The 72,089-nt window shown below is 35.2% G+C and overlaps 3 protein-coding genes across 4 annotated transcripts; all 3 read right to left on the bottom strand.

Moving 5' to 3' along the window:
* Positions 1-22,173: 22,173 nt before the first annotated feature.
* On the bottom strand, positions 22,174-23,750 carry LOC149546530 (cysteine-rich receptor-like protein kinase 44). Its single transcript, XM_089794609.1, has 4 exons — positions 23,500-23,750; positions 23,135-23,414; positions 22,697-22,850; positions 22,174-22,604 (listed from the first exon to the last, which is right to left on the bottom strand). Exons 1-4 carry the CDS (start codon positions 23,669-23,671, stop codon positions 22,395-22,397), a joined length of 816 nt encoding a protein of 271 aa, XP_089650735.1. The 5' UTR covers positions 23,672-23,750; the 3' UTR covers positions 22,174-22,394.
* A 101-nt stretch (positions 23,751-23,851) lies between these two features.
* Positions 23,852-25,747, bottom strand: LOC149546529 (uncharacterized). Its single transcript, XM_089794610.1, has 4 exons — positions 25,356-25,747; positions 25,023-25,246; positions 24,732-24,919; positions 23,852-24,635 (listed from the first exon to the last, which is right to left on the bottom strand). The coding sequence occupies exons 1-4, from the start codon at positions 25,671-25,673 to the stop codon at positions 24,625-24,627; spliced, it is 741 nt and encodes a 246-aa protein (XP_089650736.1). The 5' UTR covers positions 25,674-25,747; the 3' UTR covers positions 23,852-24,624.
* Positions 25,748-27,953: 2,206 nt separating this feature from the next.
* LOC149546528 (uncharacterized) lies at positions 27,954-42,202 on the bottom strand. Of its 2 annotated transcripts, XM_089794608.1 has the most exons (3): positions 42,089-42,202; positions 29,003-29,328; positions 27,954-28,081 (listed from the first exon to the last, which is right to left on the bottom strand). In XM_089794608.1, the coding sequence occupies exons 1-3, from the start codon at positions 42,179-42,181 to the stop codon at positions 28,078-28,080; spliced, it is 423 nt and encodes a 140-aa protein (XP_089650734.1). In that variant the 5' UTR covers positions 42,182-42,202; the 3' UTR covers positions 27,954-28,077. The 2 variants fall into 2 exon arrangements, with proteins under 2 accessions (XP_089650734.1, XP_089650733.1); XM_089794607.1 differs by lacking the exon at positions 27,954-28,081 and having other exon boundaries at positions 28,934-29,328.
* Positions 42,203-72,089: the final 29,887 nt, after the last annotated feature.

Raw genomic sequence — 72,089 nt, 5'->3', positions numbered from 1 at the left:
ATTTAATAAAAAACATTAATAACAATTTAATTAATTAATAAATAATTAATTAAATGAATTAACATTGAAATAACGAAATCTTTTATTAACTTGATTAAAATTTAATAATTTAAATATAGAATAAATTATATATTTATATACATAAATTATTATCAAAATTAAATAACAAATAAATTTTAAAATTTTATATATATATATATCTATATATATTCTTATCTTTTTTTTTAAAATTGATAACATATATGATATCCCGTTTAAAGCCCACGTGGCTGACTAAACTGTTATCGCAGCAGGGTATTGTTGCGTCAGCAGTACCTACTGTCGTAGTAGTACTGCTGCCACAGCAGTGCCTACTGCGACATGCAGACAGGTAAGTAGGGGGTGGGGGGGTTGGTGGCCCTCGCCCACCCAATTATATATATATTTATATTTATTTATTTATTGTTATATAATTTAATAAAACTTTATTCAAAGCAATTCCCCTGCTTTAAAACCCAATACTTATATACACACTTATTATTATGTGTATTTTTTTAACATTTAAATTTATTTAAATTGTATAAAATTAATTCCGATATATATTCTTTCTATTTAATTTAAACTTATTTAAATTTATTTAAAATTTATAAAATTAATTTCAAACTATATTTTTTTAAAAAAATTTAAATAATCGTCATATTATTTTGATAGGAAAATTACAAATATGCATGTAAATTTCAAATCTAGAATTTCCAATTTCAAATTCATTTTTCTTCCCAAAATATTTGATAAGAAGATTCAATTAACATTCAAATTTCCTTTTTAAAACTCAAACCCTCCCCATTTAAAACTAATTTCTTTAACTTAGAAAATGAAAGTTTTCTGATTACTTTCCCAATCTCTATGCATGCAGAAAACATTGGCTAATATTTAACAATTTACAATATTGAAATGTTTAAGTATTCATCACAAAGAAATTCAAATTCGCAATCCACAGGCACAAAGAAGACAGGGAAGGAAAATTTGCATAATAATTAGTGATCAAAACAAAAGACCCTACCTGAACCTAATGCTAATATGCAACCACCCAAAGATTGTGAGAGAATTGACTTCTATCCAAAAATCTCTCTCTGAAACTTTCCCATAAATTCCCTTCCAAAATTCACTTCCAATTTTTGCTCCCAAAATTCGCATCCAAAATTCATCTCTCTAAATTCCTTCTCTCAAAAATGAACCCTTCAATTGTGATAAAGAGTTGTTTCCTTGAATTAGAGCACTAATTATGCGTTCCCCTAGGAGAACTCCATGCTCACTAGACTCGAACTCCAAATTAACTTTTATTTATCTTTCTTTTATCTTGCATTAATCTTTTTCATGCACGTTAAAATGAATTATTTAATTACTTTATTTAATTTTCAATTGACTTCTTTTTAAATTAATTTATTACTTTTCAATTCTCATGTGCACTTTATTAAAATATCTTTATTAAGTTCACATGTTTTATCTTTTTTTTCTAAATTAGTTTCTTATATTTTAATCTCATGCATAAATTATGCATAACTTCATCATCAACATGTGTACTATTTCCATCTAACCTATCTCTCATACATAACAACATATAAATAAGTTATACATCAAAACAATACATTGTTGTAAACTAGTTTCATACTTAGACAATTTTTTGAGTACCAAAATGTAAGTATCTTTATTTCTAAGGTTTTCTACAACATGTACATCATGTGTTGCCATTAATGACAACAATTACATCACTACATAAAGACAATTATCAACACTTAGTTGGGTAGATCTTGCATTTAGGTCTATGACATGTTGTATCATTCGTTAGTACCCTCCTTTAGGAATGTAAAGGGCCCATTGGAATCAAGACCAATAGATGGTACGACAATCTTCCACATAAGTGATGTGTGGGGTCTGTTATTTCCATAACCAGTGATGTTCTTCCAGATTCAAATGCTTCAATATTATCTCTCCGCAAATTTGACATGATGGTATCCTTGTTTATATCAATGGTAGCAATGGTGAATTTGCATTTCCAAGTTGGTTCATGAATGCCTCTAAGGCGACTGTAGTAGGTCTTGAATCTGTGATGACTCCTATAATTGTCTCTAGTTTTGAGGAAGTGGATTATGCATGACCATGGAGGTTTTAGGGTTGATCTATAAACCGGCCAGACTCTCATTGAGATTAGGATCCATTTCTAGTTTCTTCCTTTTGTTCTTGTTGAAGTGTGTGGTAGGTGACATGGAATGATAATGCACCTAAGTGTATGATGTAAGTGATATGATGGGTATCGTGGAATATACGGTGAGTTCTAGAACTTTCTAGTGATGAGGTGGTGATGTCAAACCTATGATGAAAGAATTTAAGGATCTAAGGATAGGTGATAAATTAAAAAGATGATAGGATCTATAATGGTGCAAATGATGATAAATGGAGGATCAATCCTAAGTACGTGATGTCTAAGGGATGTGTGGATGCATCAACCTAGAGTAGACTAATCACCTTTTGGAGACATGAGATTATCAAGAATGGGACCCAACCTATGGAATAAGGTGATGAGCAACACATGTGACAAGATAAACTACCCTAGACAAATCTGTGGTCCAACTAATAGTTGCAATAACATGATGGATGTAGGATATAGGATAAACCATTTCTAAGATAATAACAACAAATGATAGGATATGATGGTGATTTGATTTGGGAGTTGATTAGATGAGGATTTTGGTAAAGGATTCTTAAAACATGCTCTAAGGATAGTGGATCTATAAATGCCTTAGGGATGATGTAAATAATGACTCCTAGTGATAACTCTATGGTGAGATTGTGCAAGTGCAAAATGTGTGGGGCTATCTCATGTAGTTGATGAGTCTATGACTAACTCCATGTCTAAGTGTCATGTTTTAGACTTTGTAATCCCACTTTCTTTGTGGGGTCACTTCAATAACTTATTTCTCAATTTAGAGATCTTTTAAAAGTCTATTTCCAAATCCTAATTTCTTGATTTTTGCTTCTCATTCTCTATAATCTAGTGATGGTATGAGCTTGACTTTCTTGAACTTTAGCTTGGATTGTTGTATCATAAAAAAGTCTTTTGATATGTGGTGACTGATCGATAATTTTGGGTCGACATGTTGTAATTAATTATAACCCTAAAGTGGCAAAAATATTGTATAAAAAGGGCTTAAGGTTAGGGATTTTCATAAGGTATGATACAAAAATTGCTTCTTATGGTGCTATTGAGCTATAAGGGATTACAATTTGTAATCAAGTTGTAATTACTTGATTGTAATAATATTGGACTCATTGTTTGGTGGATGTAGCCTAGGGATTAAGTGAACCATGTTAAATCTTGGTGTCTTATGTTCTCTTTTGTGTGCTTTAATATTTTATGATATCGGTTATATTTGCATTTAATTGTTATCTATGTTTGTGTTTAATCCTAACAAGTGGTATCAGAGCCGTGTTGTTGTTTTTTTAGTTATCCTCTATGTAAACAATTAAAATTGTCCTAAACACTATATTAATTGATTTAATATTTCCCTTAACACTATAATTAACTATTTATTAATTAATTATATTTTTCATATTCTTCTACTTATTTAATTAAATAGGTTCATTTCCCTAATGTATTTAAATTTAATTTGAATACTTCCCCTCTAATATATTAAATTTATTTAATGCATAGTGCTCCATAAATCCCCTTTTAAATAAATTATAATTTATTTAATTTCATCCACTTTATTAAAATTCTTTAATCCTATGATTAAGTTAAATCATATTTAATTTAATCTTAATCCCATCCTAAAACTAGTCTACACCTATCACTCTCATCCTTCTAAGCCTACCCATTAATTAATCCCACTTAATTATCCTAAACACCTTTCTAAATATCTTTTAGCTCTTAAGTGTTTGCTCACACATGTGTGAGAAACTTGAGATCCAATAAAGCTTCCATTTTATTATTTTATTCACACCTCTTACACACTTGTTCCCCTTTCATTTCTCCAAGGTTTCTCACACATGTGTGAGAAAACCTTGAGCCAACACTTTCATCCAAAAGGCTTATGTTTACCTTTGCATGGCTTGTCCCCTTAGTCCATGTGTCTCCCTTGTGGCACCTATGTGGATGCCACATTAATGCCACCTCCCCAAGGCCTCTCTAAAACCTATAAATAGAGCCCTTTCTCAAGCATTTTTCATCTCCCTCATTTGCATTGTTATCATGTTAGTTTAGACTTAGATCTTTTTAGTGAATTTTAGTGATTTCTATGCATTGTTACTAGCCCCTTGGTAATTGCTAGATTTCATTTCATTTTCATTGTTAACTTAGTTTGATTTCTTGCATCCGCATCCATATCCTTTGAATTCTTTCAAGCATGGTTGCTTCCAAAGCCATTGCTTGAAGTATTCCCCATTCATATTAGCATAGTCTCATATCATATCATTTCATTTCAATCATTGGGATTCATAGTTGTCTTTAGGGAGAGCACACTCACATCCCTCAAATCTAAAGTACACCAACAAGGCCTCTTATGGGCGCCCTTGTTGGTGTGCTTTGAGGTTGCATGATGACTTTTCATTTCTATTGTATTAAGTTGTAAAACTCACAAAAAAAAGTTAAAATATGTTTTCCCATGGTTGCCTTTCATTTTTTAGAATTTTGTTGAAGTTAATCAAGTTGTTGATTGTAGTATTACAAATAGGAGCATTTTAGAAACACCTAACCATGTTTTCTTATAGATTTTCCTTAATATTTAATTGCTCTTGAGAATGAACTTGAATGCTTAATCATTTTTCTTTGAATGAATGTTGCACTTAATGCGATAAATGAAACACACTCTTGAATGACTAAACTTAAAAAAAGCAAAATTGAATCTTGAATGCCTAATCAATTGATCATAACCTTTCATTTGGATGGATGTTGTTAAAATAAAAACTTGAATGCCTTAAGGAAAGTCACAAACATTTTTTTGGAATGGATGTTTAGAAGTCAAATACACTCTTGAATGCATTAAGGTCAAAGAACAATGCTATGATACACAATTCAACTTGAGCTTAAATCAAACACTCATTCAATCTTGAATGCATAAAGGAATTGAATTGTTCTTTATTGAATTTCTTATGTTGACGACGCTCGATTTTCTTATGTTGAAAAACTCTCAATTTTTATTATGTTGTTGATGTTGTCAAGTTGGAAAGAACATTGTATGATATAAACATGAGTGTCTTCAAAAGTAGATAGAAAATCTAAAGCTCCATTGGGAAAGAACAAGTGTCTTTTAAACCCAAGACCACTTACGTATTCACTCCTCTCATGCCTTTGGGTGATCTTAAGTGCACAAGAAATAAGTGGCCTTGTTTTACATTTTTTTTAAGAGGCCTTCTTGGGAATTTCATCACCCCTTGGGACAACATCAACTCTAGCGTTCTAGCGGAGTATAAATATTGGGAGGTGAATTGAAAGACACCTCTCTTAGAAATAAAATCTTGTCACTCTTTGCTAAAAGAAGGTAGCACAAGTAACTTATGAACCTAAATGTCTTCGTCTTGTCTGTAGTTGTATTTTGTTTAATCATTAGTAATTGTTGTTGCATAGATTCAACAATGTACCGAACAAAATCATATCTTACTACTACATTGTCAATTGACTGACCTTGACAATGGATATTATAAATCATTTCAAGAACACTGGCCCCCACTTCCTTGTTATTGTCCAATCCTAGGCAAAACGATAACAAAGAAATAGTATTCTGAACCCATGGCACAAAAATATCATACTAATAAGGAGGCTTATGGTCTTTGTCCAGTGTAACACTAGTAGGGGACTCTAAGGGTATTAAACCCTTAATATATGAATGTTGAAAACTTCTTTCCAGCTTGTCATAAGTCTGAGCTAGTTTATCCAAGTCAATGTGCTCCTTAGAGATTTCTATTCTAAACCCTAACCCTAGGTCTAACAGAGTGAAAAATTCATTCTCAATTATTGATAAAATTTCCTCCTGAGTGTTTTGGTTTACAATTGCCTTTCTATTTTCATCATAATTATGAGCGCATAGCATTACAATTTCAGGGAAAGGGAATACTTTGATTACAACGAGGCTTGCTAATCCAGTAATCAGAGCAACTAGTTTATTTGTATATGCACCAATACTACTATTATATTTGTAATAAATTCTCGCCTTCTGTGGATCTTTCCACTTACTAAACAATGAATGTCTAATTGCCATGATTCCAAAATCTCCATGGATAACAACATCAAAAATATCATGACATTCATCGGTGAAACCTAAGGTTTGTAGCACTTGTCTAAGTTCTATAATGGTGTTCTTTTCCTTTATGGGTGCACTTGTTTGGGAGGTTTTTGACTTTGTTTTGCCCATGCCTGGTTGCTAATTGTTATTAGACTTCAAGCCCTATTCAAAATAATTGTAAAGTGTAAACCTAAGACCATTAAAATCAAGATTTCAATTGCTGCAAATTGCAATAGAATTTTTTTGAAAAAAATTAAATACCTGGAATTGAGATTGGATAATTGGTGTTGTCATCCAATAATCAAGTTTCACACTTTCAATCTTCAGAAATCAGAACACAAAATGGAATTCTGCCAGTCTTTGAAATTTTGAAATTTGAAAATCCTATGGCTATTGTATCGGACTCTTGTCTTACAGTTCCAGAACTCTCAACTTCATACTCTAAAAAGGTAATACTTGAAGTTTAATAGTTAAAATGAAAGTAATAAGTAATTAATGGTTTTAACTTTTATGTATAATGTACATCTAACCATAATAAATTGTCAAGACTCAATGTTAAATAATGTAGTGATGTACATAAATTAAACGTGTCACAATTTTGGATGAATCTTGGCAGATGGAAAAGCATTCTTCAAATCGGCTCGAAATTCATCTCGGGCCATCAATCTATAGACTATCAAATGGTTATTAAATTTATTATTATTATTATATTATATTATTTAATATTATTTATATAATATTAAATAATATTACATAAATAATATTAAATGATATAATAATAATAATAATAATGATCATCTCAATCTGATAGATCGACAACCCGGGATGAATTTTGAGCCGATTTGGAGAATCTTTCCCCATCTGCCCAGATTCATCTGAAATCATGACATGTGTCCTTGACCAAGGACACGTGTCATGATTTCGAATGAATCTGGTTAGATGGGAAAAGATTCTCCAAATTGACCCGAAATTCATCTCGAGCCGTTGATGACTCGATGGTCATTATGATTATTATTATTATATAAATATTAAATGGTTATAATTATATTATATTATATGGTTATGAATATATCATATGGTTGTAATTATATTATATTATATTATTGTATAAATAATTATATCATATGTTCTATTATTTTTAATTAAATTATTATTGTTGTTAAATTTTTTTTATTTTTTTTTAATGTAAGTGCATTGGTTTATATTTTATATTTTAATAATGTATTTTTTTATAAGGGTAAGTGCACCAAGTTGTGGTGCCAAAAGGGGGGTATAAGTGGACACCTTTATCCTAAAATCAACAATTTCTAGACTTCAACATGAATTTGAAGATAATTATGCTCAAAATTTTAAGATATGACAAAAACAAAACTCGTATTTCTTTGAATCTAGTTTCTAAACTACTTTTTTTTTCAAAATGGTTTAGTTTTAGGTCCTCAAAAAAGGGGGCCACAAAAAGTGGTACTGTTTATTCTAAAAAAACATAACATAGTACAAAGTGTGGCCCCCCTAAAATTTTAACTTTTTTTTTGAAATTTTTTAATCACTCCAATCAAAAGTTACCAAACACTATGTAATTTATCCTAAATTTTTTGGGCAATTTTATAATGTGTTTTTTTTTTTTATGAATTTTTTAATTAGACACATCCCAAAAACATAAAATATATATGTGATCCCCCTAGAAATGATTGAAAACTAATCTAAAATCAAAACTTCTTTTTTTCAAAGTGTGTGGAATGGAGTCTAGTTTCTAAAAAACTAAGTTGTTGCAAAATTCGATGAACGAGCTAAAATCAATAGCCCAATTAGTACATGTTGGTTTTTGACAAAAAATAGACATACATTCAAAAGAAATTACAAATAAAAGGCTTGAAATAGTCCAAATAAAAAATAAATTATATGATTGTGTAGCTAACATAGAGACCTATAATGTCATGTAACCTGATTTTATCGATGCTTAACCATAAAGAAACTGAAAGGAGAGCACACAAGAAAAATCAATCATTTTTGTATGTTTGCAACAAAACACGTCTCAGACCAATTCATAGACTCCAAAGCTTTGGGTTGGATCCCCAAGGCAAAACCAAACATTAGGATTGGTAGAATGAAAAGCTTTGAATAGTGTGTGTGCCCTATAGTGCGTGTGCACTATAGTGCACATGTGCTATTTAAAGCTTTTTAAATTTACTTCTAAATAGGGTGTACACGCTTTGTAATTTTATTTTTTGAAAAGCACGCACACACTATGGTGCATACACACTATAGGGAGTATGCGCTATGGCTTGGCATACCCAAGCCATAGTGTGTGCGCACTATAGCACTTATGCGCTATAGCATGTGTGCGCTTTTCAAAACTAAAAAAAAAAAAAAAAAGGTGTCATCTTTTTGGCACCACAACTTGTTGCACTTACCCATAAATTATAATTTTTCTTGGCATTCAATTAAAAATAATTTTACTTATATTATGTAATCATTTAAGATTTATGATTGGACAATCACAATGAATGATCGAATCAACCAAATGAATGAGGAGTATCGCTTCAATCTAGATATTTATAATAAATTGAAAGCTGATTTTAAACAGAGAATGGATCAACCTTCTCCTAACATAAAATCCAAATTGAAAAAAGAGTGGATTCAAATCAAAATTTGGCGTTCGTGTTTACAAAAGAAAAGTCTTCGCTTCATCAGGAAGAAATTGCCATTTTTTATGAAAGTTATTCATTTTAGGGTGAAATTGCTCCTTATTGATCTCAAAATAAGTATGTTCAATATGATCGAGTCAAATTTGGAATTTTGCATGCAATTGAGTAGAAGTTTTGAAACAATTAAAAAAATATTCAATAGCAATCATCCAATTACCAAAAACGTCGAATCCAAATGCCAAGGAAAAGAAATTTCCCAAATGTACGTTTTTCATCAAATATGGAAAGAAATAAGAAATATGAAAGGGTTATATGTCAAAGATCTGATAGAATCAAGAGCATCGTCCCCTTTTATAAAAAAAAATGTGAAAGAATTTTTGGGCTCACAAGGAATATTGGATTGCAAGCATCCTGGAGAGTTAACGATTAACCATTGGAAGCAATGGTTAAAATGGTGTGCTGGCTACAGAATAGCTCCACACAGAAATTATTATAAAAATAATATTATTTTTATTTATAATTATTTATTATATAATAGAACATATAATATAATTATTTATACTATAATATAATAAAATATAATTATAGCCATATGATATAATCATAACCATATAATAAAATATAAATATAACCATGTAATATAATATAATATAATATAATAATAATAATAATAATAAATTTAATAAAATATATAATGACCATCTCAATCTGATAGATCGACAGCCCGGATGAATCTGGGCAGATTGAAAAAGATTCTCCAAATCAGCCCAAAATTCATCCCGAGCCGTCGATCTATTAGATTGAGATGGTCATTATTATTATTATTATATTATATAAATATTAGATGGTTATAAATTATAATTATATTATATTATATCATATGATTATGATTATATCATATGATTATGATTATATCATATGGTTGTAATTATATTATATTATATTATAGTATAAATAATTATATTATATGTATATGATATGGTTATAATTACAATTTAAAAATATAATTGCAAATGCTCTATTTTTATTCATATTTATTATTTAGTTTCAAAATTAAAATATAATATAGTTATAATATCTGTAAATTATTAAAATTTAACATATATTAAAAATTGTGATAATTGTTTATAAACTATTCTTCATCATTTAAAAGATTTCATAATGAAAAAAAGTTAGGAATAGGTGACAAGATAAGTATGAAATAAAAATTTGACACATAAATTATCAAAATTATATTTAACTTTGTTAAGGTTATAATCTATTAATCTTTAGTTTTCCTTGAAGCTCCATTTGTTAACAACCAATCAGATTAAAGGAAAATAGTTAATTATTAATAGTTCACTATTTTAAACTAAGTCGCAGACTAACAGTAACATTTCAACAGTGCATAATTTGAGAAACAAGATACCAAAAATAAACTTACAAAGTCGTAGACTAAGAAGAACAACGACTTGAGAAGCCAAAAACTATTGTTTTCATTGATAATATTTTAGACTATACAATGTACATAATGTTGATTCATAGCTTACATATTCAAAATAGCTTATTAAATCACTAATCAGCCTGGTTTTACTATTTCGTAATTTACAAAAAAAGGGCAGGGCCCAATTGAAATATCCCTTTTCTGATTTTGTATGATATTTCAAGCCTCAAATCAGATCTTTAAAATCAAACAACTACTATCCCAAAGATCCACCAAATTCCTCAAGAAACCCCAAATCGGGTATGCTGAAAATAGTGCTAAAAGCTTCACAACTTCACAAATTATTAATAAATCTGAAAATGGAAATTTTTACAGAACTTTCAGCAGCATAACAGCCTACAAATTGACATTTCCAAATCTGTATAGCCTTTACACAACAGCTCAAAAATGTAGGACAAAAACTATGCTCATCGGGCTCCCGAAATAGCACAAAATATGCCCGGAAACACCACAAAAACACTAATAATCTATCTCAGAAGTTTAATCACGTCCCAATACATATATTCAGCTCTATTTTAACATCTTAAAGTCTGAAATACAGCAGCAACCCAAACTGATATGAAATACTCTACTGGAAACACCAAACTCATACCAAAAACACACCCAAAAACCCACAAATCTGCATTGTTCAGCACAAAGGCAAACTCTGTATGAGCATGCACATGGAATGGCTTCAAACTCCCGTCCTTAGCCTTCCTGGAAACTTGCAAACTCCCGTTCTTGGGTCTCCTTCTCCACAGGTTTGGCAGCCTCTGAAGAATAACAAAGAATGAGCAAAAATCAAGTTCTGGTATCTGCCCAAAATGCCTCCAAACCCCTTAAAAGAGGGCATAACTGTAACTCACGTCCAAGAGAGGTTAATGAAACATATTTTAATAATAATTTTCATTTATTAGTCCAACAGTTTCCAAAGATTAACCCCCTTTTTCCGAAACTTCACTTTCTTGGGCCTGCCTGCCTTAGCAAAGATTATTATTTTTTAATTATTTGAAAAGGGGACATGACACCAATCCAAAAAAATATATAGATATCTTGAAAATACTTTTTTGGCAAACTTTTCCGTAATCAAAACTTTTTTTTGCCCTAAAGGGCCAAGGGAACAAGGAACCAGGGAACCGAGGAGGCTGGAAGCATGAGCGAGCTAAGGGGCTGAAGGATTGAAGCCTTTAATCAGAAAGGTCTTCAATTCCATCCGCGAGGAATCTATTAGAGAAGATGATGTCATTGAACTCGTCTAGCCATGTGAAGTCTGTCTTGTTGACATCATCATTCAACAACAACTATTTCCACAGAAAATCCCTTCTGAGTCGTGCCCACTTCTGATGGCGAGTCAATTGCCATTCGTTCATGTTGAGCAAGAAAGGATACTTATGTATAATGCACCCTATGCCTTCCTCCCAGCATTTGTCTGCTACATTTGCAAAAGGGATGCCAATACCTGGCCTCGGTACCTACTCGGCCAATACAATAATTTTGATATCATCTTCTAAAAAGGTTTCTTTAAAAATGTTATGCAAAAGCATCATCATGTCTATTTGCTTGCCTCCAAGGTTGAGAAGAGATGCGAGGAAGTGGGACGTAATATCTGTGGATAGACAGTACCTCTTATCATTTCTCAAGAATTCATGGCCAAGTACCATGCATATAGCATGGCAGATAAAAGGACTTCAACCATCTACCTTGCAAACCATGACAAGGATATCATCAGGAATTTTGCCTAGAAAGTGCTTTTGCAGAACCATATTAATGCATTTCAGGCGAATTGGCGTATCCATGACTATGATTCAAGAAACTAAAAACTCTACAAAGTGCAACTACGAACCAAATTCAGATTGAAGAAATTAGAATATGAGAAATGATATTGAAAGAGGAATTGAAGAGCCTATTTAATGGCAGACTGCTATTGCATCTAATTCTTTGGCATTCGCAATCTTCCATATCTTATTTTTTCATATTCCTATTAATTTTCAAGTGTGAAACACCGAAATGTGCTGACATTAATGTTAGACAGTCAATAGTGCCTAACATGATTAATGATTTCCATGCAAACTTTTCCACTTGTCTCCATTTCGGAGAATTACTTGCGACTCCAAGTCTTTTCAAGTGAGCGGCCTCGAGATGCATCTACTATCGTTGATCTCTAACTAATCAACGGTCAATAAAAATATTGTATTTACTATTAACGTAACAAAAGTGACGATAGTCAACTTGATAATTGTGACACTGACATAACGATGTTACGACATTATTAATAACACACCTAAGACAGTACACAAGTTGAAACTTGAAAGTGACTACTTAGCAATCAGTACAGTCACTAGTCAATACATGTGCAAATTTCACTTTCATATTAAACAATTTTTCAGTTTACCATTGAAGATTAGCCAAGACCATTATTATTCATTTTCCTACAAAACAAGTAATTCACCTCTGACATTATTAATTCATTTTTGGCAAGGGAAAAAATAGCCATCATTTATATATTTGTCAGTGAAAAAAACATTAATTCACCACATTTAAAATGATTTTTGCTAGGACAAGAAAAAAATCGCCAATATATAATATTTTATTTCCCTATATGGAACAAAAAACTGCCCTCGATATTAAAATTTTCCTGCCCACAAGATGTTGGATTCACTAGCATTTTAGGCTTTTTTTTTGGGAGGGGTTTCTTAAAGTTATCCCTGATGATAAGGGTAGAGAAGGATGAGACATGTTTCAATTAATACAATCCTTCATTCATTATACATATTATACTCTAGTTCTTGAATCAAATGAGATGCAATCATATTGTCAACAGCAATCAATAATTTAAGCTTTTATTATTATCTAATGGTGTTCTCTTAAGTGAAAGAGGAAGTTAAATAAAAATAAACAATGTAAATAAGTAAATTTAGCAATAAGTAGACTCTCTTATAGTGAAAGAGAAGGTTTAATAAGTGAAACCACAAGAATTGTTAGTATTTATATATGTAGTTGTATTGCAAATTGTAAGCTATTTTTTTCAGCTCATCTAATTGATATATGTTAATCTTAATATGTGCTTTGTGAAAAATATAAGCTAATGTTTTACATTCATAAAATAAATTTATTTATATATGAATGTGCATTAGATATTAGTGGCTAGTTCTTTTAGATTATCTTTTTTATTAGACAATTATCATTAGTTGTTATATGCACAAAAAATATATGACCGGTATCCCTTTCTCCACTCAATCTAGCATTGGTTTAGATGATCCACATTACTTATATATGATTTCACCATTTTCAAATGCATGGGATTCTCAACCTCTTGATAGAAGACAATACAAAATGATATTCACAATGCTTCAACACAAGCTCATTGATGTTGACCGTCCTTCTCATGATCGAGCAATAGGAGATGCAAATATTTGTTGTAGCTGATTTGCTAAATTAAATCAAGAAAGATTGGGTTGTTGGTGGATGAAAGAAAAACATATCTCTCAAAGATAATATAGAACTATGAATTAAGTATTTGTCCTTTGGGGCTAAAATATTCTACAACAATAATCTAAATTGAGAGATTGGTAAGTGGCTACACGACACCTTAAATCCTAAAAAGGATATGGCCACACTAATAGATATGGAAAAGAAATAGGCAATAAGTGCCCCTTCAAGACCACCTATAACTTTATCAATACGAAAAAGGTGAAGAAGACAATCGCACAAATTTCATCAAGTCAATACTCTTTAGTCAACTTGGTGAAGATGTAGGTTCCAACAGTAACCCTTTGAAGGACTAAGTTCTAATGGTTGTTGTTCAACCTCCTAGTGATGTGAACTTAAGTAAAAATAATTTGCAAGAGAAATCTACAATTAGTTGATTATGTAGTTTACCTTTTGGTTGGTCATGTGGTGTGCATGACTATAATATCTTCATGTGAAGGGCTTCCTCATGGAAATAATAAGATCAACCTAATTGATGGGATTCCATAAGATATTAATGAGCATGATGACATGAAGGCTTTAGATTAGAGTATTTATGTATTTTATGATTGGCTTTTTGGGACCCTAGTGACTCTAGAAATGGTAATGTTTATATCATAGTGGCATAGTAGAAGCTTAGTAGCAATTGACTAGTGCATGTTTTCCTAAAGCAACAAAGAGATTTCAAGAGATACTGCTCCAAATGTATGCACTTAGTTTGGGAACCTAGAGCTTCATTAAATAATTGTTTGATGATAGGTTACTAGAGGGTAAGAAATATAGGTGTCTTAATTAGGTTAATGAATTAAGTGGTCCCCAATGACACCAATTTAAGATTTGTAATGTCCCTTTATAGGTGTCTTAATTAGGTTAATTAATTAAGTGGTCCAAAAATTAAAATAATATCATAAGGACTTATATAATTAATTAATTTAATTATTAATAAAGGCGTCCAAATAATAATATAATACTTTAATTTAAAAAAATTTAAGCATGGCCCAAATATTAAAGTCATATTATCTCTTGGACCCATTTTTATTTTATTCTCCATAGCATTTTGGCCATGTTGATACTTTATGTAGTCCTTTGAGAAGTTTCCCCGAAGCCATATAATACAGAGTTAAAGGTTGTAGGTATGCAATTTGGATATTTTATTGGTACTAAAAAATCTTCTTGGAGATCAATTGGTGCCATTGTGGAAGTGAATGATCTTCATTATTTGATTTACACAATTTTTGTGAAATTAATTCTTAATCATACTCTACTCTAGTCTTGGTTTGAGATATTGTATTCTTAAGTACTGCCATTATTTGAATTTGAATTCTTTTAGCATTGTTGGCATTTTGGTGACCATTTACTTGGCATTGATTCTCGTGTTATCATTATTAATGCACTTGGCTATTTCTTATGCAAATCTAGGAATTTGTGGATCTAGTGCATTAAGGGCCCGTTTGGTTGCTAGCATAGGAAATGAAAATTAGAATAGAAAAATGGAATGGAATTAAATTTTAATTTTTTTAATGAAAAAACAGATTGGGAATAGGAATGGCTATTCCAGTTCCAACTATTTTTTGGCATAGACATATGCTCATTTTAGGGGCAAAATTGGAATATGTCTTCCTATTCCTTATTCTAATTGAGTGTACCAAACAACGAAGATAAAACCTATTCTAATTTTCTCTTCCTATTCCAGCAACCAAATGGGCCCTAAGCTATTGTCTTTATACAATGCCTTTGTGTATCAAAGTCTGCATAGGGAACACCATACGATGATTTGAGGTATACACCAGTATCAAGAAGTGTTTAAATGGTCACATTCTAGACCGTACCACATTTCTAGGCATCACGCATATTGCAATTCACCGACTATCATATTACATTTCCAACTTGGTTGTACAACCCTTCTTGCTTGACTACTTTATTGTGCAATAGATTCCCACATAGTACGCACTCATCAAATTATCATCCTATCACATCTAGATAATACCACTGTATGACTAAGAAGCTCATATGGTCAACTAACTTTCTCCATCGTAATCAAATACTACTAGAAAATAAAATTGTCTTTACATCCAATGATATTGTCCACCAAAATTCTGCCTTATCCTATAGAAAACTCTTCCCTCAAACAAACTAATTTTTGTGTTCGTTGTGTTGGTTGAGGGTGTTTGAAAAGAATGAGACATCACAATAGCTACAGTTTTTTTCAAGATAATAAATAACTTCCTTTTGCATTAATTAAACAAGTTATTAGCTTCACAAATTTCACATAAAAATAGTCATCTTCATAACTTTGACTAAGAGTGACAAAAGTCACTATTTCAAAAAATGTAATTTGAAAAATACATTTTGAAAAGAAGCTTAAATAATTTTTTTGTGAACATTATGGGGGTTGAGGGTGTTTGAAAAGAATGAGACATCACAATAGCTACGTTATTTTTCAAGATAATAAATAACTTCCTTTTGAATGATTTAAACAGGTTATTAGCTTCACAAATTTAACACAAAAATGATCATATTCATAACTTTGACTAAGAGTGACAAAAGTCACTATTTCAAAAAATGTAATTTCAAAAATACATTTTGAAAAGAAGCTTAAATAATTTTTGTGATCATTGTAGGGGTTGAGGGTGTTCGAAAAGAATGAGACATCACAGTAGCTAAGTTCTTTTTCAAGATAATAAATAACTTCTTTTTGCATGATTTAAACAAGTTATTAGCTTCACAAATTTCACACAAAAAATGAGATCTTCATAACTTTGACTAAGCGTGACAAAAGTTACTATTTCAAAAAATGTAATTTGAAACATACATTTTGAAAAGAAGCTTAAATAATTGATCTTGACGAAGTAACTATTGAGCCTTTCCTTGATCAAGACAACCATTCATTTCCCAACAACTTATCCTTTAAGAATATGTTTTTTAATTGTAGCCTTTCCCTTGTAAATTATTGGTCTTCTTGAATAGGGTAACCTTGTCATAATCTCGTGTCATTGTATGTTAACCTTTGAGTATTTCAAGTGACACATTTAGCATGTTTAATACATATTCTAATGTCTTTTTAAACTTTGGGAATGGATTAGAAAATGTGAATTTCACTAATATTCACTAGTGTTTGTTCAAGATCACACACTAAGGAAAAAATTAAGCTTGGAAAAAATAAGTCAAATTTGACTATTTAACACTTTTCATGTTAGAATGAAGCTTAGTGTGTGATGTTTAAGCTGTCTAATTTGGGATAGACATGAAAAAATTCCATCTTCTTCCTTATCTAAATTATGTATGTCTAACCCTATAAAGGCTTCTTAACAATTCCAAGCTATCGTAGCCTTTACTTTTTAATTAGTTCCAACACTTCTTCAATTTTGTTCATTATCATTTCTAATGAACTCTTTCTCTTATAGTATTTGAGATACCATTATTGACCACATTTTTCAATATTGGTCAAAGGATACTCAAACAGATTGTCACACACATTGTAACAACACCATGAGATGGCTATAGCTTGCATTTTCTCTCGACTTACATTTATTTATAATGTTTGTAGTACCCATAATAGTCACCATGTAATTCCAATTTGTATGAATATAATTTCATAGTTAAATTGGCAATCATCCTTTCATACAATAGCATTTGAATGTGCACTTTGCTTTAGTCACTGTTTGTAGAAAATTCTAAGAATTTCTTGTGAAATCCATTTTATTCACTCACTGCAATCCTTTCACTTCATTCTTGAGACGAAGGCTCTTTGTGGCATTATATCAAACAGTTCACGCGCATTGTCAATGAATCCACAGTCTCCATGTGTTTTTATACTGACACCACCAAATACTCAGTAAAAAAATAAATCTTGGAAATTCCTACATTCATTACAACAAGAAGACTATCTATAAAGATTGTGGAGTCAGCTTTGTACTTGTCCATTGTGTTTTCCAGGTAGCTTTCCAACAACTCTACTTTTTGCTACTCAGCTTTACCAATTTTGCAATCGTTGCATCACATGAAACCTTATTTCTTTGAGAATTTTGGAAAACAATTAACGTGTTTGGCTTGTGTAGACTCAAAACAAGCAGAGAAAACACAATGAAAGCAACTAAACTAAAATACACAAACAAGAAGAAGAATAAACAAAGACACAATAAATTATAGTGGTTCACCACAACTTGTGGCTACATCCACTCTCAACAGGGAACCCACTTTATTATTCATTAAGCGATATTCAATACATGACTATGCACATGTATATATACAACCACGTTCAGCTAGAAGACAAAAAGAAGGGAATTTGAAGTGTCATTTAACCGTTGGGCTTCACATTCCCAACAATCTCCCCCTTGAAGTCCAACTAGCATAGCCATGCATTTTGAATTCCCTATGTTCCACTACTAAATTCAGAGTAGAACCATGCCCATTAAAGATCTGAGAATCGCCAAACTTTGTTCATGAACACTACAAATCAGTCTTTGCCAAATCAGGCCCGAGTCAAAAAACTCATCTCCAAATAGTTTACTCACAATATTCAACAGGGAACCCACTTTATTATTCATTAAGCGATATTCGTGAATAAAGCTTCCAACATGTGCATAATGCACTCCTTCATATATTCCTGTTTCGTGGCTCCCCCTTAACAAAGTATCATAAAACAGATCAATGTCCTTATCCACCATAAAATTCACCTCTATTGCTAAGGCCACGTGGAGTTGCATCACAAAAAATATTGCCTTCACCAATTGTACCATGTGATGACAAACTACTAAATAATAGCAAGCATATATGCTTTTGCAAGTCTCAACTAGAACATTACTATTATTAACCCCTGCAACCTCTGTCATACTGACATCATTATTGGCCTGGGAAATATCTATTATAACTCTCATACATTTTCTTGTATTATTCTCTTTTGTAGCTCTGGCTACATGCTGACAAGTAAGGGTGCCTGTATACTCTGCTATTCTTTTCAATTTCGCAGCCAACCAGACAATTTGACCAGCATCCAGTGACTCCATATTAGAAATAGTTCTAGGTTTCCCTTCTTCCATGGCCACCATGACCAAATTTTTTGCCAGACCTATTCTCTCCAATGTTACTTCACCTCTTTGGCCATTTTCGTCATTCATCTTTGGTTTCTTTAAAGTTTTTATTGGGTCAAACTCATCTCTTTTGATAAACCCCATCAAATTATTTTCATCCATCGGGCTCTCAAAGTTAATAGACACTTCACGATTGGCACTTAAAACCTTCTGTAACTTCTCACAGGCAGTCAATAAATGTTGACTGGCACGTACATTACTCGGCGCATCAATTTGATACTGACTTTTGAAAAACCCTGCAAAATACCTGAAAAACACATCACCAAAATCTTTTTGAACTATGGCATCACCAAAATCCTCTCCCATTTCAATGCCTAGATTTCCAACAATGAATTGGGGTTGTGGTGAAACATACCCGTTTGGCCTTTTGTGGGATCAATGCCCAACATAGAAGGACCGCAGACTTTATCTGTGGAGTTTGGCAGGCGCACAAAGCTGTTAGGTGGCATGAATGTGCAGTGGCCGGGAAGACCAATCAACATAGGACTGTTGGCAAGAGGTAAAGTTTGTGATGTACCATCTCCAGCCACCGTCAATGGTGAGGTTTGCATATTAGACAGAGCATCATGCTCATTACCACTATGACTCATTTCATCATAGGAACCACACTTAACTCCATTCAGCTCCATTTTTCTGTCAAACTCACCATTTCCCATATCTAAAGACGAATCTAACTCACTGTCAGATCTCACGCTTCGTTCTCCTTGGCCTCCTCTATCTCCAAAATGGGCCTCGCCATTTTCAGGATGAGCAACAACTTGGGCCTCTTGACAGTCTTCCACTGCAGTCAATGCATCCCACTCTGCTTCTACTTCAGCAATCTGCAACAACAAATCATCAAGGACCTCATTCTCTGACATGCCAAGGGCTTCTAGATCATGTGCAGTCTTGAGCCCCTGGCTCTTTTTGGCCTCCTTGAGCTCTATTATCTCTGCACTCCTTAGATCTTTAGTTGCCAAGCACCCGGAATCCTCTTTTGATTTCTTTCCACCAATGGCAAACATCTCTATCAATGAAACATACATTTTTGTGAACAAAGAGTCCTCTGTCAAGATCACATCATTTTCCTCTTCTTGAAACAGAGACTGTTCAAAAAACTCCCACTCTTTGTCAAAGTTATCTTTCTCAACATTCAGCATATGACACAAAACCTCCAACTTCTGGGCCAAGCAAAATAGTTGGTCTATGAGTAAGAATTTCTCCTCCTTCAATCTCACAAAGTTTTCCTTTTCATAATCCTCCTCACTGTTGGCCTCAACTTCATCCTCACTCTCTTCAGCATCCTCCTCTTCAACCGAGTCCAGATTTTCAAGAAACTCATCAATAACAAAATCAATATCATCCTCTTCTTCCTCCATCTCTGTTCAAGCCAAAACTGGCTCTGATACCAATTGTAGACTCAAAACAAGCAAAGAAAACACAATGAAAGCAACTAAACTAAAATACACAAACAAGAAGAAGAATAAACAAAGACACAATAAATTATAGTGGTTCACCACAACTTGTGGCTACGTCCACTCTCAACAGGGAACCCACTTTATTATTCATTAAGCGATATTCAATACATGACTATGCACATGTATATATACAACCACGTTCAGCTAGAAGACAAAAAGAAGGGAATCTGAAGTGTCATGTAACCGTTGGGCTTCACATTCCCAACAGCTTGAGCTTCATTTTTTCAAGTATCATGAGAAATTTTCTGCAGATCCAAGAAATTCATTATATTCCATGAGATGACAAGTCTTTTCAGCATTTTGTCAGACAATTGACATGTCTCTCCATACTTTGTATATATGTCGAGTAGAGCCTTTTGTGCATATCCTGCGACCAAATGCACTTCATGGGACGATGCCTCCATGAGGCAACCAAAATCTTCCGCAGATTGGATGAACTTGAATTGAATAATAGACAAACATAGTATTTCATGATTGTGTGAAATGTAAGTATGTCAATCTTAAACATTTCGGACAACAATAACCATAAGAAAGCATTATGTAAGACATTTGGTGAAAAAGTTAGCGTACCTTATCCCGTCCATGATTCCACATGTTTCATACATTCCTATCAAAGCATTTACAACTATTACATTCTGAAAAAAATAATCTTTTCTATGCTTTGATGGATATCGATACCCATTTCGAAACTTCCTCTACCTCACGTGGGCATGATGACCTCACATTTTCCTTACATGTTTACTAGAGCATTTCTAACTATGATCTTTTACAAATATCAGTCTCCATTATGTTTTGATAGAGGTTCATACCCTGTTTCAAAGCTCGTGTATTGTCACAGAGCACATGCATGATGATGACAACGGGTTGCTGAATCAGCTTTACACTTGCGGCCTGCTCGAAAGTCTCCGAAGCCTTTTCAACAAACACATTGTATGCATCTCTGCAGTCTTTTCTTTTAATTCCTTGATATGAGCCTATGAGGATTTCTAGCAAATTGGTCCAGTCGCTTATAAATGCTTTGACAAATGTGCGTACATTTCACAAAAGATTTATTTTGGTGCGACAATGAGTACCCCTGCACATGTATCTCGTTTAATGTTTCTAAAGTCTTCTTACCAAATAAATTCACCACAACTATTTGTAATTGCTACGTTACAGAGTATGACCTCTCTTTTGAGCTAGATGTAAAATTCTTCAAGTGTCATGTCTACGCTTCCACATTTTGCATGCATGTCTAGGTTGGCATCTTCATGCACAGTCTTCCAACAATAACTTCTCCATTGATATGCTTCCATGGGGTATTTTAGTCAAACAGGTTTTGCATAATTCACATACCTTGCAATTATTTCATTCAATGCAGTGGCATCAGTTTGAGGCATTTTGTTGAACAATTGTATGGATTGTCTATGATTTGCCATATTCAGTCAAAGGGTGACTACAACAACATTCAACAAAGCTTCTTTTCCAGGATGTATTGATAGATCTTCATACACCATTAAAAGCTCCTATTTGGTTCCAACGTCAAGATGGTTCAAATTATGGACTGCATATCGTTTGCTGTACTTTCAACATAAATGCAAAAAGACTGTCAACAAATTTATCTTGTGCATACTTGTGTCATTATTTTTATCCTTCATTCTGTCAAACTGTTCATATGCGATGTTTATGATTCCATACCTTGCCCACGTGTTCTCATTCATATATATATAAAGTTAATAAAATTATCAAAGATAGTATATTCAACACTACTTAATCGGGAAAATTGGATACTTCTACATTTTAATATTATATAGTGTGAAAATATCTTATCTTTGATCAAAGAATACCATTTAAAATTCCATCTTAAATGCAAAAAATTTATATACAAAATTTTGCAAAATTTATATGTGAAATTCCACAATAAAAATCCTCTGCTTTAACCTTTCAATTTTTGTCCCCAACCTTTCAACTCTAGTTTTGAGGCCATGGAAGAAGTTGACACCAAGTTGGAAGTGATTGATGAGCTTGATGCATTAAAATCATTGTTGTGGTGGCCTTGGGATGCTCTCATTTGATGGAAGCATCTCCAATACTAGTGATGCTGTTGGTCGATCAGTGGGATACATCTGAATGCACAAAATAGCTACCTTAATTGTTCTTATTATCTTCTTTGAGTTCAAACCTTCCGTGTTGAGTAATCGAGGATCAATTAGTTCCTTAAGTTGATTCTCCTTATGTAACTTCAACGCCTGCAAACAAACAAAACTAAAAATTTCAATTGTTTTGATTTTCTACGTATCTTTGGTGTGACAATTCCAGAAAATATAAGTGATAGAATTACCAGACTTATAAGGCTCTTCATGCCAGATTTAATACTCATAAGTTTGAAACATCTCTCTCCAGAAACAATGTTCAGCAACAACAATCCAAAACTGTAGATTTCTGCTTTCCTTGTGACATGACCAGTCACCCCACACTCAGGAGCTACACAGCCACTGCCCCAAAAAAAGGGGTAGAAACTTGACCATTTAGAACCAAATTAAAATTCCTAAGAAATATCATGATAATCACAACAACTACTTGGGCTACACTAAATTGGTCTATATAAAATCAGCATTTTGTATTGAAATTCCCTACTGAATCATAACAGCGAGGCAAAAAGATGAAAAACGCCATTAAAATATACAGATATGAATGTGGCTGTCAGGGATTTAGGTTTTGCACAAACTATTGTATAGACATTTCTTCAAGTCTGTGATGCAGGGTAGGGAGAACTTACAGGATTCTAGCGACCCCAGTTGAATGAAGTGTTTCAGCAGCTTCTTCTTCTAAATCTACAAAAACTCCATCCTCCTCAGCTTTATCAGATTTCCCTTTTGGAAGTTTTCTTGCAATTCCAAAATCAGAAACCTTGGCATTGAAATTTTCATCTAGCAGAATGTTTGATGGCTTAATATTCCTGTGCACTATGCACGCTTCTGCATGAAGATAAACAAGTGCACCTAATACTCCATGTATAATTTTCTCTCTCGTAGGCCAGTCAATTACTAGACGACTTCCTGCACATCATTTTTCATATTTGTGGTCTGACATGATAATAATCATACAAAGAAAATTAACAAAAGTGTAATTCATGAAACTTACCAAAGAGTAAGTCCCCGAGATTTCCTTCGGGCATGAAGTCATACACAAGCAGCAACTCTTCTTCATGAATGCAAGATCCCACTAGAGTCAAAATGTTTGGATGCTTGAGATTTATAATACACTCCAACTCTCTCTCCAAGACATCTTTTACATCCCACGATCTTTTAATCATAGTTGGAAAACTCGCCAAGCCCCCCAAAAGTTTAATTGGGGAAAACTCTACGATTTTAAAAAAAAAACCAGGAAAACTTGGGAACCTAAAAAAATCACTGAAATTTAATTAAAAATACATTTATTTTGCAAAATTTAATGAGAAGATGCATGTAAGAAGTTAATTAAAGAGAATACAAAAGAAACAAGCAGAGTTTAGATATATATAAATGCATAGTGCGTCCAAAATTGCATTCTTATGCGGAATGCTCATGGTAGGAAGCAAAATAGTAAGTAGTTTCAATCTGTCAAATTAGAAGTAGATACTAAAAGTCTAAATACATCAAGATTCAATACAATCACATCTTCGTATTTCCAGTTGCACTAGCAGGAAAGCGAGGGGGTCTAGTCCTCAAAGAAGTGCCCCACACTGGGATAGGGCATGAGCTGCGTGACTATGAACTCTGTGGTTGTGCCTCCTCGCTCGACATCCCTACTAACTGGCTCGACGTCTTGGAAGAGGATGCATCTCCTCCTATATGTGGCACTGGTAATGCCTCATCCTCTGAGCTTGAATCGTCATCGTCCTTGTCCTCATCCTCAATGTCATCCATTGTGAATTGAAAATCAATTCCAACATCCCCCTCCATGGCCTACCTCTCCAAATCAACGATCTCATTTGGTGTAAACAATGGACTTGGCTCCTATGTTGTCCAATCAGAATAAGGATCTATCTCATCTAGATCAAGTGGACTAGGTAGTTATGAACTCTATGCCTTTTCTTATGCGCAACTTAAGATTATAGTGCACATAAACAAGGTCATTAAGCCGTTTTTGAGTCATTCTATTTCTTTTCTTTGTGTGGATGGACTCAAATAAGCTCCAATTGCGCTCATAATGGGATGAGCTACAAGGTTGGCATAGGACTCTAAGAGCAAAATTCTTTAAATTGGGGGTATTGCCACCCAAACTTGCCTACCAAGAATCTGCAAAACAAAATATAAAATGTTATAAAGCAATAAAAAAAGTAATCAGAAACACAACTTATCAATAAGAAAAAGTTTTAAAGTTTGATGCTTTACTTGGTGCTTGAGTAGATCTTGCTCTCTTTGCTAGCATAGAAGAGAACAAATTACCCCTCGATTCCACATAGACTTGTTGTTCGGTCACAATAAGGTCTCTCTCCGCTTCATTGGATATCATTCTCTGAATGCATTTAGAGAGACCTTCCATGACCTCTCCATTAGGATCTGAGTAATAATCATCAGCCCTAAAACAAATAGAAAATGGTATCAAGTCTTACTACGCAACCTTAAAAAGTAAAGTAAAATAAAGTTTTAGTAAAATCCCAACTTCAAGGACAATCATAGTACCTGAATTTGCGGTTGTGGAAGTAGCCTGCTACATGAATGGGTTGGTGGAGCATATTGTTCCACCTCCTATCAATCATTTCCCAAATGGGGTCGAATCTGAGACTGTCCCCATGATAGTAACTTCTAACAGCTTCTTTGGCCCTATCCATGGCCTCATAAAGACCTCCCATTGGGGATTGTTTCCTATCACATATGCGCAAGACTAGAACCAGGGGCAAAGACATCTACATTTGAAATTTGAAAAATACAAATTAGTTAATAACATAGTAAGTTATGAATTAATAATGAAACTTGAACAAACTAAAAATATAGTGTTTTGATTCTTGAAGTTACCTCCACAATCTCATTAGCATTTGCAAAAAAACTATCATCAAAGACTATCCATGCCACAGCCTCTCCTTCGAGCTTCTTTGAGTAAGATGAAGCACCCCAATCAACACACACAAACATTTGTTTCAAAGCCAATATGTGGTCAAGAATATTTTGCAACGTCAAGAAGACCATTGCAAACCTTGTCCTAGCAGGTCTTAGCAAATCTTTGCCTTTAGTGGTCTTTCTCATCAAACTGAGAACCCATGGGTAATTATAGATATATTTGGTGACTCGCCTAGCATCTTCCACAACTGGACTCACCCAATCAAGTTTTCCCATGTCCTCCAAAAGAAAGTCAAGGACATGTGCTACACAAGGTGACCAAAAAAGTGTGGGATGCCTCTCTTGGAGGATTCTACCTAAAAGATTAGCAAAAAATCAATAATTAGTTACAAACTTTTCATATTTAGTATTTACATCAAATCTAAATTGAATAATACCATAGCATTACATTCATGATTCATATTGATTCGAACATGAAAAATTAAATTTACCTGCTGCCACATATGCTGCTGCATTATCTGTGACTATTTGCACCACATTCTCTACTCCCACCTCCATGACAACATTCTCCAACATTAAAGCCAATGTGTGTGCATTTTTCACTTTGTTGGAGGCATCAACAAATTTCCAAAACACCACATCATCTTTGCAAGTAGCCAAGAAATTAATAATGGTTCTACTTCTTCCATCTGTCCAACCATCAGATAAAATAGTGCAGCCATACTTCTTCCACTCTTTCTTTTGCTCTTCTATCAATACTCTTGCCCTACCAACCACATTGTCAAGCAACCTACAAAATTTAGGTGTAATAAAGTGTTAGTAAAAAATAGGAAATAAGTTATAACAATTAAGATTTAAAATATAACAATGAACTAAAATGAATCACAATTATTTACAATTACTAAATAGTAAAATACTAACCTTCCACTCATATCCTTGCGAGTAGGCGGCTTGTACCCTTTGCCCAATATTGAAATTGCATTCACCATATTGACTCAATAGCAACTATCAGCCGCATTCATTGAGATATTGTTGAAAAATCAAAAATCAGCTGTTGCAATATCAGTTTACTCATGCACCTCCTTGAACCATGCAATGCCCTCTAATGATGGTTGTGCTCCAGGTGTGTTCCTGGGCACAAAATAACTCCCTATCCCTAATGCGGATGGTGATGCAAAACTAAGACCTGTAGAAGAAGTGGAATTAGTAAAAGAGACATTTTGTTTGCGGATCCATGGGCCATGAAGAGATCTTGGTATGTTCCTAAGTGCTTCTTCTTCTTCTTGCATATCAAAAGGAGCTCCTTGAGATTCAGCTATGGCTGCCCTCGTAGCTAATTTCGCCCTCTCCCTATTCAATTTTTTCTCTTCAACAGCTGCAAGTAGGGCATTGATGAATCTTTTCTCTTCTTCACTTACCTTGAGACAAGGATTTGAATCATGTTTTTTTATACCTGCAAGGTGGTATTTGAAGCAGTTTATGCCTCCAGAAATAATTCTCTCACATGGAATGCATATCACCTTCCCAACATCATTTGGAGCTTTATAGGCATACCGCCATGCCTTATCTCTTGCATTTTTAGGCTGAGTGCCTATATATCAAGATGGGCATGGTGTTTGTGGCCACTCTTCTTGCAGGTTTGTCAATTTTTTTAATGCTTGACCGCTGCCCTACACATAAATCTATAGAAAAATGAATAAACAAAGTTAGAACTTAGAAGTTAAAAGTTTAGAACAACTAGGGTTTCAAATGATTCAAAGTTCAAGCATAGAGTTAAAATGATTTTAAATGATTTTAAATCATTTACAAACAACAACAAAAACAATAGAACATTTGTTAAAACTATAAAAAGTTTTCAAACTATGATAAAATGAACATACCTGGAAAGAAATTTCTCTTCTAAAACTAGTTAGAATCCTCTATAATCCACTCAAATCAGCCTTGAATCACTTGCAATCAGCTAAGAATGCCTCCAAACCTTCTTCTCTCCACACCTCAAGGCTCTAGACAACACAAATGCAACAAACAATGAGAAAAAAATGATTTTTTGTCCTTTTAAGTCGTCATAGGCCGCGGGCCAGGCAAAGCGCTAGTTTTTACTAAAAACTCACCCAGTACTCTGCGAGTTTTTCATCTATGCTTTTAATTACCAAACACCTTCCATCAGTCAATTTTCCCTTCACAAATAACCAATATAAATTCCTAATCAGTTTTATGTTATATAACTATTCCATATAAGTTCTATAATATAAAATTTTTTTTGGGAGAGGAAGAATTACGATGAATATAATCCCAAGACCTCCTTCACCCAGGATATTACTGGGGTGAAATCTATTTGTCACCATCATCAATTCAGTAAAGATGAAGCCATGCTCAATTATCAATGGAGGCGAGTCATCAGTCAATGGAGGCAAGTCATCAATCAAATGTGAGGGGGTTTGATTCATGGAAAGCGTACGCACAAGCTTTCGGCATTGATCAAATCTCTATCTAACAATCCTTCTAAGTCCATTGGTAGTATCTTTTAAATATTTCCTAAATGCAATAAAGGTATGTGAAAGCCTTGCTCCTAAGTGAAAACCGTTTTTGTTATCAAATATATCTGGAATACTAGAATCTGGTGACTGTGTCTCCCAAGCATATAGTCTCTGTTGTTGTGTAGATTTTTGTTTCATATATTTCACCTGTGCAATTGAAAATGAATTGAAAGATATACATAATAATATCAGAATCTTACATAGGAGTACATCAAAATAGTGGTATGATCCACCAATTCTACCATACGCACAGTTAAAATAATTGCTTATAGGTATTTAATTCAATGTGAACTTTCATTGACGGGGTAACTGAAATAAAATACAAAATTTATAATCTCTTCGCCTGCATCATTAGCATGCCCTTGATCTATCCCTCCATCTGCAGTAATGTGCTCATTTCTTGATAGATGGAAGGTACAGGATGACACAAACATATAATTTATTTGAAGAACCATATCTACTTTCATTCTATTGATCTTTAACGAGTTCTTCACATATCTTCTTGGTCGATAGGAACCTTTTTATTCGGAAGTGAGTAACTGTTACAAAACAATTGTCATACAATTGCGGAAAGACATACTTTTTGACTGAACAAATATAGTGCACGTTTGTATTTAGATTTTGATGTGTGAGATTTATTTATATATGACCTATTATTAAGAAGAGTGAGTTGCTGTAAAAGGAAAAACGATAAAATGTAGATCAAGATCAGTTTAAAAGAGAGTTGGACGGATGGAGGTGGAAAAGATTAGTGCTAGTAAATCTTATAGAGCAAAATCCAGAAACAAATACATACTATTTTGATAAAGACTGTAAAAGTCTAATGTCTCAACTAAACAAATATGGCTAGTAAAATGTAGATCAAGATAGGTTTGAAGAGGTTTGGAGAGATGAAGGTGGAAACAATTGATGCAAATAAATCTTATTAAAAAAATTCAGAAACAAATGCATACTATTTTGATAAAGACTGTAAAAATGTAATGTCTGAACTACACACATATAGCTATATTTTTCCCACTTTATAAAATGCATTATATTAAAAAAAAGAATTTGAAGCTTTTCACATACTTGGATATTTTGTTGCATCTAATAAAGGAATGACACAAGATTGCCCCACTGACTATCAAATGAAGAGCTTCAGACATTTTTTCCACAATTTCTTTATGGAAATGAGCATCAATTTCTTTCGTCATCTTAACGAACTGAGCCAAGTCTAACATCCCTTTCAGAAGATCTATGCATTCCCTATCATTTGAAGAGATCTTGTCCAATCTTTCCAAAACATTTACTATTGCCAAAAGCCCCACTGCAGCCCCGTGAGTGTTGCCCACACCTTTTAATACATCCATAACCATTGTGTGCACTTCGCTAGAGAGGCTGCTTGTAATGAATTTCTGCTCCAAACAGAAATGTAATGAGAGACAAGAAACAAAGCATTAAAAAATGGCTGTTCACTTGGCTAAATGAAAAATCAAACATTTATAACAGTTGAGAAATTATTAAGAAAATGAAATCACAATTCATAGTAGTTAGTATATTCAATTATTTGTGTTTTTCTTAAATCAATGTTTCTGATCCCAGAATCATCAGAATGACAAGAATATTATGATAATAATTTACTTACCTTGTGTGAAATATAAAAATTATCATGGTTGGCATTCTCCCTAACTCACACGTCTATTCTTTTTGTAGGGGGGAGGGGTGTTTCCAAGATTCGGTTGGGATGTTTTTCTGGGTTTGGTGATTGTTGCACTTGCTGACTGTGAGGTGTGAAGCTGTGGTTCGGTAATTGGGGCGTGCATTGGTTTTGATCATTTTGTGGGTTGGTTGCAACATACCATAGAGTTCAAAGCCTTTGAGCCTAGTGGTGGCTGGAGGAGATTAGACTCAGAATGGGTTTTCCTTGGACATGCATGCACAAAGGATAGAGAAATTATATTCAAGCTAGCTTAAAAAATGAAAAAAGTAAATGGGTGTTTTCCTAGAAGCTAAGATCTGCCAATATTGCCAATAGTGGCATGTTGTGATGGTTAAGTTGTTGTGTTGTTATCCTTGCCATCAGGGTTCAAATCTCATGGGGATGAGGTCCCCCGTTTGTGGCCTCACTGGTTCATAGCTCCAAGTCAAAGCGTTTACCCCTCTTAAAAAAAAAAAAAAAGATCTGCCAATATTGGTCATTTCTCCTGAAGCTATTTCTGAAGATGTTTCATATTGGAGCTGCAATACTCTCATTTGCAAGCTTCTCAGCATTAGTATTCCTTTGTTTGCTTTGGAAGCCTAGATTCAGCATTCATGACAGATTGAAGGAGATATGGAGATTATTCTTACCACTAACAGTTATTTTATGGTGGATATCTCCAATGTGGCAGACTAGAATCGTGGTTTTGGAGGCCCATATTTCTGCAACCATGTTGGACTGTATATTAAACCCTGGCATATGGGTTTTAATTTGGCTAAAGAGTTGGCTTCTTTAGTTCCTATTTGGGTTTGTTTGCCTCAGCTCTCCTTAGTGTTTTGCACAGAAGATATTCTACGAAGCATTATTGCTCTACTAGGGGAGCCTGCTGCCATCGCAACACAAACCCTTGATAAGAAGGTTATTTCTTTTGCTTGCATATGAGTAGAGATAGATCTGAATAATCCCATGCCAGATTCGACAGAAATTTGTATTTGATCTTCATCCTGGATTCAGCAGCTAGATTATGAATCTTTTCCTTTCCGATGTCAGCTCTATCACGATTATGGCCATCTTCAGCAGCAATGCCCTAGAGTTCATAAAGAACTTCGTTCTATTAATATCGCTTAATCCTCCTCTCTGCCTTTGGATAAAAGAGGACAAGGGGAATGCTCCCATGAGGGAGGGTGATTCGAGTAAGGATAAGGATGGGCTTGTGCCAATCAAAATAAGAGCTAAGGCAAGAGGGAACAAAAGGACCTTGAAGGATCGCCAGATAGATGAGGGTTTTAACCATTTTGAAATATTAGATACTTTAGCCTTGGAGGAAGGGACCCCTCCAAATATCTCTTCTGTAGCTGCTGGTGTGGGTATGGAGGTTGTATTGGTCATAGAGTCAGGCCATGATCTTCATGGAATGCAAGATCAATAGATGACTTAACTAATTCTATGCAAGATGATATTATTTTGGCAGATTTGGCTAGAGAGGTTTTAGCTACTCATAAGGGTAAGGGGTCTTCTCAAGGCTTGCGGGTGCAATGTCTTCTTAAGTAAGGTTCTTTTGACAACCTCTCAAAAGAGCATAAGATAGACCTAGAAAGATAAGACTGCTAGAGATTTATTGGTGGAATTAGGGTCTATCAAGCCCATTGGCGTTCACTTTTCTCAACCCTCTCCATGATTATTCTCTCTTTGAATGTAAGGGGGTTGAATAGCACCTTCCTATGAAAGGCTATTCATGATTTAGTGCATTTCACTCACCAGACATCTTCTATAGTCGAGAGACTAAGGTTTCTATTGATGTTATGTGCAAAGTAACAAGAATCGAAATCGGATCGGAATTGGCAATGCCGAATCGAATTGTGAATTGGCCATGAATCGGAATCGAATCGGCGACAAATTGGCAAATTGAAAAATCCCTTGAAATTTAGTGAGTAACTTATTTCATTACCCCTTAATTGCTAATTTGATTCACCGATTCACAAAAAATCGTTTGGCTTGAATCAAATCGCATGAATCGTCGCGATTCTCTTTACTATGGTTATATGTCAATATGCTTCTAATATATAGCACTTTGGTTAGTATTAGTGCATTGGTTCATAGGGTAACTCTGGAGGTCTGGCTTTGTTCCGGGATCAACACAAGATTGCTCCCCTTTGGTGGGTTTGTAGTCACTCCTCTCTCTCCATGATGGCTTCTGCTTGGGATTCTGGTGAGACTATTCGTATTATAAATGTTTATGCCCCTATTGACATTTGTGGAAAATACCAGCTTTGGGCACATTTAAGATATGTTTGTTCATGTGCTCCTTATCTTCCTTGGATCTTGTGAGGTGATTTTAATTATGTGTTGAGTTTATAGGAAAAAAGAGGGGGAATCCCTAGCTTTGGTCCTACTTATGACCTATTTTGTGCTCAAGTTTATGCTCTTTCATTAGTTGATGTTAAGCCTTCTAATGGAATTTTGACTTGGAATAATAGGATAGGAAGTCTCTAAATGGTTGGATAGGTTTCTAGTCACTTATTTCTGGGTAGTACGTGGCTTGGTTACTAACTCTGAAATTCTTGGTTGGAGAGGTTTTGACCATTGACCAAATAAATGCTCTGCTTCCCTTTTTTTGTTGCAAAGAAATTTCTTTTTAAATTTTAGCTTATGTGGCTTTGGGACTCTTTGCTGCATGATTTAGTGGCTAAGTGGTGGAAAGGGAGGCCTTGACTATGGAATAGCCATGTATTTCTATTTTAAGAAACTTCAAGATATCAAATACCACCTCAAGAGATGGAATACATTTTCTTTTGGTAATCTTTAGTCGGGGAAGTGTGATGCTCTTAATCATCTTGTAGTGGTTACTCACCAAAATTTGTGATATCAGTTTCTTGGATGCTCTTGGACAAGCTGAATCCTAGGCTGTGACAAATGTGGAGGAACATGAGCTTCGGGAGGAGATTTATTGGAAACCAAAAGCTCAGATTGATTGGCTTCAGGAAGGAGATAGGAATACGACTTTTTTTCATCATTCAATTCAATCTCATCAAAATATAAGGTATATTAACTTTCTTGTTACCTTCGAAGGGCTTCTAATTTCTTCTTTATTGTCTATCTCTCATGAGGCTTGTCAGTTTTGCTTTGCTCTTTTGGCTGAAGATTCCCACTGATGCAGAGGAGGATTTGATTCTCTTCTGCATTCCCTCTCATGTTACCAATGCAATGAATGATTCTCTCATTTGCTTATTTTAGGTTTTTGATTTAGAAGTTGTTTTTGGGATGAACAAAGGTAAATCTCTAGGACTAGACAACTTCTCTAATGATTTTTTTAGGAGTTCTTGGATATTATTAATATAGATCTATTGGAGGTTGTTAGAGAATCTCTTCATAGAAAGCAGATGCTTCATGATCTGAATTCTACCCTTGTAGTTCTCATTCCCAAAATAGAAGGTGCTAATAAGCTTGAATTTTTTTGCCCCATTGCTCTGTGTAATGTGGTGTATAAGGTTATTGCCAAAGTGATTGCAAGTAGGCTAAAAACGTGTCTCCCCATTAATATCTCTCAGGAGCAAGGGGGTTTTGTGGTTGGTAAGAAAATTTTGGATGGGGTTGTGTTGGTTTGTAGAGTGATTCATTGTATGGCCGCTTCAAATGAGTGATCGATGTTCATAAATTTGGATAATGACAAGGCTTACAATAGGGTCAAGTGGAGCTTCCTTCGAAAATTTCTCTCAACCTTTTGTTTTAGTCCATAATAGGTGAAATTGTGTATGAGTTGTTACTTCCTCTTCTTTCTTGGTTAAGATGAATGGAGTTCCTTCAGAGGCTTTTGGTGCTACAAGAGGTCTTAGCCAAGGGGATCCTCTTTCCCCTTACTAGTTTATTATTTTGGCTTAAGGTTTGGGCTGTTTTCTAAAATCTAGAGCTTCTCAAGGTTTGATTTATGAGTGGTAATGGTGGCAATGACATGCCAAAACTTTCACATCGTCAATTTGTGGATGAAACTTCTCTTATGGGTCTATCTCACATTCGGGAAGCTAAATCTTTTAGACATGCTTTGGATATCTGCCTTACACATTGAAGCTTCAAGTCAAAAAATCAATGAGCTGAAATCCTCCATTTTCTTCTTCAATACTCCTTAGGCCATTCAGAAGCATATTGTTGACATCTTGAGGTTTTAGATTGGATCTCTTCCCCTTGTTTATTTGGGCATTCCACTTACTAATGGTAGACAACTCAGGGCCTCTTGGCAGATTTTTCCTAATAAATTATCAAAGAAGGTTAATCATTGGACTCGCTATTAGTTATCTACTATTGCTCACCCAACTCTTTTAAAGTCGGTTGTTCAAGCTCTTCCTATATCAAGGTGTTTTGCTTAGGTTCCTCCCATGTATTTTCTTCGGGAATTAGATACCCTTTTCTTATCAATTTATTTGGAGTGCTAATCTCTTGACTATTAAATGCAGCCTGGTTAAATGAGAAACTGTGTGTAGACCCAAGGATGAGGGCTACCTTGGCTTATGTTCTTCTATTTTAAATGAGCAAGATCTTGCTGCTAAGTTATATTGGCATTGGTGTACTATTCAAAATCAGTTGTAGGCTCATATTCTCACCCATATATATCTTCTTGATGCTTATGTGTTCAATGTCCTGCACTTTCCAATAGCAAGAAGAGGTTCTATGATATGGAATACTTTGAAGTTGGGGGCTCAACTAGTGAAGAATGGCCTCTTCTTAATTTTCCATTTGGGATCTCAAGCTCTTTTCTTGTTGGACTCTTGGGATGGTTATCCTTCTCTCCTTTCCACTCACCCCCACCTTCACCCCCTTTGTTCCTCCTTCATTGCTTCTAGCTGGGACACTATTGATCATGATAAGATTGCCCATAATTTTGTGTTGGCAGTTTGTTTTCATTGGAAACATCCTTTTGAATGGCCCTAAGGAGGTTTTGAGGAAGATAGTTAGGAGCTAGCTCAGATTCTTGAGTCTTGGGAGTGCTCTACCTAGGTTGAAAATGATATCTTGGCTTGGCAAAGCAGCGATTTGTCTAGGAAGTTTTTGGTTCAGAAAATTTTGTAGAGTTGTGCAGCACACGTTTGGGGGTAGTCAGGCTCCTTGGTGGAAACATGTTTGGTACAATTTCTAATGGCCCAAGTGTAATTTTTTCATGTGGCTAGTAGTCCAAAACTGATGTCTTATGTGGGATAATTTATGCAAACATGGATTTCAAGGCCCCTCGATGTGTGTATTGTGTCATAATAGTGAGGAAAGTATTTCCCATCTCTATTTCTAGTGCTCCTTCAACAGACATATTTCGCATCTTTGGTGGAATGTGTGGAATCAAGCCTATTTCCATGTTTCTTCCTTGGCCGAGTTTTTTGTTCAATGGGTAAAGGAATCTATCAAAACTTTTTTTCTTCAAGTGGCTTGGACTCTTGGCCCTTCTTTTATTATTTGACATATTTGGTTGGAGAGTAATCGTTTGATCTTTCAAGATGTGAAGTTGCGAGTGTTGAAGTTTGTAGCTGCAATACAGATCTTTATCTTTAATTTTATGAGATAAAAACATATTTGTTATAACCATTATGGTCACGTTCAGCTGAAAGAGATCTTTGTGATTATATTGAGTTTATATTATGCAAAACGACATGTGGCATATGTCATACGAAGAGGAATGCATATGGAAATGTGAAGTGTTGATTATGAGGAAATATGAAGGGTTTTATTTTTGGGAATCAAAGAGACCTTCATGTGAAAGATGAAGAGTCTTATGCAATCTATTTATGTGATTGCATGGTATATTGTATCAATCAAGTCGAAAGCCATGTATTTGAATATTTGATGATCAATAGAAGATATTTTTGTTGGTGTGGTTGGGTTTTGCCTTTGTTGTGGGAAGCGTTTTCATAGGATAAATGCTTTTGAGTGTTCTGTGTATTGTTTATGCTCTTTTATTGTCATTTTTCTCTAAGTTTGGGCTAAAACATTAACATGGTATCAGAGCCTAATTGAATAAAAGCAATAAAGGAGTTCTATCTAAAGTGGTTGCAATAAAGGAGTTTTTAGCATCTATGTTATTCAATGTTTTTGCATTTCTATGTTAGGAGAGTTTGTTGTTGCTTCATTCAGACTACGAACTCTATGAGTAGTAACTTCTTCTTGCTTTGATGTTACTTTTCTTTTATGTTTCATACGTGAGATGATTTTCTTTCAAAAGGTTTCTGCATTTGTAAGCGATTTTATCAGTATCATTATCAGAAGGCATCAGGACTGATACATATATTATTATTGTGTTACATTTTTTGTATCGAGAACTACACAATTTTGTTTTAAGAGAGACATATAGGAAGAGATATGCAAGTATCGTATTCTCGTGATTGCTCATATAAGCGGGAGCTGGAGGATGAATTTAGAGTCTTTGGCATTTGATAACTATTATCTTTCTCCATCCTTTGAAATGGATAGGCATTTCATTGATTTGAGGCATCATTTTGTATTCATCGGGATCATCTGTATTGATGTGAGTGCACGGGAACAATTGCACTGAACTTTATACAGTAGTCATATATGCACTAGCACAATCCAGTCAAAGTTAAAGCAGGTTCCTGCAAAGCCTATTTTGGAAATGGCTTCAATCATATCTGTGGTCTGCTCAATAGCAATCCCAACAATCACAGAAATTTGTCCGGCGGCGGTTCATTTTAACTTTTTCTGCAACGAAACCTTAGACACATCGATATGTGAAGAAAAAAAATGTGTCTATGTTTCCTGAGAGAATTGAGATGTCAAGAGGGGAGGGGAAGATGTGGAGGTTGTGTTGGGGAGAGGGAAGAGGTCGTGCTTCCTAAGTATTCAGAGGGAGCCTTTCAAACTGAAGCACTTTTTGTTAACATAACTAGAGATGGAAGGGTCATAAGTGACAAGTTATTAAATCAGATTATGCATCAGGGAGCTGTCCCTATGCACACTATGAGGTCCCTGCTGTAGGCACTACGTATTGTCCCTTTACCAATTTTGTCTACATTCAAGAAAGAGATTGGAGGATCGACTCGCAAGGAGGGAAGTGCATTTTCTTTGTCCTTCTTGTCTTGGGCTTGGTTAGAAGGCCAGTTACACTTCAAGACCAACATCACTTCAGATGTCTTGTGTAACAATAAAGCATTCAATTTGTCGACTATGCAAAGTCTCTCTACGATTATAGTATGCGGTGAATTCATGGTGGTGAATCTTAGCTAGGTCGAGGATGTCGAAGCCCATGCTTTCCATTTCAGAAAGCATCAAGGAATTGATCTTGACTATGTAGTATCTACTTATTCATCTCCACATGATGATATCATGTCTTACTGTCTATGCTTTTTCGGGAAATCCGGATTAGCACTTATTTTTTGAGCATTTCATTGGTGAAATAAGTATCTATGGGCATATCTTAAGACACCAACAATTGTAGTAGAGATGACTACAGCCGTTGAATGTCACCAACATAGGGATAAGTTTTAAATGTTGATTAGTAATAGTATGTTGTTTGGTATTAATATTCATAAAGTGATGTTAATATAATCTCTAATGATTGCAGGATGTAACAAAAATGATCCTTAGAGGGAGGCTTTATTGTTAAGAGGGAGTATTTATGGAATCTCTGCTAATCTTGTTGGAATCAAGTTTCAGCTATGATTTTCTCTATTATAAATGGCATTGTTGTGTGCATGCAGAGCTACACTATGTGAGTGTAGAGTTTTATTGAAATAATGGACTAGCATCAACATAAACAACATAGTATCAATAATAAGGGGTTTTGGTATGTTCTGAGGTTTTCTTCAGGTAATCATTTTATTTGCTTATTATGAAATAGTATTCACTACAAGATGTTGATCAATTGAATGAACAAACATACACAAGAGGTTCTTATGTTCGATGTCAACAATTATGACTGTATCATGTTTAAGCTAACTTGACTTTGTGCAAAAGCCTGTAATTAAACTGACAGGTTATTCTGGGAGATCTCATTTTGTCCATGGGTGCAATGGGATAAAGAGAGATTTTGCAATGTTATTTGCAGTATTGGTGGCACATTATCTTCATTAAAAGAGGAAGATCATGTTTAGAGAAAGACTATTCAACTTCAGAGGGAGGTTACGTGACAAAGTGAGATGTCCAAACCCTCATTCCACCCTCTACGAGTAGGTATGGTGGACCACCCTCTGCGAGTAGGCATAGTGGAAATGCATTCTTCTCTGGGAGAAGTTTGAAGTGAAAGCCCTTGTTCCACCCTTTGCGAGTAGGCATAGTGGAAATGTATCCTTCTCTAGGACAAGCTTTGAGATAAAAGTCTTCATTCTACTCTCTATAAGCAGGCCTGGTGAAAGTCATGTGTGAGACTTCATTCTATGTGCTTAGGAAGTAACTATGGTGGATAATGTTATGCTGAGATAACATATGTGAATTAATAATCTTTTTTTATAGCTATGTGTTGTGCATGACTGACTAAAGATCTCTTCTTGCTAAGAGGGAGTGTTGAAGTTTGAAGCTGCGATAGAGATCTTTATCTCCAATTTTATGAGATAGAAACATGTCCGTTATGACCGTTATGGTCACCTTCAGCTGAAAGAGATATTTGTGATTATATTAAGTTAATATTATGCAAAAAGATATGTGTCATATGTCATGCGAAGATGCATGCGTATGGAGATGTGAAGCATTGACTATGAGGAAATAGAAGCATTGACTATGAGGAAATATGAAGGGTCTTATTTTTAGGACTCAAAGAGACCACCATGTGAAAGATGAAGAGTCTTATTGCATGGTATATTGTAAACCAATCAAGTGGAAAGCCATGTACTTGAATATTTTATGATCAATAACAGATATGTTTGTTGGTGTGGCTGGTTTTCTGATTTTCGCTTCCTGTGGGAAGGTTTTTCCCAGGATAAATGCTTGAGTGATATGTGCATTGTTTATGCTCTTTTATTGGTATCGTTCTCTATTTCTGAGCTAAAACATTAACAGCGAGATCACTAGTTGTGATGGAAAATTCTCCATTCTTTAGGAGAAACTGTCTCAGCAAAATGTGATAGGACAAAGGTTGTAGATTCTGGTTATCTTATTTTCTATAATCATCTCCATCTTCCTTCTCCACAACGACAACTCATGTGAATAGATACAGGCACCCTGCCCAGAAGATTAATAGGGTGGGGAGGTGGAGTCTTTTGTGGGGTATTTTGAAAATCAATACGGAGAGGTCTTCTCATGGAAACCCAGGCCCTGGAGATATTGGGGGAGTTTGTAGAGACAGCTTGGGAACTGTTCAGTTTATGTTATTTGTTTATAAAGGCCACAGTACTAACAAATTGATGGAAGCTATGGTTATTTTGTATGATGTGAAGTGGGCTTGTGCTCTTGGATGGTGAAGGCTTATTTGTGGATCTGACTCACAGGTGGTTGTTTATTTTTCAACTAAGCAACAGGCTTAGTATGTTAGTTGGCAGTTACTTTTGATTTTCAACCAAACTCTTAATTTATGTGCTTCTTTGGACCCTGTTTCCTTCACTCCTATCCCTAGGGAATGGAATGAAATTGCTGACTATTTTAGTATTTGGCCAAGTGGGCTTCTGATCAAATTTAAGATTGTAACATTGTGGATAGGGAGCAATTACCTTTGGGTTTGTCCCAACAGTTACATCAGTTAGTGGATCTTGCCAGGGCTGTTTGATGCCCGTACTCTGTTTTTCTTTCAGGAAAAACTTGAATCAATTGATCATTTCATGTTCAAGGTTATTCATGAAAAAAAACATGGGAAAGAGAGCTTGCAGAGAACTGATGCTAAGTCAACTGTTCGTTGGATCACAGACTTGCCTAGCCATATACATGTTAGTGTCATGCAATGTTTGAAGTTTAAACAATTAGTTCAAAAGAATTAACAGAGATAGCAGTTTCCTGATCTGGAAGTCATCAAATGAGGAGAATAATTGAAGTTGTCGTACAAATTAAAATATTCTTGTAACAAAGGCTTCTTCCTTTTTAGCTATGCATTAATTATGAGTTTTATAAAAACATAGCCTTACTGATGTTTGAAACTACCCACAATGACTGTGTATGACCTCATAACAGAGGCTGCAAAATGTAATCTGAACTGCGTTGAATAAAGATTATTGATTATTGTGTGGTTGTCCTGCAAGATGCAATCTGATCTGCATTGAGTAAAGATTACTGATTATTGTGTGTTTGTGCTGCAAAATGCAATCTGATCTGCATTGAGTAAAGATTATTGATTACTTTGTGTATGTGCTGTGAAATGTAATCTGTTCTGCATTGAATAAAGATTATTGATTACTGTGTCTCTTCTGTTTTGCTTTCCTGTTTTTCAAATCATCAATTGGTATCAGAGCGCAAGGAAAAAGTTCCTGGGCATGACATTGTTAGAGAGAAAGATTGTGGGAGAGTGTGCTATCTGAAATTCAAGCTGATTGTGTTTTTTTTCTAATAGAAGCTAAATTGGATAACGATGCAAAATAGATACAAGAAGAATTCTCATTGCTGCTAAAGAAAGAGAGCTTATAGAATTGCTGCAGGAAAACTCTGTTGCTGCTCTAAAAGGAGATCACTATTTTCTATTGCAGTCAAAATTCATCCAAAAAGAGTACTGATGGGTGAAGCTGCAAAAAAGAAGAAGAGGTTCAGTTTATTGGTGATCCATATCTAGAGGAAAAGAAGGGCACATGTTTGCTGATGGTCGAGGAATAAAAATGACACCACCAACAAGAGTCTGCTGAGAAGTGAATCGATTTGGAGAAGGGCTCTTCAGGAGATTTGTTGAACTTGGTTAGTTTGTTAGAAGGAAGTCGTAGAAAGATTATCATTGCAGCTCCAAAGAAAAAATTGTAGCAGAGAGAAGGCAGATCAAAGTTCAAACTAAAAATAAATAATAGTCAAGTATACGAGTTGTTAAGGTAAATTTACCTATTTTTCCGTTAGGAAAGATGGGCAATAAGAAAGAAAATTTGAGTTTGATATGCGAGAAAGATTTCTTGAAAGATCAATTGATGAAATTGAGACAGTCAAATTCAAAATGATAGAAACTATTAAGTAACCTTGATAAGGAATTGGAAAAAGTAAAGAAGACAAATTCAGATTTAGAAGAGAAGGTAAAAATGTTGAAAAAAAGAAAATGAGTTTGTAATGGCACATGTGATACGAATGATTTGCGCTCAGTGATATAGATGATGTAGCTAATTATTTCTCAAGGGAAAGAGATTGAAGGTGAAGGTAAGGACATGTATTCAGATATGGATGCAATGTCAATGTGATAACAAAGATTCTCTTAAAAACAATCAGTTTGAGGATTACACAAAAAAGGGGATGGAATGGAAGAGGACTTGGAAGACACGGGCAAGGCATAAGAGAGTCTGTTCAGCCTATTTGGAGGTCAAAATATGAAGGTCTTGGATTTGGTAAGAGAGATAGATCTGGTGTTGCCGAAATGAAAAGTTCGGACAAATCTGCTGAAAGAGTACAGTGTTCTCATTGTCATAGAGAAGGGCATCAAGAAGACAAATATTGTGATCTTCATCCTTGTAGAATTTGTGGGTTGAAGAATCACTTCGAGAACTCACGCTCAAATAGAGACAACAGTGAACACTGTACAAAAAGCTGTACAAAAAGTTGTATGCAGGTTGATTATGGATGGGTAGGTCTTGCTAGCAAAAGGCGACAAAGATGTTGAAACAGTTGTACAAACCTAAAAGTTTGCAGGTAAAAAGAGATAGTGGTGGATCAGTGCTCATATATTTCAATGAAGCAGTCAATGATTACTGGTTCTAATTGGCACATGGAAGTGTCAATAGCCTCCTTTATGCTAGAGACAAACGGGGAAACTGAGCCTTGTGACCTTTCGTTAAAGAGAGAAATAAAATGGATGGTTAAATTCTATTAGAAATATACTGCGTGGGTCTATAAGACTAAGCTGAGATCAAAGTGAGAGTATCACAGCATCAAGGAGGAGTATGTCGAGAATCAAAGCTGAGTCCGCTAGTCATCGAGTCACAGACTTTGCCATGCAGATAACCATGTACATGTTAGTATCATGCAAGGTTTAAAACTTTAAACAATTAGTTCAGGAAGAATTAACGCAGTTAATAGTTTCCACGCAAGTTGATCTGGTAGTCATCAAATGAGGAGACAATACAAGTTCCTGTACAAATTAAAACATTCTTGTAAAAAATGCTTCTTCTTTTTTAGCTATGCATTGACTAGGAGCTCTATAAAAAGAGAGCCTTATTGCTGTTTGAAACTGCACGCAATGAATGTATAAGACCTCATAACAGAGGCTGCAAAATGTAATCTGATCTGCATTAAATAAAGATTATTGCTTATTGTGTGTTCGTGTTTTATACTGCTCTGCGCTGTTTACTCTGTTTTTTTGTCCCCTGCTTTCCAAATCATCAGAGCTTTAATTATAGTTTCTCTACTAAACGAAAAATATATTGAGAATGCAAAATTACCTGGTCAGAAAAAAATTTGGCCCCCTGCGAAATCCCCTCACGCAATTTAGAAAAATCTGACGCTAATGGCTCCACCATGTCGTTCAATTTCATTCCGCTGTCAACCAATTGAGTGGATTTCTGTACAGATACGGTCCACAGTTATGGAAGGGCCAACGATAAACAATTGAAATCTAAACGAGAAAAGTCCAAACATATATACTCATTACCATACTAGAAATAGCAGACAAAACGTCATCTATATAATCTATGATCACACCAATGGCGAGTTTAGAAGAGGCGCCAGAATCAGCAACATGTGTGGAAGAACATGCATTGGCTTCAGAGCCATTCTCAACGCTTGGCAAAATAATCGTTGAAAAAGAGTTGGAGGGTTCAACGTTGCTCATCTTAATTATATCTTTAAACTTTACATTCGGAAGCTCTTTCAATCAACCTGCCATCAAACAACACGACTGTAAAGGAACCTGTACCAGACACATATTTTGCACCATGACACTTTAAGGAGTTAAAACGGTATCTGCATTTTTTTAGAGGATCCAGAAAAACTTTAAGGCATCCGTCAGCTCCCCAAATATCCTGGGGCTAACACTTAATCCGGGCTTCAGACTTTTTGATGCAGGTACACGCGTGCCCGCCAAACATTTGAAAAAATAGGCTCATTATTGGGAGTCATTGACTTCTGACTTTTCTTCATTTTGCTTCGATTTTATGCTTAGATTCTTTGGAGACTGCTTCGCAGAAGTAATCCAAACGCGTTTATTAAACAAGGAGAGACTTCCTGCCGTCGCTAATAATGGTAGAAATTTTTAGTTGGATCCAAATTTATATTTAGGTCCACTTGGTGAAGATGAGAAGTCCACTAACATTTTTGCATTCAACATGTATTTGAGGACAATGTTGTTTAGTACGAATGAGTGCATTCTTGTTTTTGTTTAATATTCAATTTTTTATTATATATGATAATTTGGAAAAAAATATAAGGTAGGAAAATTAATTTAGATTATTTTTAATAGAATTAGAATGTAAATTTGTATGATTGTTCATATTTTAAGAAATTTTGATGGTAACATAATTTAAAAATTTGTGATATAACTACTTTTTACTATAAGATAATTTTTGAAACGACAATGAGACTCATTTTTATTATTATTGGTTAAATATACAAAAATGATATATCTTGTTTTGTACATTTCATAAAAATTAGTTATATAAATTTCAATGACATTTCTTTACATAAATGTATTTGGAACAAGTAATTAATTAAGAATTTGTAATTTCATGATGTGTTAATTTTAGTAATAAATGCATTAAGGTAGGTTGGACATGATGAGTAATGTGGGTTAAGATTATTTTAAATTTTTTTAAAAATTATTATTATTTTTAAAATAATTTTTATCAATTTTCAAATAGAACTCAACCTTCCACAGGTTAACACTCCACACAACATTTCAATCTAGCAATCAACATTTATTTTTCATTGCTCTGATACCAAGTTGAAAACATTTAAACTCTGATACAAAGTTAAAATCACAACAGAGAAGAGACCCAAAGAGAGACTCCAATAGATGAGAAACCCAAATATGGCCTCTTCTGATCATAGCCCAATATATCATATTTATAATGAAATACATATTAAATATTAGTAATACTATTGAGAGAGTTAGGAATAAAGTTAATTTAGAGGAGGTGCAATAGTTTGCACATGGGTTTGTACTAGGCGGCGTTGGACGGCTATACGGCTAGTCTGTGCACTATTTCACAAATGGTGTTGCAATCTATGTGAATCGCTTGTTCGAGGGCATATCTCTCATCCAATTCTCAAATTCCAATCCTCAACAGAGCACAAACAGGAGGACAATTCCTAAGGAGGATTCAAATTCTAGAAAAATTATACTCTACCTGAGAGTAATGTTTTTGGGGTTTGAATCAAATTTATTCTCTTCTACACAAATTGATATTCCTCCAATAATTCAAATTGTGGGAGAGGTCTTGAATTGGGTAAACATATAGCAGGATGTTAAATCTAATACATCAGTTGTAGTGTTTAGGGTTTATGATATTGCGGAATATGAGGAAGATGGTTTTTTGACTGATGGTTCATCGGCTCAAATAGGGGGAAATCCTCCAACAGCTAAATCTGCAGTAAGGGCTCGTTTGGTGAGCGGAATAGGAATACGTATTCTAAAAATTTCAAATTTCTTGTTTGGATGCACCAAAACGAGATTGGAATACGAGGCAAAAATGGAATATGTTTTCCAATTTTGGCCCAAAAATGGGGTTTTGCAATTCCATCCAAATAGGTGGTATTGGAATACGCATTCCTATTCCATTTTTTTTAATTTCAGAAAACATATATTTTCGGGTCCGCGAATTTCCATCAAATAATGGCTGAACCAAACAGAAAACAGGAATACGTTCTATTCGAAATACGTATTCCTATTCCGCTCACCAAACGGGCCCTAAGGAATTTGAAGACCAACATTTTGGTTAAAGGTAGAGAGTACTTGTGTTTTGTGTGTCAGGAGAAAATGGTGGAGGGTGAAACAATGAAGGAGATGTCATGCAAGCATGAATACCACGAGGAATGCATTATAAGTGGTTGTATTCTTCAAATTTCTGCCCACTCTACAAACTAGAATTGCCCGCTAACGATCCTGGTTATGAGCAGAGAAAAGAGGAGTGAGAGTATCAAAGAAGAACATGAAATTTTAACTGTAGGTTCTTGAAAGATAGAAAAATGACATGGATTAGAAATATTTTAGTTTTATTTAAAGTGAATGTTTAATATTATATATATTTAATATTCTAAATTTTTTATGAAAATTAAAAGATGAGGAAACCTGTATATGATACATGGGAGTTAATAGCAACATATTTTTTAAAAGTGAAGAGTTTAGTGTATAGATGTAAAATTTAAGATTTTAAACAAAACAAATGTAAACAAGAAAAAAAAAACATGTATATAAATAGAAAATTTGAATTAACTCTCTTCTAAATTAATAATTCAATAGCTTATATTTTTTCATTTATTAATGTTTTAGATGACAGTCCATTATTAAGAAAAATGTGCACTTTATATTTCCAAGAAATTCACAGTTTCACTTAAGTGAAATTATTGGCGGACATACGTTCATTGCCTTTGATTGAGTTATTTGTCAGCTGGAAGTTTATCAATGTCGTTTTTGGTAAAAAGCCTCGACTACCATTTATAGTTGAAAAAATGATAACAAGTTATTAGCAAACAAAGTCTTTCACTGTTTTTTTTTTTCAAGTAGTAATGGGTGCTCTTTAAAGCCTCAAGCAGAGACTGGTGATGCTATTTTTTTAGGGGGGAAGAAAAGATCTTCTATTGTTTTTCAATTACAATTGAGATGTGCTTTTTCAAAAATGAAATAATGCATCTCTTTGTTTTGCCACGATTCATTTTTTTTATAAGAAAAATAATTCAACTTTAAGAAATGTATGTTTTTATCAAACAAAATGAAATCTCAACACATCATTTAGGAAAGTATTTGTTGGTCACAACTATGACTATATTTTGAAATTTGAAGGTTGTTTTTTATTACAATAGAGAAATAGGTAGTGTCAAATATATAATTTTAGTGTGAGAAATTTTGATATTTTTTATTCAATTATCTTTGTTAAATATTTTTTTTTTTTTACTTTTCTTTGTTCTATTTTGTTTTGTTTTTTTGATACAGATCTTCTCAAACTTTTGCAGCAAACAAGAAGATAATTCTGTCCCAAGTTCTAATTATCTGATTAGGCAAGCAGATATTTTCAGTTCTGAAAGGCTAACTAGTTGCCCAACTGATTGGGGAAGAGACTTTATTCCTAGGAAACTTAGTGTTAAATTGTTTAAGAGTTTAAGATGGCTGAGTCAAGTAAATACTCTAGCATTCTGCTCTCCATAGTTGTAAGGTCGGTCAAGGACATAATTCGAAGAGATATTGGCAGACTTGTCAATTAGTCACTCTCGATATGCCACTCTCGCATCTTACTTAGTTGATCAATGTTCACTAGTAGCTGCCTTAATATGTTTGTATTAAATAAAAGGAGCTCTGTCAAGGAAGCTTGATTTGTAATGTGAGAAGGGAAATCTTCTAATTGTGTACAATGAGAAAGGATCAAACTCTCTAGCTTTATCATGTCTTCCATAATGTCTAAGACTAAGGTCAATTCATAGAATCCCTTTAAGAGGAGATCTTGCAGCAGTGTGACCCTCTTAAAAGAGACTGGTAACTTCGTCACATAATGTGAAAAATCAACTATTGCAGTCACTAATTATTAATCTCCTATCGTAAACGATTATTAAATTGCTAAAAACAAATTCCCAACTAATATTGAAAAATAACACAACTGCAACTTTACTTATAAAATACAGAAAGAAATGAACAACACAATGAACACAATATTTTCGGACAAATTGCCCCTGGGAAAACCCCTAAGGGAAAACTAGTTCTATAGATGAGGAATTATATTAAACTTCAGCAAATTAAGAGATACAAAATTCTTTGCCTCTCACTGGCAGAACTCTGACAACCTCTTGATTTCTCCCGCTGATATTCCCCACCGCTATCCCCACACTAACACTACACCCTTGCTAACACTGCAAAAATACTTCTCCAAAACTTTTTATTTCCAAATGACCCAATGACCCCTTTTTATACTACCCTATTGGAAAAACCAACGATCGAGATTAAATCAAACCAACGGCTGAGATCAAGACAACTCGACAGCCAATAATAGAATTGGTTGCAAGGTGTCCAAAAGGGAATCACTAAAATTAGTAAATAATTATCCTTGCAACAACTATTTACTAATTCTTGGAAAATGGACAAACAGCTGTCCAAACTACCCATAACTAATGCTACTATACATAAATAAGGACGAATAGCTGTCCAAGCTACCCATAAATACTACTGCTATTTCCGGGTCAGAAATAACAGTTGTCCAACTAACAATAATCAACACTCCCTCTTAGCGAGGAAGTTGTTCTGCATGACACCCATCTTATCTCTGAAGAAGATAAATTTGGCCTTTCCCAAAGCCTTCGTCAGAATGTCTGCTACCTGCTCATCTGTAGGTATGTATTGTAGTCGAACAATACCTCATTGTACACAATCCCTGATGAAGTGATATCTAAGATCTATATGTTTAGACCTATCATGAAACACTGGATTCTCAGACAACTTGATGCAATTCTGATTAGCACAATGTATCACAGTAGTCTCAACCTTCTGACCAAACAAGGCTACTAACAACTTCTGAAGCCATATAGCTTCACATGTCGCCATGTTAGCTGCTATGTATTCTGCTTCTGCTGGACTTAGAGCCACAAACTTCTGCTTCCTGCTAAACCAAGATACAACTCTTGACCCCAAACTAAAACAACACCCTGAAGTGCTCCTTTTGTCCGTTGTACTTCCTGCCCAATCTGTATCAGTATAGCCTATCAACTTGATACCTTCACCTCGAAAATATCTGATCCCATACTCGAATGTACCATGCAAGTAACGTAGCACATGCTTAGATGCTATCCAATGCATTCTCTTTGGTTCAACCATGAACTGCAAATGCTATATCTAGCCTAGTGTTGACCAAATACATAAGCGAACCAATCACCTGTCTATATAAAGTGGGATCTACATCCTTCTCCTTAGTTGTATCTACCTTCCTCCAATTCATGATCATGGGTGTAGACATGGCTTTGCAATCCTCTATCTCGAATTTCTTCAAGATTTCAATGCAATATTTCCCTTGACCAAGGAATATCTCCCCATCTGTCTGCCACACTTCCATGCCTAGAAAGTAGTGCATAAGTCCTAAATCCTTCATCTCAAACTCATATGCAAGGTTCCTCTTGCAATCCACTATGAGCCCTAGTGAACCTGTAAGAAACACGTCATCCACATAAAGAACAAGAATGAGAATCTCACCCCCAACCACCAAGTAGTAGAGGTTAGCATCTGCTTCACTCTTCACAAAGCCCATTTTCTGCAAGTATGTATCAATGTGTTCATACCATGCTCTAGGAGTTTGCTTGAGTCCATACAATGCTTTCTTCAATCTGCACACGTGGATCTCTTTGCTATATGCTACAAAGCCTTCTGGTTGTTCTATGTATACCTCCTCCTTCAACTCACCATTAAGGAATGTTGTCTTAACATCCATTTGATGGATCTGTCATCCCATCTATGCTGCAAGTGAGATTACATTTCGTATAGAAGTATACCTGGCAACTGGAGCAAATGTCTCCTCATAGTCTATTCCCTCCTTCTGAGAGAACCCCTTTGCCACGAACCTCGCCTTGTATTTCTCGATGCTACCATCTGCACCGTGTTTTATCTTATAGATCCAGTGTGATCCAACTACATCCCTATCTGTTGGTCTAGGTACTACCTCCTACACATCATTTTGCATTATTGAAGAATATTCCTCAACCATAGCATCTCGCCATACCTGATGTTCTGCAGCTTCCTAATAGCTAGAAGGCTCACTATCTACCAACTGACTAACTTATGCCACATAGTCATTGAACTTGGCTGGTTGTCTTCGCTGTCTAGTACTCTTCCTAGGAGCTCCCACAAACTCCTGAGTATCCCTTTGTGTATCTGGAACCACATGGTTCCCGCTGCCAACTGTAGAGGATGAAATGTCAACCTCTAAGTCTGGTAGATGCATTTCCTGTTGCACCTGTTGCTCCATACTCTGTGAATCTTTACTAACTGGGTCTACACTCGTACTGGTAACTGTACTTGAGCTTTGCTGCCCTTGACTTGGTCTTGGAGCTTCTGTTGGCTACTCACTCTAATCATTTGCTAGCAAATCTCTAGATCTCCTGAATGCCTTGTCCTCCATGAACTTGACATCCCGTCTGACAATAATTCTTTTAGTCCCTGGAATGAAAATCTTATATGCCTTTGAGGTCTCACTGTACCCAACAAAGTACCCCCTCTCTGTAGTCTAATCTAACTTTGTACGTGTATCTCCAAGAATATGGCAATATGCCAAACTCTCGAATATCCTAAAGTGACTAACATCTAACTTCTTCCCTGTGAAAGTCTCCTCTGGTGTCATCTTCCCTAGCACCTTGTGTGGAACTCTATTTTGAATGTAGATTGTTGTATTACACGCCTCTGCCCATAAGTAACGGGGCATGTCCTGGTCATGTAGCATAGCTCTTGCTGCCTTCGATATAGAATGGTTCTTCCTCTTAGCAACTCCATTCTGCTGTGGATTGTAAGGAACAATTCATTCTCTCTTGATTCCTTCTCTGGTACAGAACTCCTGGAAGACATTTCCTTTGTACTCGCCTCCATTGTCTAACCGAAGAACCTTTATCTTCTTTCTTGTCAAATTCTCCACAAGAACCTTGAACTCTTGGAATCGACTGAAAACCTCATCCTTAGTCTTCAAGAAGTATATCCAGGTCTTTCTAGAGATGCTTTCGCAAACTTCCCCAACACACATCCCTTACATACATCGTCATGCTCTGTGCTCACCTCTAGAACACCTGTCACCGTCTCACGAAGCAATCTAAGTGCTCCATGATGAATATGGCCCATCCTCCTATGCCATAGCTCTCCAAGATCTCTAGGATTACTGTTGCTCATGAGTGCCTTAGGAGTATCAAACTACAATCTATAAAGGCAACCACTCCTAACTCCAATAGTTATGGGTGATTTCCAATCCTTGTGCTTAATCAACACATTTGTCCATCTAAAGAGTACATTATACCCCCTATCTTGAAGAACAGATACAGAAATCAAATTCATACTTAAGCCTGGCACATATAACACATCATGAAGTGGAATTTTCTTTCCATTCTCCCTCTGAAACTGAACAGTCCCTTTCCCAACAGGGTTGGGTTTGGACAAGTTTCCCATAGAAATCTGGATGTTGGTGTCCTCCTCCTTGTAACTGGAGAAGTACTCTCTAACTCCTGTCATATGAAATGACGCCCCACTATCTATATACCAAACACACTATGAGGTTGAGCTAACCATACAAGCTATGAGTACAAACTCATTTTCCATTCTACTAGAGAGTTCTTCCACACTTGCTGAAGTTGCCACCTGTTTCTTACCCTTCTTTCTCTCCAGGCAATCACTGACATAATGGCCAAACTCGTGACATCCAAAGCACTTGACCTTAGAAAGGTCCTTCTTCTTCTTCTCACTTTGTGAATTTGATCCTTTGCTAGATCCCTTCTTTGCTTTCCCTTGACTCGCTAGGGCAACGTTCTCTTGTTCCATCTCATTTTTCTGACTCTTGTTGGCCCCATTGACAAGACTTAGTCTAAACTCCTCCTGAGTGAAATCAATCCATAGTCGATCCCAACTCGGTAAAGTATCTCGTCCACTGACAACTTGAAAAAAGACACTCCATTGTTTAGTAAACCCATTTAGGGCTATTCTCACTAGCTTGTCATCACTAGGGCTATCTCCAACAGTTGTTAACTCATCCTTGACAAGTCTGAGCCTGGTGAGGTAACTTGTGACGTCTTCTCCCTGATTCATTCGAGTATTCTTTAGCTTCTCTCTGAGAATCAACTTCCTGTTGGTGGTAGCATTCTGGTATAGATTTAGAATGGTGTCCCACATCTTCGTCATATCTATCTCTACGATATGTGGAACAATATGATCCTTAACACCATCAAGGATAATCCTCCTCGCTTTAGCATCGTCCTTTCTATATGTTGCAAGTTGGGTTGCATCCATTGGTACATGTACAACATTGGTAGCATAATTCTTGATACCATTCTCTTCCAACAATAAAAAAATTCTGGCCTTCCAGACACCAAAATTTGAGACACCATCCAATCTATCTTGATCTCTCAAACCAGCTAAAGCCATCTCAAGGGATTAAAGCAATAATAAATCTAAAGAGATCAAAATTTCTTTCCTAGGGCAAAACTCTTCTACCCTTAACAACGCTCTGATACCATGTGAAAAATCAACTATTGCGGTCAGTGATTATTAATCTCCTATCGTAAACGATTATTAAACTGCTGAAAATAAATTCCCAACTAATATTGAAAAATAACATAACTGCAACTTCACTTATAAAATACGGAAAGAAATGAACAACACAATGAAAATATTTTTAGACAAATTGTCCCTGGAAAAACCCCTAAGGGAAAACCAATTCTACAAATGAAGAATTATATTAAACTTCAGCAAATTAAGAGATACAAAATTCCTTGCCTCTCACTGGCAGAACTCCAACAACCTCCTGATTTCTCCTGCTGATATTCCCCATTGCTATCCCCACGCTAACACTGTGCCCTTGCTAACACTGCAAGACATTTTGTTATCACTGCAAAAATGCTTCTCCAAAACTTTTTATTTCCAAATGACCCAATGACCCCTTTTTATACTACCTTATTAGAAAAACCAACGACCGAGATTAAATCAAACCAACGGCTGAGATCAAGACAACTCGACAGCCAATAATAGAATTGGTTGCAAGTTGTCCAAAAGGGAATCACTAAAATTAGTAAATAATTATCCTTGCAACAACTATTTACTAATTCTTGGCAAATGGACAAATAGCTGTCCAAACTACCCATAACTAATGCTGCTATACATAGATAAGGACGAACAACTGTCCAAGCTACCCATAAATACTACTGCTATTTTTGGGTCAAAAATAATAGCTGTCCAACTAACAATAATTAACACATAATAACATATAAGTGCTGGATGAAGTCAATTGATAATCCTTTGATAATCCTTCGGTATTCAAGAAAAACAATGCTTAAACAATGATTGTTTGAAATTTAGAAACATAAACTTGACAAACAATTTCCACATTTTGCATAAAAAGTTCAAGAATGTAATGTTCTATTCCAGAACTAAGCACCAAAACTCATGCCACAGTCTGTGATTTCAAACAGAGGCTATGGAGAGGGTTGTATAGATAGAACACGAGTGCATAATGAAAAGATTGAAAAGAATACAAATTGATAGTCCATACATTTAACACTGAAAAATAATTCTGCATTCACACTACTTTGTACAAGTAGAATAAGCTTTTGATAATATATGTCCTACAGTATCAAATATTTGTACTCAAATGATTTTCAGAAATTGCTAGTTTTACAATGCAAATCATGGAAAGGAAGGCATGATCGGTGACTTAACATGAAATTTGCCTGCTAGATTTCTAGTAGTAGGCTAATCGTTCCGTCAAAAACATAAAAATAGAGAAATATCTGGCCGAGGCAAGCCGAGTTGAGCTACTACAACATATTTCATGCACTAGACCTACTGCTTTACCATGAAAAAAAATCTTGGAGCAGCCAAAACGTGTGAAGTATACATCTATTTTCATACCTATTTATCTATACACAGTAATGCCTCGAGTAAAACCTCATAAATTACAAGATAACTTAATCTGAATTGCATACTTGTCTCAAAATAGAAAACCTTCCTCACGACGACTTAAATTCGCCATAAAGACCTACACTATTATGTCCCTTGGAAGGCCCCGAGGGAGGAATGCAACTTCCTTAAATCAGAAACCTGAATCTGTGATAAAATTCCCCAGACAATTCCGCAACATTTGCTCACAAAGTTTATAGTCTCAACTATACTTATGTGTAACAAGTGCATTTCATGCATTGAACCCTATAACATGACTCAAAAAGTTTTTAGTCTCGTCTACCATCAAATAATTTACAAAGTCCTTGCAATAAATACATAAAAGGAAAAGATTTATTGTCTCATCTGAAATTATAGTCCTACTATAAGAATGTACATAATGGAAGACATTGAAAATATAATGTTGTCAATGGACCCTTGGTCTATAGGTAAAGTTGAATGTCTCACAAAGAGCCCACTAGGGATCGAGTGCAAGGCTTGAAGACATCATAAGAGATGAGGCCATGATCATGCTCTAGGCGAATTTGGTAGTGTGGCAGCATGGATGATTCTTAGTCCTTGGCTCTTAGTCGAAGAGGTTTCAGACACGCGTGGACCCATCTCAGTACCTAAAATTTGTTTGTGGATGACCTCCATCAAAAAAAAAATAGCATTATTATTGTTTTCCATAAAGCAATACTATAATTCTTTATTTTTCTATTTTAAAAACTTCATTTATCTCTAATTTCATTGGTTGTTACAATTGTGTCTTATAAGATCCTTTTTAACATAATGGGAACTTTTCTCACTTCAATTTTTATTGAATATTTCTATCCAAGGTTTTAGTTTAAAAAGGAAACTTTTAATTTTTTTGGTTTCTAATAATTTCTTATATGAAGTTCCATCAATGATATGAATAGTTTTATACTTAGAGAAATTATTTTTAATGTCTATCACAAGTTTTTATTTTAATAGAAAGTTCAACTTTTGATTATTTTTAATACAATATTTTTCAATTAAAAAAATTATTTTTTATTCTTTCTAATAGAATTTGTTATTCAATAGAATTTTTTTTTTTAAAGATTTATTTTGTCAATAGATATTGTTTTGTATTTAGAAACTTTGTCTTGTTAGAGGTTTGTTTTTCTTTATAAATCTATTGTCATACTACACACAAACTATTTTGAAAGTTTTTGATGGAGACAAAGGTTAGAAGACAATATTTTATTTTTCAATGATGAATGTTGAATAATATATCATTTTACTTATATTTATCTAATGGTTTTTCATATTATATTTAAATAATAGTTTTTTGTTTTGTAGATGCATAAGGCAATACTATTGTATTGGCTAGTAGTCAATTAATCTCCAACAATCAAAATAGTTTATTATTATTTATTGTAAGATAGATTACCTCTCTCAAAAGTTAATTTTACAATTCTTTATTTTTCTATTTTAAAAACTTCATTTATCTCTAATTGCATTGGTTGTTACAATTGTGTCTTATAAGACCCTTTTTTACAGAATGGAAACTTTTCTCACTTCAATTTTTACTAAATATTTCTATCCAAGGTTTTAGTTTAAAAATGAAACTTTTAATATTTTCTTATATGAAGTTCCGGCTATGATATGAATAGTTTTATACTTGGAGAAAGTATTTTTAATGCCTATAACAAGGTTTTATTTTAATAGAAAGTTCAACGTTTTATTCTTTTTAATACAATGTTTTTCAATAAAAAAAATCTATGTTTTATTCTTTCTAATAGAATTTTTTATTTAATAAAAGTTTCTATTTTTTTAATATTTACTTTGTCAATAGATATTGTTTTGTATTTAGAAACTTTGTCTTGTTAGAGGTTTGTTTTTCTTTAGAAACCTATTGTCATACTACACACAAACTATTTTGAAAGTTTCGATGGAGACAAAGGTTAGAAGACAAGGTTTTATTTTTCAATTATGAATGTTGAATCATATATCATTTTAACTATAGTTATTTAATAGTTTTTAAAATTATATTTAAATAATAGGTTTTTGTTTTGCAGATGTTGTAAACAAGATTTCTGGTGACTTAGTAAATTGATTTTACATGATTTGTTAATAGTTGTTTACCATCAACTAAATTTTTTATAAAAATATTGTGATTCCAAAGACAACAAAATGGAGGTTATCAAATAGGAAAATACCCAACAATCAAACAAATTATTAGATTTAAAATTCAAGTTGTTAGAAGGATCAAATTCCTATCGTTTAAGTGTGACAAGATTTAGTGAAATAACCTATATAGAACATTCTTGTTTCTTTAAAATTTGTCATCTTACCATACTAGCCAATTATTACAATTTACATTAAACATTGGCATCCCTTTAGAATTTAGGATGACTTGCCTAAAACTTTTGAAAAAGCAAAAATCCTTACCCGTAGTTATACAAAAGTTTAATAGAATCTCCTATTAGAACAATGTAACATTATCAAGCTACCTCTCAAAATAATAATGAAAATTCTCATTAATATATTAAAAAATTCTTGGACATGATACCATTAAAAACTCATTGCTCAACCATGATAAAAAAGGTTGCTCTTCATATTGTCTACTCCTCTTCTTGGCATAAAAAAATGATTCTTGTTGAATTTATATAAAGGATGAGGTTGCTCATTTGTCACAATCTTGAACTGCACTTCATATGTTTTTCCTTCAAGAAGAATGTTGTTGCTATCATTCTTATTTTGTAGAAAAACTTTAATATGATAATTAACCTACCAAAATAAACAACTTTAGTGTACAATTTAAATACAAACTTAAATATCAATGACCAACCCTTCTAAGGAAAAAAATTTGAATAACTATCTATCAATCTAATACTTTTGAGCAATATTTTTAACAATGTTACTAGTCTCCACTACTTATGTAAAATAATATATTATATTTATAAATTTGAATGATTTATTATATATATTTAAAATACAATTGAAATCTTAGGATTGTAATTTTTTTCTCTCTACAATCTAATTCAATACTATTAATTAATGGCAAGTGCTAGCCACTACGTGGCACTTGTTTACACTATATATTCAACACTAAAAATGATTAACTAGTGAAACTCAAATTCCATTTGATGCAATCTCATGATATCCATTTGTTTCAACTATTTTTACTTGCTTGGACTACAACACTACATTTTGTAAGCTACATGATTGAATTTTAGTTTTTTTCAAGTTAACTAAAAGGGTATGTGTAGGATCATGGTGTGCCAAAAAGTGGCGATGTGAAAAAAAAAGAGTTTGAAGACGCCTAAAAGCGCTTCAAAATCTACTCTAACTTTTTTTCACCTATCCAGGAACCAAACCTGGAAGATAAGGCCGAGCCTTATCGGATATCCGATATAATATCGGATATCTGATTTGACATTGGATATCTGACATGTGAAACTATTACTATGCCACTATTATTATTATTATTTAATATTATTATAATTATTATTATTATTATCATATAATAGTATGATATATTATTTAATATTAATATTTACTACATGATATTATTATTATTTAATATAATATTATTATTAAATAATAATAAGATATAATAATAATATTATATTAAATAATAATAATATCATATTAAATAATATATCATACTATTATATTATAATAATAATATTATAATGTATTATATTATAATAATATAATATAATATTTAATATATTATAATATATAGTAATGTAATATTATATATATATAAGATATAATATAATAATAAAAAGTAATATCTTATAATATAATATATAATAAAAAGTATAATATATTATGAATTATAATAATATAATATTATAATAATATTATTATATAATATAATATTTTATATTATAATATATAGTAAATTAATATAATATATATAAAATATAATAAAAATATATATAAAATGTAACATAATGTAATATATATTATATGTTATATGTTTTGGGACATATCGGATATCCGATATAGTATCAGATATCCGATACCTATTGCATTAGATCAATAAAATCACAAACCTGTGGGCCCTCATTTTACGTGAATTTGGGGCCAGTATTACCACTATGGATCGGACATCGGATACGAGATCGGATATCAGATATTCGGGTTTTTTTTTTTCCCCCAACTCATTTTGAACCTAAATTTAATAGATTTTAGGATAATTTTATTTGTTTTAGTTGAATGTAGGGTTTTTTTGACAAAAATGGTTAAAATTTAGATTTTTTTTTAATATATAATACATTTTGCAATTCAATAGGAATGGCTGATCAAAATGATGACACTGAGGCAGGGAATAATATTCCTCATAACCCACCACCAAACGATCTAGTATCCCCACAAAACCATCCACCAAATGATCCTCTACCTCCTCAAAACCCTCCTCGAATCGAGGATTTGATAAATGAAAATCTCACCGAGTTGAGAGGTTTGCTTAGAACATATAATAATGTACCTGCACTGGCTCCTATGTTATCCATGTTAAACACCATAGTGGATAACATTGAAACCCTTATGAACCAACAAAATGCCGCTCTTCGTTGGCGTGATGAAATGCACCATATGTTTGATGATGGTTTGGATTATGATGAGGTCGCAGCCCTCAACATAACCAAAGACGATTTGGCTAGCCCTTTTGCTAACCCAAAAACGGGTATACCAGTTGACCCAAAAAAAACCAAACTATCGATTAAATGGTGCCAAATGACGCCATACGTGCAAATTTTTGGGATCGTTGGTGGAAGGTCTTTGATATCCCTCCACATGGCAATTTAAACATACCATTTTATTTCCTTCGAAAATTATATGCAGAATTTGTGTTGAAACTTAAAGTGAACTATTGGAGCATGAAGCCCAACATGGGCTTAGGACTAGGAGCTCCTCAGGATAGACCCTCTTCCCAGCGGAAGAAACTTGGCACTTTTGTCCCCCCCCCCTGATATCTCCCCCCCTCCTCGAGTGCAGCATCCAGATATTATGGTAGAGGCTAGCTCTCAAACCATCAGAGCCATTCATAAGCTGAGTAGCCTAATGATATCTTAGGCTAGGTCAGTCCCGCCTCCTCGTGTTGATGATGTTGGTGCCAGTTCATCATCGACTAGCTCATCACACGTTTGTGTGCCTCACACTTGCATTACATGCAAGAATATTTGCTTGGGTCCCATAGGTGATCTTCCTGAGTATCATTTTGTATTAGACGAGGATACACCAGACGCACGTGCAGAGGCTACAGACCTTGATGTGAGAGAGGAGGGGAATGCAGAGGCATGGACTCCTTCGGTGTCGGTACGTGTATACTTTTTTTTGTTATGACATATGCAATTTAAAGTTATTTTTTATAATAGAGTAATTTTAATTTTTAAGCCATACTGACATTTACATGTATGTGATCTTCATTCATGTTTAGTTGATGATCGAGGAGGAGCTCAGACAGATAGACGATGCTACACTCTCGGCCATTTCATTTGGCCTTGAGACATCTTAGGTACATTATGTTGTGTTCGCATTTTTTTTTCTATTTGATATTGTAGCATATATGGTTGCTAATCTTTCTTTTATCTTGCAGATACCACCTGCCTCAGGGGGACAAAGTGCGAGGGGTGAGCCAGCATGCACTGACAAAGGAAAGGTAATTAGATGTTTTCTAATTGATTAAATATCGATGCATTCTTGTAAAATGTTTGTGGTAATCTCATTTAATTACATTCTTTATTGTATATAGGGTGCGGCTACTAACGATGAGCCTGTATAGATTCGACGTCCTAGATCATCAGAGATTTCCATTCGCACAGAGAGCCCCATTGTATGTATAAGTATCATTTATTTTTTATTTTTCTTATTGATGCAGAGGAAAGTATGATTGTTGTTCCGTACAATTTCTGTGATTTTTTTCGTACCAATAATGATTCATGTCTTGCATATGTTTATTACAACTTAAGTAGGCTTATATGCACCTGTCCAACCGACCAAGTTGGTTACAAAGGTTTATTTAATCAAACAAATACCAAATTACTACTTTCTCTCCAAAACTAATATGACCGTTTGAATTTGAAATTAAAATTTCAAACTATAGTTTTTATGCATTCCCTAACTTTCTAAACTATTCCATTGACTCAAAATTGGTCATATGGATTTATTAAATGCAACTAAGTATGAAACTATCCTAAGACTACCCCATATGGCTCTTTTGGCCATTTTACATCATGTTGCCCTTAGGTCCTTACTAGGACTTTTATGACTTTTGTCTTTCAAAGTACATTTTTCATTACATAATTCCATTATTGGTTTTAATGTATCCCAATTAACAATCAATGATGTCTTTGATCCTCTATCTTCATCTGGTACCAAGGCTCTCTTAGATGATTTAATAGGTGCCCCTGCACCAAACACCCCACCTTCAAAGCAACTCTTGTCCCAAGAGTTAAGGGGTACTATCTTCTTTCCTCCCATCCTTCTAGAGGGATGTTTGCAACTTTGCACCTGCAATGTATTACCCTGCACACCTGCATACAAATCATTAGAAACAAAAAGCATTGGATCCTTGTTACCAATCATGGTAACCTTACTACCTACTGATTGTGAACAGTCATGTTTTATCCTTGACAAAGGTTGAATAACTTGTTGTCTGAGGTCATGTTGACCCTGTCTCTTATCCTCCATGGATATGTTCACTTCTTTGTTCACTCTCGTCACCAAAGGACACCATACTATTCCTATCATCACTCCTTTTGCTGTCACTGTCTGCTTGTAAGAAGAATTCTGAGTTTTGTCTTGAGCAATCTCATCCTTCATAACCAAAAGAGATGGATTCAGTGGCAGATCTTTCATATCATGATTACTCTCCCTCTGCTCCTGCAAGTCCACAAACTCTTTCTTTCCAAAACAAATAACTCTTTCCTCATCATGACCAGTGAAAGGATTTAGCTTAAACTTCACAGCATCTTTGTGTACTATATAAACATTTGATGAGCCAAAATGAATAGTGTTCCTTGAGGCTTGCCAAGGCCTTCCAAGGATTACATGACAGCATGTCATTAGAATGACATCACATATAACTTGATCTTTATATTCTCCTATAGAGAAATCCACTATCGCTGCTCCCTTACAACAATATTTTGTGCATCACTGACCGAAGATGCCCTATATGGTTTATCAATAGGATACTTCTTCAATCCTAGTTTATTTACCATTTCATAAGACACTAAATCATCAAAGGAACCAGAGTCTATTATCATCTTACAAATCTTACCATGGCTCATGCAATTTGTCCTGAAAATGGATGGTCTGGTCTCCTTTTGCTGCTGCATTTGTGGTCCTCTTCTCACCATCAAAGATTCTCCTTCAAGTTCAGGGTCTGCATTATCATACTTCTTTTCTTCCTCTTCTCCTTGGGTCAAGGTGACTCTCCTCTCCTCCTTCCTGAAATCCACACCTTTCTCAGGGCACTTGTAGGATTGATTGCCTACTCCTCCACATGTGAAGCATTTACCTATGAAAACACTATTACCTCTTCCACTTCCAAATCTTCCTCCCCTGAAACTTCCTCTTGTCTCAGATGTAATCTCTTTTCCTTTGTCTTTTTCTTGATTTTTTGAAGTGTCAAACTGACTTCTTACACCTCTTCCTCTCATTGTTCCACCTCCTCTCTGATTTTCTTGCCTCTCATTCTTTATTTTCAACTTCTCCTCTACTCGGATTGCCAACTGAAAACATTCTCCAAGTTTCCTTGGTGCATTCAATCCTATTTCATCTTTAATATTGTACTTGAGGCCATTAATGTATCTAGCCACCTTCTCATCTTCATCTTCTAGTCCTCCCCTAATACTCAGGGTATGGAATTGCTTAGTATAGGACATGACATCCATATCCCTCTATTTCAAATTATTCCTTCTTATCTTTATTTGGATTGCTAAATTAGATGGCAAGAATTAATTTCTCACCATGGTCTTCATTCTCTCCCAATCTGAAATCTTATTCAATCCCCTTTTGATGCAAAGTTTGCAGCAACTACCTTCCACAAGCCAATAAATGGATATCACAATCCAACTTAGGATTCTAGGACTTCTCACAAGTCCTCTTACCCACTTCAGGTATACTCAACCTCCAAGACAAACAAGGAAATCCCACTTCAAAAGCCTCACCAACTGTCACCAAAAATGGAGACAATCATGGACATACTTTTCCAACCCAAAATCATCAATTTGTTTGGTTCCACCAAACTCTCAACACACCTTTGCACTTCTAGGCGTACAAACCTTGTAACCTTCCAATTAGCTTCTTTGCACTTTTCTCCTAGTATCCCTTAACAGCATAGGGACTTCTCCATAGGTCCAAACACCCTTCTTGGCACCTTTTAAGAATCCAAAAGCTTTTGGGCTGATCTTGCTCCAACACCCTCCAAACTACTTCTTGGTACCTAGGCCTAGTTGATCAAGTTAGGCTAGGGCTTCAAGGAAGAATGGGCAAGGTGGGTTCCCAAGACCCAAAACACTTAAGGCAATCTCCAACACAGTCAATGCATCCAACTCCAGCACTCAAACTGATCAGAAGTGCGCTCAACCATGACTGTCACCAATTACCTTGCAAAAACCGATCAAGCACATGGGCTTGCTTGACCTAGGGCCGACTTGGAAAAATAGTTGTCCTTCTCTCCAAGCCTCCAACCTCTGGCATTATGTTGCCTAGTCTCCTAACTTGCATATCCCTCAGTTTTAGAGGGTGCCACCGGTGGGAATGCAAGTTAGGGATGCATTTGTGGAAGGGTCTAGGAAACAAGGATTTTCAGACCACCTTCTACTAAAATGCAGATAACTTTTAAACCCCAACTCCTTTTTGTGTCAAACCAAAACCAAAAGTTTCCTAACTCACCCTTGCAACTATTTCATACACTTAGCAATCATAAAAGTTTTGCACAGATCTGTACCAGCATAACAACCGAGCGATTACCAGTAAATTTCTAGAAAATTGAAGTTTTTATTGTTTTTTCTCCAAACCACCGGACACTCTGATCTCCCCCTTTCAACTGAGATCACATATGACATATATAAAGGTCTACATGACCATTGGAACAACCATATAGGCGTTCCCAACCATAAAACAAACAAACAACCACTTTTTGCTAATACTGTTTAGACTCTAAATACCCTATTCTAAGGCCTTTTGGTCCCATGGAGTCACTTGGTTTATAACCACACCAAAATGCTTTTGGGCCTTACATGTGCCTTTATTACAAAACATAGACCAACTTGTAAAATATGGACCAAACCTTTATTCCAACTTCCTAATCTACTTGAATCCTCGCTTTCATGGAGTGGCAAGGTGTCCAGCAACATAGATACTTGTTCCCCCCTGCCACATAGGTTAGGTACGCTGCACCACCTTTCCTCTCTCTCATTCTGAACACTAGTCCACCAAGTGACTGATGTTCCTCTCAGTCTTGCTTTTGCTACTTTTACCTTCTTATCTGCCTCTATGTCTTCAAGATCAAAGTAGTTCTCAAGGGCCTCTATCCACCCTAGCACTTCTTCACTATCCATTTTACCCTGGTATATTGGAAAATCAATATGGTTCTTTCCACCATTACCTTGTACTGCCTTAATGATTCTCATAAATCTCCTTTCTTCAGGATCATCTGTTGTCTCATGCTCTTGTCTTCTTCATGGTTCTCTCCATGATTTCTTCCTCTAACCTCTTCTCCTCTAGGTTCTTGCCTTTCCTTTTCTAAGGATTCTATCCTTGCAATAAGCTTCAACCTCTCTCTTCTCATCTATCTTTCTTCCCTCACTCTAGATGCTTCAAGTTCTCTCCTCTCTCTTTTCTCTCTTGCCAACTCTTCTCTCAATTCTTCAAGTTCTCTAGCCATTTGATTTTTAGGAGGCATTTTTACAACAAGTTTTCTTCCTTCCCAAGGGCCAACTCACTGATTCTCTTTCTTTCCTCACCAATAAATCTCTAGACACCACTTATGTACCTTTCAACTCTGGGACACACAAGGAGGAATTAGACACGCCAAGGCTTCAACAAAGGGACTAGCACACTAAGGATGACAAAGACTCCTAGATGACGAAAACTACAACTTATCTACTCCCAAAAGACCTTGTTGATGCTCTGATACCATTTGATGCAGAGGATGGGGGATCTAACCACAAACTTGCAAATTCAAGCACAATATGGACCCAACCCCTATGTTTCAATGGTGTTCCCAAATGCACACAATGCCACCAAAGACTCCAAACTTGGATTTACATTCACCAAGTGTTCCCTCCACCTCTACACACCTTTAAAAACTTCAACCAACATGATTCTAAGGTTTCCAAACCCACAAATCTTTAGTAGATGCAAAAGAGACCAGTTTTGCCCTTTACTAGGCTATTCTCTTCTTTGGATCAGCATACCCTATTTTCTTAATTTTTCTCCCAAACTTTCCAAAAAACCAAGAAAATAAACTAGCTTTTTAGATATTCTTTTTTGATTTTTATAACATATCCAAAAATCAGATATCACTCCTTTGGAAAGATTGTACGAAATAGGGCAGTTTGTCTCAGAATTAGGCCTAATTAGACCACTTTTACAAAGCAAGTACCCTTCAAACTTGCAATATGACTTAATCCTTTTTCATAGTCTCTATTAATGATCTAAATCAAAGTATTTTCAAGATTATAGGTCTTGGTCACACTCCTAAACACCCAAACTTCAAAACCCTCCTTAAAATGGCTTAAAAACTAGGGCCTGCTTGTTCAAACCCCAAAACTCAATTCTAGAACTTCTCCTTCAACATTCACCATGAATTTACATATCTAAGATGATATTACCACTCATTCCAATACCATAAAGCACTTACAAAACAAAGGATTCTTCAAGTTGCTCTTGAAAACCAAGCACTTTCATTCAATTTTCTTAGACAGTCCGTACAAATCTGACCCTCTAGGCCGTACAATCACAATTTATAAGTTTCAAGGGATGGTTAGTGACCCCCTTAACCACCTCCGATCAATTTCATTTGTTAACTCTTCATAAAATTTAAATTATGGAGTTTCCCTCCAAAAAACACATAACCTTTACTATTCAAATTTCTAACTATTAAACTATGCTTTTAATGGGCTTATTGAACGTTTTGACTTGTCTAATGACAAGATATGATCATGAAAACCTACATGAACCTACCAAATGACTCATCTACCATATGAAATCCTAAAATCCTATCTCATGCCCAATTACAACTTTTTTCCACATATGAGTCCAACATTATAACTTTGTATGCTTCCATGAGCCATAATTGGTGCAAGGATTGCCCAATTGACTTCAAGAGATGCTCCATGAACTCTATAATGCCTTGGATCTTCAATGTTCCCCTGATGAGTATGGGATGCTCCTGCATCACTTATCTTCATAAATAAATTCAAAACTAATTTCCATGATATTAACAACTACTATTTTGTATCTCATAGGAGACTCCTAGTGCACATGAGGTTCGACGGGACAGTTATGTAGATTTGATGACGCAACCACTCACTCCTGAGGAGGAGCCCACAATAGTAAGTTGTAGTTTGAATTCATGATTAAATATGTTATAAATTTAGCATGCTATGAATTATAATGTTATAGTTTGAATTGTAGATTCATTCGACAAAGGTATTTGAACATATACAGCCCACAATCAGAGAGGTACCAGCATTGCTGAGGGCATACGAGAGGACTCCTGATCGACGCAGGAGGTCGACGAGAGAGGTATTTATTATGAAATTTTGATAGTATTAATGTCCATTACGGAAAAGATCATTATGCATTTGAGTAATTCAATGTTAGATACATAGAATCATATAAATTTAGTAGTCTAACTTTGGGTTTTCCTTTTTTGTTTATGTAGGAGGCATCCAATCCACCTAGTGCAGCGAAGAGGCTGCATTTTGATCATCCACCAGCACCCTAGGATAGTATAGTTTTTGTAGGATGCATCATGAGACATTTTGAGATGGCATATGCCACATTGTGTACAGAAACATTGATATTATACACATTCTGATGGCATGATCAGCCACATTTTGTATATGGATCTATGTATTTTGATATATATTTGAGTACTTTGTCTATGGATACATGATCTTTGATATATATTTGTATTAAAATTTGTCTCTGGATACATGTATTTTGATATATATTTTTGTCATTTATGTGCACAATGATATACATATTAATTTAGTATCTAGTATTGTTCAATTTATCATGGATCATGTGTCATGCCCTAAATTTTACTAGTAAAAACACAACAATTTTTTTTTTTTTTTTTGTAGCTTATGAAGTCGCATAAGAAATTACATATTGTAAAACAAGGTTATCATTGAATAGGAGTTCAAGACTCATGTGGATAGTGTCATTCGGTTGTAACATTTTAGTCACAAGTGGTTTTCAAATAGATTGGATGACAGTCTAGTTCAAGTTAGTGTCACGAATCAAACGAGCAAGTTCAAGATACAACACTCATAAATCAACAACTGATATAATAGTGCCAATGGGAAAAGTCTCCTTACACGTTCTAAATTGTTGATCCAACCACTGAGACCTGTGACTATGTCTTGCATACTTGTAAAAAAGATTTGCCTTGAAATCTGAAATAAAATTAGCCACACTGATATCTTTTCCAACCAATTCACATCTAGAGCTCTCACTCCCACTCTTCAATGTGTATTTCACCATTTCATATACCCTTTTTTTTAGTATTGTCTTTCCAAGATCTTGTTCGCACCCCTCATGGAAACATGTGTCAAACTTGGATAAGCCACCACATTCTGAACACTTATCATTTAAGCAAGCATTTCTATAAAAGGAACAAACATCAACTCTACGACATAAGAGTTGATCTAGCAAGTCTCTTGATGATTTTGGAAGCCCACTAGCCCCACAATCCTCCAACATTTCTTTACTATGCAAAGTAGAATGGATGGAGCATAATAGTTCATGGTGCATAGAAAACTCAACATGATATTTGCAACAACATGTATTTCGAATTTTGAGTGGCACACAAAAAAATGGCTTTAGAGATTCAAAAGCCCTTTGTGATATATGAAGACTTGGATGACTCTCTCTAAATTGTTTGAACAACATAGTTTGACTTACCTCTAAATGGTGTTTAGGATCTGGCGTGCGATCTCTAATGCCAATTCTCAACTTTAAGACATCTTTAGCATTGGGTGATACTCGTGAGTTAGAGTGCCAAAATTGTGTAATTTCTTCCTTCACATTGTCGGATAGCTTCTTATCAAAACGTGGAAGTCTCCCACCAAATGCCCATGTTTCATTTTGAAGAGGATCATCAATTTTCTCTCGTCGACTAAGTGCTCTTCTCAAAGTAGTACGATTTAGATTCAAATCAATACAAGTTTGTCTCATATATCTACCCTTTCTCAAATGATGACTTACCAAAGAGGTTGTAATGACCCTTCGAGCAGCTCTATTATCCTTCTCTCTGGTATTTTTCCCAATGCTATTGAGAGCATTGAAAAGATTCTTCACAATAATGGCATTTCTTTCTAACTTTTTATTGACACGAATCTTCAATTTGGAAAGCATAGGTCTCATCTTTTGCATCTTTAATAAGTGCATGAAAAGCTGACATTGCTCTACCACTGTCTTGTTGCCGAAAAAAATCTGATATAGTCTTGAAGCCCATAACCAAATGGTTCTTTCTAATTTTTTTCCTTCCAAACTAGGAATAATCATTTCATCAATTTCAATTATCCATTTTGGTGTTTTAGAACCTTCATGTCGATTATAATTAGGAGATATGTAAGGTTCTTATGCATTAGGTTCCTATGCATTGTCATCTTCGACATGGTCAATTATGCAATTTGGATTATGACTTGGTGGCATTTTTTCTTCAAAATTTTCATTCTCCAAATTTTCAATTTCGGCATCATTGTTTTCAATAGGTACATTTTCATTCCCCAACTGTACATATTCATTATCTAACTCTATGATTTCACCTTCGATTAATTCATCATCAACTTGACTGATATTTAGCATACCTTGTCTTTTTCTTTGGTGTTCCATTTTGTCCCTTTCCCTATATGCCACAATGTCTTCATTGGATATCTTCCTTTTGCGTTTATCCTTTCGACAACTGCTGCTACCCATTCAGATGACAAATTCGAACACCTAAGGTTATATTTTAATTTTTTTTTGATTAGTTGGGCCCCAAAATGTGACTTTTTCCAAAACTCATGAAAATAGAAGTGAAAAAGTGATGTTGTCGAGTCTGTAGTAATAGGAAATTATTGGGAATTAGTGCCAGTAAAATCAGATATCTGATTCAAGATCGGATATCCGATTTGAAATCGGATATTCGATTATGTAAAAAGAGTTTTTGGGGGGGAAACTTGCTATAATTTCCCTCCTTTGCCATAATTATATTAATATTATGAAAATCATTGGAGGGAAACCGAATTTGGTTTATTACTAAGCTAATAGTATAGTAATATTAATATATAATAGTATCAATAGTATAATAGTATTAAATATAGAAATATTAATATATAGTATTAATATAGCTATAGTATCAATATTATTATTATACACATAATAGTATTAATATTATTACTATAGATATAATAGTGTAAATATTTAGTGTTTATTTATATTATTATTATTATTATGCTACAATATAGTATTAATATATATATTATTATTATAGCTATAATAGTATTATTATTATTACTATAGATATAATAATATTAATATTTAATTTTTATTTATATTATTATTATTATTATCATAAAATAGTATAAATAGTATATATATCCTTTCATTTTTTAACCCATATACATACGAACGATTCGAATATGTTCCTATTGGTCCTAGGACCCCTAGGGACATATGTCATCGATTAATGGGTCAAAAGGGGTCATAGGTCACCCTTTGACCTATATGAATGATTCGAATATGTCCCTAGGGGTCGTAGGACCTCTAGGGACATATGTCGTCGTTCAATGGGTCAAAAAGGGTCATAGGTCACCCTATGACCCCATTTGACCCATATGGCCCATTAGAAAATATGTCCCTAGGGGTCTTAAGACCCCTAGGGACATATGTTGTCATTTAATGGGTCAAAGGGAGTCATAGGTCACCCTATGTCTCCCTTTGACCCATATGAACGATTCAAATATGTCTGTAAGGGTCCCATGACCCCTAGGGACATATGTCATCATTTAATGGGTCAAAGGGAGTCATAGGTCATCCTATGACCCCCTTTGAACCATAGGAATGATTCGAATATGTCCCTAGGATTCCTAAGACCTCTAGGGACATATGTTGTTGTTTAATGGGTCAAAGGGGGTCATAGGTCACCTTATGACCACGTTTGACCCATATGAACGATTCGAATATGTCCTTAGTGGTACTAGAACCCCTAGGGACATATGTCATCATTTAATGGGTCAAAGGGGGTCATAAGTCACCCTATGACCCCCTTTGACCCATATGGCCCATTTGAATATGTCCCTAGGCGTCCTAGGACCCCTAGGGACATATGTCGTCGTTTAATGGGTCAAAGGGGGTCATAAGTCACCTTATGACTCCTTTTGACCAATTTGAACAATTTGAATATGTCCTTAGGGGTCTTATGACTCCTAGGGATATATGTTGTTGTTTAATGGGTCAAAGGGAGTCATAGGTCACTCTATGACCTCCTTTGACCCATATGAACAATTTAAATATGTCCTCAGGGGTTCTAGGACCCCTAGAGACATATGTCGTCGTTTAATAGGTCAAAGGGGGTCACAGGTCACCCTATGACCCTCTTTGACCCATATGAACGATTTGAATACGACCTTAGGGGTCTTAGGACCCCTAAGGACATATGTTATCGTTTAATGGGTCAAAAGAGGTCATAGGTCACCCAATGACCCCTTTTGACCCATATGAACGATTCGAATATGTCCCTAGGGGTTATAGGACCCCTAGAGACACATGTCATTGTTTAATGGGTCAAAGGGAGTCATAGGTCACCCTATGACCCCCTTTGACACATATGAAAAATTTGAATATGTCCCTAGGGGTTCTAAGACCCCTAGAGACATCTGTTGTCATTTAATGGATCAAAGGGGGTCATAGGTCACCCTATGACCCCCTTTGACCGATATGAACAATTTGAAATGTCCCTAGGGGTTCTAGGACCCCTAGAGACATATGTCATCATTTAATTGGTCAAAGGGGGTCATAGGTCACCTATGACCCCATTGACCCATATGAACAAATATGTTCCTAGGGGTCCAAGGACCCCTAGTGACATATGTCGTCGTTTAATGGGTCAAAGAGGGTCATAGGTCACCCTATGAACCCCTTTGACCCATATTACCCATTCGAATATGTCCATAGGGGTTCTAGGACCCCTAGAGACATATGTCATCGTTTAATAGGTCAAAGAGAGTCATAGGTCACCCTATGACCCCCTTTGACCCATATTACCCATTCGAATATGTCCCTAGGGGTCCTAGGACCCCTAGGGACATATGTCATCATTTAATGGGTCAAAGGGACCTATGAGCCCCTTTGACTCATATTACCCATTTGAATATGTCCCTAGGGGTTCTAGGACCCCTAGAGACATATGTCGTCATTTAATGGGTCAAAGGGGGTCATAGGTCACCCTATGACCCCCTTTGACCCATATGAACGATTCAAATATGTCCCTCGGGGTCTTAGGACCCGTAGGGACATATGTCATCGTTTAATGGGTCAAAGGGGGTCATAGGTCACCCTATGACCACCTTTGACCCATATGAATGATTCAAATATGTCCCTATGGGTCCTAGGACCCCTAGAGACATATGTCGTCATTTAATGGGTCAAAGGCGGTCATAAGTCACCCTATGACCCCCTTTGACCCATAGGAACAATTCAAATATGTCCTTAGGGGTCCTAGGACCCCTACGGACATATTTCATCGTTTAATGGGTCAAAGGGGGTCATAGGTCACCCTATGACCCCTTTTGACCCATAAGAATGATTCGAATATGTCCCTAGGGGTCCTAAGACTCTTAGGGACATATGTCATCGTTTAATGGGTCAAAGGGGGTCATAAGTCACCCTATGACCCCCTTTGACCCATATAGCCCATTCGAATATGTCACTAGGGGTCCTAGGACCCCTAGGGACATATGTTGTCGATTAATGGGTCAAAGGGGGTCATAGGTCATGTGACCTATGACCCCCTTTGACCCATAGGAATGATTTGAATATGTCCCTAGGGGTCCTAGGACTCCTAGGGACATATGTCGTCGTTTAATGGGACAAAAAGGTCATAGGTCACCCTATGACCCGCTTTGACCCATATGAACGATTCGAATATGTCCCTATGGGTCCTAGGACCCCTAGGGACATATGTCATCGTTTAATGTGTCAAAGGGGGTCATAGGGTGACCCCTTTGACCCATATGAACGATTCGAATATGTCCTTAGGGGTCCTAGGACCCCTAGGGACATATGTTGTCGCTTAATGGGTCAAAGGGGGTCATAGGTCACCCTATGACCCCCTTTGACCCATATCAACGATTTGAATATGTCCCTGTGGGTCCTAAGACCCCTAGGGACATATGTCATCACTTAATGGGTCAAAGGGGGTGATAGGTCACCCTATGACCCCCTTTGACCCATAGGAACGATTCAAATATATTCCTAGGGGACATATGTCATCGTTTAATGGGTCAAAGGGGGTCATAGGTCACCCTATGACCCCCTTTGACCCCATATGAACGATTCAAATATGTCCTTAGGGGTCCTAAGACCCCTAGGGACATATGTTGTCATTTAATGGGTCAAAGGGGGTCATAGGTCATGCTATGACCCCCTTTGACCCATATGAACGATTCGAATATGTTCCTAAGGGTCGTAGGACCTCTAGGGACATTTTTTGTCGTTCAATGGGTCAAAAAGGGTCATAGGTCACCCTATGACCTCCTTTGACCCATATGGCCCATTCGAATATGTCCCTAGGGGTCCTAGGACCCCTAGGGACATATGTTATCATTTAATGGGTCAAAGGGGCTCATAGGTCACCCTATGTCTCCCTTTGACCCATATGAACGATTCGAATATGTCTATAGGGGTCCCATGACCCCTGGGGACATATGTCATCGTTTAATGGGTCAAAGGGAGTCATAGGTCACCCTATGACCCCCTTTGACCTATAGAAATGATTCGAATATGTCCCTAAGATTCTTAGGACCCCTAGGGACCTATGTCATCATTTAATGGGTCAAAGGGGGTCATAGGTCACCCTATGACCACCTTTGACCCATGTGAATGATTCAAATATGTCCTTAGGAGTACTAGAACCCCTAGGGACATATGTCATCGTTTAATGGGTCAAAGGGGGTCATAAGTCACCTTATGACCCCCTTTAACCCATATGGCCCATTCGAATATGTCCCTAGGGGTCCTAGGACCCCTAGGGACATATGTCGTCGTTTAATGGGTCAAAGGGGGTCATAAGTCACCCTATGACCCCCTCTAACCAATTTGAACAATTTGAATATGTCCTTAGGGGTCTTATGACCCCTATGGTTATATATGTCATCGTTTAATGGGTCAAAGGGAGTCATAGATCACCTTATGACCCCTTTTAACCCATATGAACAATTTGAATATGTCTCTAGGGGTTCTAGGACCCCTAAAGACATATGTCATCGTTTAATGAGTCAAAGGGGGTCATAGGTCACCCTATGACCCCCTTTGACCCATATAAATGATTCGAATATGTCTTTAGGGGTCCCAGGACCCCTAAGGACATATGTCGTCGTTTATTGAGTCAAAGGGGGTCATAGGTCACCTTATGACCCCCTTTGACCCATATGAACGATTCGAATATGTCCCTAGGGGTTATAGGACCCCCAGAGGCATATGTCATCATTTAATAGGTCAAAGGGGGTCATAGGTCACCCTATGACCCCCTTTGACACATATAACAATTCAAATATGTCCTTAGGGGTTCTAGGACCCCTAGAGACATATGTCATCATTTAATGGGTCAAAGGGGGTCATAGGTCACCTATGATCCCCTTGACCCATATGAACGATTTGAATATGTCCCTAAGGATCCTAGGACCCCTAGAGACATATTCGAATCGTTCATATGGGTCAAAGGGGGTCATAGGTCACCCTATGACCCCCTTTGACCCATATGACCAATTCGAAATGTCCCTAGGGGTTCTATGACCCCTAGAGACATATGTCATCGTTTAATGGGTCAAAGAGGGTCATAGGTCACTTATGACCCCCTTGACCCATATGAGCGAATATGTTCCTAGGGGTCCAAGGACCCCTAGCAACATATGTCGTTGTTTAATGGGTCAAAGAGGGTCATAGGTCACCCTATGACCCCCTTTGACTCATATTACCCATTTGAATATGTCCCTAGGGGTTCTAGCACCCCTAGAGACATATGTCATCATTTAATGGGTCAAAGAGAGTCATAGGTCACCCTATGACCCCCTTTGACCAATATTACCCATTCGAATATGTTCCTAGGGGTCCAAGGACCCCTAGGGACATATGTTGTCATTTAATGGGTTAAAGGGACCTATGACCCCCTTTGACTCATATGTATTAATATGTATACATATTTAATATAA

The sequence above is a fragment of the Cupressus sempervirens genome, chromosome 7 (genome assembly GCF_028749045.1).
Source record: "Cupressus sempervirens isolate cs-2001-9-10 chromosome 7, ASM2874904v1, whole genome shotgun sequence".
Classification (NCBI taxonomy): domain Eukaryota; kingdom Viridiplantae; phylum Streptophyta; class Pinopsida; order Cupressales; family Cupressaceae; genus Cupressus; species Cupressus sempervirens.
The sequence above is the reverse complement of the archived record's forward strand: the minus strand, read 5'-3'. Positions and strand labels throughout refer to the sequence as shown.

Excerpts from the sequence above, each read along its gene's own strand:
- LOC149546529 (XM_089794610.1), bottom strand. The coding sequence starts at position 25,673 with ATGGGAAAACTTGATTGGGTGAGTCCAGTTGTGGAAGATGCTAGGCGA. Across the intron at positions 25,247-25,355 it reads ATGCTAATGAGATTGTGGAG|ATGTCTTTGCCCCTGGTTCT; the intron begins GTAACTTCAAGA and ends TTTCAAATGTAG. Across the intron at positions 24,920-25,022 it reads TTCCACAACCGCAAATTCAG|GGCTGATGATTATTACTCAG; the intron begins GTACTATGATTG and ends TATTTGTTTTAG.
- LOC149546528 (XM_089794607.1), bottom strand. The coding sequence starts at position 42,181 with ATGAAATTGAACGACATGGTGGAGCCATTAGCGTCAGATTTTTCTAAA. Across the intron at positions 29,329-42,088 it reads CCAAATTTTTTTCTGACCAG|AAATTCATTACAAGCAGCCT; the intron begins GTAATTTTGCAT and ends TGTTTGGAGCAG.
- LOC149546530 (XM_089794609.1), bottom strand. The coding sequence starts at position 23,671 with ATGATTAAAAGATCGTGGGATGTAAAAGATGTCTTGGAGAGAGAGTTG. Across the intron at positions 23,415-23,499 it reads TCTCGGGGACTTACTCTTTG|GAAGTCGTCTAGTAATTGAC; the intron begins GTAAGTTTCATG and ends AATGATGTGCAG. Across the intron at positions 22,851-23,134 it reads ACTGGGGTCGCTAGAATCCT|TGGCTGTGTAGCTCCTGAGT; the intron begins GTAAGTTCTCCC and ends TTTTTGGGGCAG.